The sequence below is a fragment of the Rhodnius prolixus genome, unplaced genomic scaffold (genome assembly GCF_049639745.1).
Source record: "Rhodnius prolixus isolate KJV_2025 unplaced genomic scaffold, Rpr scaffold_2, whole genome shotgun sequence".
NCBI lineage: Eukaryota > Metazoa > Arthropoda > Insecta > Hemiptera > Reduviidae > Rhodnius > Rhodnius prolixus.
Window position 1 is genome coordinate 37,390,828 of NW_027411592.1, and position 72,089 is coordinate 37,462,916.

The following is a 72,089-nucleotide window of genomic DNA, read 5'->3' on the forward strand; positions in this document are numbered from 1 at the left end:
GTGTAATCTAAAACAGAAATTGTAAGGATACGTGTAATAGTTAGGATGAAAAAAAAACAATCTGCTAAAAAGTTTTATTATAGGCTCTTTTACCAGCTAATCGATGCAAACGATGCATAAATGCTGTAACTGCTCTAATATGTAACTCCACCAATGCATATTGATATATCTCAAACAAAAAGCCTTGTCATGCACAGAGGGCTTTCTCTTTTTGTAATTGAAGGTGTTTTGAATACAATTATTAGTGCTGGAACTTCCTTCAAGTTGTGTAACCTAAAAACAGAAAACATTGTTTTATTTTTTATTATTTTGGTGCTTTTTTGGCGACGTTGTTGTACGCGTATATACAATAAACATCTTTTGAATGTACTTCTCAAGCGGAATTAATGTAATATTGTTGGAAAAATATTATTACGTGCTCCTTCCCCGCACGTAATCGTCGCCGCCGACCCTAGGATTGCGGCGCCCGCCGAATTAATAGTAGCTTTAGTACAAAAAAAAACTTCTTCATTGCTTTTTAAAAGACAAATTGCTATGCTTAGAGATTATTGTAATTTCTTAGCATCATTGATATTAGCTACAATGACTTTCTTTGTACTAGAAATATCCACATGTTTTGTAACCTAAAACAAAAAATAATATGTTTAATTTTTCTTTATTTATATTTTCCCCTATCATTAACGCATTTTATGGCTGTCCATGTGATCAGTTTTATTTGTGTTTTTATTTGGTGCATAATTTCTGATTATGTAGTGTAATCTAAAACAGAAATTGTAAGGATACGTGTTATAGTTAGGATGAAAAAAAAACAATCTGCTAAAAAGTTTTATTGTAGGCTCTTTTACTAGCAAATCGATGCAAACGATGCATAAATGCTGTAACTGCTCTAATATGTAACTCCACCAATGCATATTGATATATCTCAAACAAATAGCCTTGTCATGCACAGAGGGCTTTCTCTTTTTGTAATTGAAGGTGTTTTGAATACAATTATTAGTGCTGGAACTTCCTTCAAGTTGTGTAACCTAAAAACAGAAAACATTGTTTTATTTTTTATTATTTTGATGCTTTTTTGGCGACGTTGTTGTACGCGTATATACAATAAACATCTTTTGAATATACTTCTCAAGCGGAATTAATGTAATATTGTTGGAAAAATATTATTACGTGCTCCTTCCCCGCACGTAATCGTCGCCGCCGACCCTAGGATTGCGGCGCCCGCCGAATTAGTAGTAGCTTTAGTACAAAAAAAAACTTCTTCATTGCTTTTTAAAAGACAAATTGCTATGCTTAGAGATTATTGTAATTTCTTAGCATCATTGATATTAGCTACAATGACTTTCTTTGTACTAGAAAAATCCACATGTTGTGTAACCTAAAAGAAAAAATAATATGTATAATTTTTCTTTATTTATATTTTTCCCTATCAATAACGCATTTTTATGGCTGTCTATGTGATTAGTTTTATTTTTTCACGGGTATTGAATTTATAAAAATTGTTGAATAAAAATATATAGTACTATATTAAATGCAATGAACCTTCAGAATATCGTCGCCCCTGTCTTTATGATTGTGGTGCCAGCAGTGTGAAATAGTTAAGGAAAGAGATATTGAAACATCGTAATTTACCTAATTATAAAAAGAATAACTATACTGCAACAATCCATCCTTAATTTTAATTTCGTTCTTATATTTGAATGTATTCGTATTTTTATTTGGTGCATAATTTCTGATTATGTAGTGTAATCTAAAACAGAAATTGTAAGGATACGTGTAATAGTTAGGATGAAAAAAAAAACAATCTGCTAAAAAGTTTTATTATAGGCTCTTTTACCAGCTAATCGTTGCAACCGATGCATAAATGCTGTAACTGCCCTACTATGTAACTCCACCAATGCATATTGATATATCTCAAACAAAAAGCCTTGTCATGCACAGAGGGCTTTCTCTTTTTGTAATTGAAGGTGTTTTGAATACAATTATTAGTGCTGGAACTTCCTTCAAGTTGTGTAACCTAAAAACAGAAAACATTGTTTTATTTTTTATTATTTTGGTGCTTTTTTGGCGACGTTGTTGTACGCGTATATACAATAAACATCTTTTGAATGTACTTCTCAAGCGGAATTAATGTAATATTGTTGGAAAAATATAATTACGTGCTCCTTCCCCGCACGTAATCGTCGCCGCCGACCCTAGGATTGCGGCGCCCGCCGAATTAATAGTAGCTTTAGTACAAAAAAAAACTTCTTCATTGCTTTTTAAAAGACAAATTGCTATGCTTAGAGATTATTGTAATTTCTTAGCATCATTGATATTAGCTACAATGACTTTCTTTGTACTAGAAATATCCACATGTTTTGTAACCTAAAACAAAAAATAATATGTTTAATTTTTCTTTATTTATATTTTCCCCTATCATTAACGCATTTTATGGCTGTCCATGTGATCAGTTTTATTTGTGTTTTTATTTGGTGCATAATTTCTGATTATGTAGTGTAATCTAAAACAGAAATTGTAAGGATACTTGTTATAGTTAGGATGAAAAAAAAAAATCAATCTGCTAAAAAGTTTTATTATAGGCTCTTTTACCAGCTAATCGTTGCAACCGATGCATAAATGCTGTAACTGCTCTACTATGTAACTCCACCAATGCATATTGATATATCTCAAACAAAAAGCCTTTTTATGCAAAGAGGGCTTTCTCTTTTTGTAATTGAAGGTGTTTTGAATACAATTATTAGTACTGGAACTTCCTTCAAGTTGTGTAACCTAAAAACAGAAAACATTGTTTTATTTTTTATTATATTGGTGCTTTTTTGGCGACGTTGTTGTACGTCTATATACAATAAACATCTTTTGAATATACTTCTCAAGCGGAATTAATGTAATATTGTTGGAAAAATATTATTACGTGCTCCTTCCCCGCACGTAATCGTCGCCGCCGACCCTAGGATTGCGGCGCCCGCCGAATTAGTAGTAGCTTTAGTACAAAAAAAAACTTCTTCATTGCTTTTTAAAAGACAAATTGCTATGCTTAGAGATTATTGTAATTTCTTAGCATCATTGATATTAGCTACAATGACTTTCTTTGTACTAGAAAAATCCACATGTTGTGTAACCTAAAAGAAAAAATAATATGTATAATTTTTCTTTATTTATATTTTTCCCTATCAATAACGCATTTTTATGGCTGTCTATGTGATTAGTTTTATTTTTTCACGGGTATGGAATTTATAAAAATTGTTGAATAAAAATATATAGTACTATATTAAATGCAATGAACCTTCAGAATATCGTCGCCCCTGTCTTTATGATTGTGGTGCCAGCAGTGTGAAATAGTTAAGGAAAGAGATATTGAAACATCGTAATTTACCTAATTATAAAAAGAATAACTATACTGCAACAATCCATCCTTAATTTTAATTTCGTTCTTATATTTGAATGTATTCGTATTTTTATTTGGTGCATAATTTCTGATTATGTAGTGTAATCTAAAACAGAAATTGTAAGGATACGTGTAATAGTTAGGATGAAAAAAAAAACAATCTGCTAAAAAGTTTTATTATAGGCTCTTTTACCAGCTAATCGTTGCAACCGATGCATAAATGCTGTAACTGCCCTACTATGTAACTCCACCAATGCATATTGATATATCTCAAACAAAAAGCCTTGTCATGCACAGAGGGCTTTCTCTTTTTGTAATTGAAGGTGTTTTGAATACAATTATTAGTGCTGGAACTTCCTTCAAGTTGTGTAACCTAAAAACAGAAAACATTGTTTTATTTTTTATTATTTTGGTGCTTTTTTGGCGACGTTGTTGTACGCGTATATACAATAAACATCTTTTGAATGTACTTCTCAAGCGGAATTAATGTAATATTGTTGGAAAAATATTATTACGTGCTCCTTCCCCGCACGTAATCGTCGCCGCCGACCCTAGGATTGCGGCGCCCGCCGAATTAATAGTAGCTTTAGTACAAAAAAAAACTTCTTCATTGCTTTTTAAAAGACAAATTGCTATGCTTAGAGATTATTGTAATTTCTTAGCATCATTGATATTAGCTACAATGACTTTCTTTGTACTAGAAATATCCACATGTTTTGTAACCTAAAACAAAAAATAATATGTTTAATTTTTCTTTATTTATATTTTCCCCTATCATTAACGCATTTTATGGCTGTCCATGTGATCAGTTTTATTTGTGTTTTTATTTGGTGCATAATTTCTGATTATGTAGTGTAATCTAAAACAGAAATTGTAAGGATACGTGTTATAGTTAGGATGAAAAAAAAACAATCTGCTAAAAAGTTTTATTGTAGGCTCTTTTACTAGCTAATCGATGCAAACGATGCATAAATGCTGTAACTGCTCTAATATGTAACTCCACCAATGCATATTGATATATCTCAAACAAATAGCCTTGTCATGCACAGAGGGCTTTCTCTTTTTGTAATTGAAGGTGTTTTGAATACAATTATTAGTGCTGGAACTTCCTTCAAGTTGTGTAACCTAAAAACAGAAAACATTGTTTTATTTTTTATTATTTTGGTGCTTTTTTGGCGACGTTGTTGTACGCGTATATACAATAAACATCTTTTGAATATACTTCTCAAGCGGAATTAATGTAATATTGTTGGAAAAATATTATTACGTGCTCCTTCCCCGCACGTAATCGTCGCCGCCGACCCTAGGATTGCGGCGCCCGCCGAATTAGTAGTAGCTTTAGTACAAAAAAAAACTTCTTCATTGCTTTTTAAAAGACAAATTGCTTTGCTTTGAGGTTATTCATAATTTCTGTGCAAGATTGAAATTAGTTATGACTTTCTTCGTACTTGAAATATCCACATGTTGTGTAACCTAAAACAAAAAATAATATGTATAATTTTTCTTTATTTATATTTTCCCCTATCATTAACGCATTTTTATGGCTGTCCATGTGAACAGTTTTATTTGTGTTTTTATTTGGTGCATAATTTCTGATTATGTAGCGTAATCTAAAACAGAAATTGTAAGGATACGTGTTATAGTTAGGATGAAAAAAAAAAATCAATCTGCTAAAAAGTTTTATTATAGGCTCTTTTACCAGCTAATCGTTGCAACCGATGCATAAATGCTGTAACTGCTCTACTATGTAACTCCACCAATGCATATTGATATATCTCAAACAAAAAGCCTTGTCATGCACTGAGGGCTTTCTCATTTTGTAATTGAAGGTGTTTTGAATACAATTATTAGTGCTGGAACTTCCTTCAAGTTGTGTAACCTAAAAACAGAAAACACAGTTTTATTTTTTATTATTTTGATGCTTTTTTGGCGACGTTGTTGTACGTCTATATACAATAAACATCTTTTGAATGTACTTCTCAAGCGGAATTAATGTAATATTGTTGGAAAAATATTATTACGTGCTCCTTCCCCGCACGTAATCGTCGCCGCCGACCCTAGGATTGCGGCGCCCGCCGAATTAGTAGTAGCTTTAGTACAAAAAAAAACTTCTTCATTGCTTTTTAAAAGACAAATTGCTTTGCTTTGAGGTTATTCATAACTTCTGTGCAAGATTGAAATTAGTTATGACTTTCTTCGTACTTGAAATATCCACATGTTGTGTAATTCAGAACAAAATACGTCATGTTCAATTTTTATTATTAATATGAATTTATTTTTATTAATCATTTTTTTGCCCTATCTTTAGCGTTTTTTAAATGCGATCAGTTTTTTTTTCTGGATCTGAAGTTTAAAAAATTGCTGAATAAATAGTACTTTGTGCAGTCACCCCTAGAAAATCTTTGTCGCTGTTTTTATGAAGTATTATTTCACTCTAACTAAATGATGCATCAGAAGGAGTCTGAGATTTTATGTTTTAGGTTACGCAACTTAATGAGAGGTTTTCACCAAATAAAAGCACGAGAACCTTGAATTATGAAAAGGAACTTTAAAATCAGGACGAATTTTTGAATGATAGAAATTCTTTTTTAATTAGAAAAATTACGATGTTACAATGTCTTGTTTATTAACTTAATTGTATGTATATCAACATACAATGCATACAGTATGTACCAAAAGTCCCATTACCCCCCATCTAACTGTGTGCTATATGATGTTTTGTGTTCCCGGAGATATTGGGTGGTTAACATCAAATTATACCCTTGAGGAACGAATCGTCTTAAGTACCTGGGCTCATGAACGACCTAACACTGGGATAACATTGAGAGTAATCCAAAATGATTTTAACGTTAGATTTAATAGGGCAGCACTTTGAAACTAACAATTTTACGTTGGGAGAGGAAGCTTTTTGAAACTGGTTCCTTTAAGGAGAGACCGCGCTCTGAAAGACCATTTACCTATTTATACTTATTTATCCTCCAAGCATCAGTATTTTAGGCTCGCCTTGTTTTGTATTTTGGTATTGATTGATTTCACAAGTCAGAATATGTCAGTCAACTCCAACATAATAGCCTCAATTCAGTTGAAAATTGTATTTCTGAGTAACATCTAAGTAACTTTAGAATTAATTTTTTTTTTTTTTTTTTTTTTTTGCGCATTAACAGCTGAGGTCATTAGCGCCCGGAGCTTTTTCCAGTGCACTGCCGGCCTCCGGACAGTGTTCTCTCGTTACAGACAACACTGTCCATCACCGGACAGTGAGCTGTAAGAAGCTCCTAGGAAGAGAAAATCTAAGGGTCAGCTGCTGGATTCGAACCCGGGACCTCCGCGTGGGAGTCCAGTATGCTAACCTCATAGCTAATCCCTTCCCTTTTAGAATTAATTATTTTCATTTTAATTTGCCTTAATTTTTTGGGGTAGGGCGGAATCATTTTTTTTAATAGGGTTTTGAATCAACTCGTTCCACCATTGGATTCATTCCAGCTGAACGAGTCTGCTCAAATAGCCCCACTACTTTGTTTGAGGAAGGTTATATTTTTTCTCCACATGTTCGGGAAGCATATCATGTCAAATTATTATTGCAGGTTGAAAATGATATTCATTATATCTGTCAATTTAATTTTGTATTTATTTTGATACTATTGAAGAGTGTTCTTCACTTAATCTCACAATACTTGGCAATAATATACATGCTTTGATTTAAAAAGTATAAGCATAAGTATTTTGTTTTAAGTAACAGACCATGCCTCTTCAATTGAAAGAAGTGTAAGTCATTCTAAATATTTTTTAATATCTTGTGGAAGTATTTTGTGCTATCATATTTATTATTTTCAGATTTAAACCTGTACAGGTGCATAAAGCTTTCTACACCGGAGGAAATTTAGAGGTTTCAATATTTTTTAGCCAATATTAATAGAGTTATCAATTTTTATTTTTTTTTTATCATACTTCCATTAATGAGCATTGTAATATTATATTTTTTCAGTGGTCTTTGGATAGTTTACATGTATATTGTCACTGTGATGCAACTGTTCAGATATTAAATGTTAATGATGGAAAAGTAACCTCTTTTCTCGGAGATAATGAACCTCAAGAGGATGCCGCTGCTGATCGTATACAAACATTTACATTAGATTACAAGAATAATTTAGTGATTTCAGCACATAAAAGTGGTCTTTTAAAAGTGTGGAATTTGCAAAGTACTTATATTCATTTTTACTCTCTCCTGTATAATATTTTATTTGAAATACTTCGTTTAACAATAATGAAGGTGATACATACATTTATTATTAGCAAACAAAGTTGCCAAGCATTGGAAGAGTGTACACAAAGGACCAGTAATGAAATTGGCTTTAAGTATAGATTCGACAATCTTGGCGACCGGCGGATCAGATTCTTCCATTAGGCTTTGGGATTTACAGAATAATACTTGTCTCTATAAGTTAACAGGAATTAAAGGAGTCGTAACGTGAGTTCTTGATTTAGTATGATTTTTATGTATACTTAAAACACTTTTTATTTACTTAGAAGTTGTAATAGAATAGAAGTAGTCTGGTGCACGCACGCAGATTGTAAAGTCTTTTGAGTGGCATTTCCATATAATCGTTTCCGATGTTAGTTTAACACCCAAATCAATGAATTTCGTTACGCTTCCCAAAATGAATAGCTATTAATTTGCTTGTTCATTCCAGTGGGTAATGGGACTTTTGGAACATACTTTATAGTTCTTACCTAAAATAAAGCTTTGCACTTCGTGTTAAGAAATAAACAAAATAAATAAATGAATAATAATAATAATAAATGAAGGTATTATTCAAAAATTTAATTATTCATGCGATCTGTAGTCTTAGTCTTATTGACATTCATCTCAACAGATAATATTGGCTAACAATAAGAGTTTCACCTCTAAGAAATCTCTCTCTGCATTCATTCACCTTGGATATGGATTCCCATCCGTAGGGTCACATCGACTTTTGATCCTGTGTAGAAAATTCATTTTGGATTTGTTCCTCTTCTTTTCACACAAACTTTTTTAATTTATGAACTTATTATTCGATTCACACTTGTGGTATTAAAATCCGAACAGTGTTTATCACATAATTTCGGAATGTTTAAAAAGTTGGATTGGCCAGTATACTACAAATTTCGTTTCTCCAACATTAATTTATATTTAAGCTGTTCACTGCAGAACTTGATTAATTCCATCAAACAAAAAAATGGAGAAATGCGATGAAATAATGTTGAATTTTTTTTTTAATTCTGTTTATAATATAAATACAAATAAATTTATTGTTATCCTTAGGATGGATGATTTGCGAGGAATCGGTCAAATAAAAACAACTCGTCTCTTTGCCAACATTTCGATAAATGTATTGTCCTCTTCAGAGCCTGGATATTACAAATACAAAACAATTTGCAGAGTCAGTAACATAGAAAAAACAGTAAAAATCAGCAATATAAAAATAAACAGTAAAATACAATAAATTTTTTATAATTATTGAAACTTAGGTGGCTATGCGGGTTGGTTGAGTTACAGAAACTAAGAGCGAGAAAGGGAGAAGCAGGTATATTTATACAGATATAGCGGGACTTACACGGGAATTTTGTTAATTACAATTGGACAGATACAATAGACTAATTACGACAAAAGAGTAAATACAATAAATATTGGGAAATTTCTTTAAACAACAAAAATCGTTAACACAAAACACAGGAGAAACCAAATAACCCTTATGAACTAAATAACAAATAACCAAAAGATTTGAAGTAAATTTAAAAAACCCAGCAATAATTATGTACAAAATTTGGATATCTATTTATTTTTTAATGATAAAATTGTAGCAGTTGGCTAAATTCGACGTGTCTGTCCTAAAGTTAACTGTGTTGTTCTGTTTTACTATGTGGCACATTTCAAGAAAATTTCGCTTATACTGGTTTTTTCCCTATCGAGTACTGTCACATTCTGAAAGTCAAAGTTGTGTTTGTTGTCCATGTGGTGTCTAAGTAGCGCGGTGGAATTGTCGTCTTTTTTTGACTTATAGTCATACTGATGCTGGTACAACCTCGCCTTGAGATACTGTCTTGTCTGGCCTATATAGCAACTGTCACAGTCCTGGCAATTTATTTTGTAAATTATGTTGGATAGTTTGTCTGTTTGAAATTTGCTCTTTGTTTTGGTGAAAAATTGTTTAATGGTGTTCCCCGATTTCCATGCGGGGATTATGTTGTAGCTGTGAAGTAGTTTGTTAATTTTCTCCGACAAGGTGTTAATGTAAGGGAAAGCAATGTAATGTTTCGCAGGAGGTTCTTGACAGTCTGAGGGAAGTGTTGCTTGTAAGTTAGCGTTCGGTCTTCTATATATTAATTTAAGGAGGCTATAGATAATGCTTTTGGGATAACCATTGCTGGTTAAGTTATTTGTGATTTTCTTTTTGTTCCATTCTTTGAATTTATCATCGCTGATTGTCATAACTTTTTTGTAGAGAGAGATAGCAAGTTCAGTTTTTGGTGATAAGGTTGTTTGGAATTCTAGTGTAAGTATCTGTCAGATCTGCATGGTTTGGTGTACCAGTCAATGATGATAGTGTCAATGTCAGTTCGTATTAGTAACAAATCTAGGAAAGGGATTTGACTATTTTGTTCTATTTCAACTGTAAAGTTTAGTCTCGCTATATCTGTATATATATACCTGCTTCTCCCTTTCTGGCTCTTAGTTTCTGTAACTCAACCAACCCGCATAGCCACGTAAGTTTCAATAATTATAAAAAAATTTTACTGTTTATTTTTATATTACTGATTTTTACTGTTTTTTCTATGTTACTGACTCTGTAAATTGATTTGTATTTGTAATATCCAGGCCCTGAAGAGGACAATATATTTGTCGAAACGTTGGCAAAGAGACGAGTTGTTTTTATTTGACCGATTCCTCGCAAATCATCCATCCTAAGTTTAACAATTTACGGTCATGAAACCAATATATTCATATTTATTGTTATCATTTAGCGGCTGCTACTGTATTTGAGTTCAGTTATTGCAACGATTTACATTAGAGCACGGAATGAATCAAAATGGCTTCTGAAATAAACTATTATTCAATGACCAAAAAAATTTTGTCGTTTAATGGTGTTAATCTTTATTATTTGGGAAATTTATTATAAAGGCTTTGACTGAACTAAGAGCTTTGACATTTAAATTTAAGATATTTCTAAAAGTAAAATTAATCTGTTTGTGCAGTGAAAGGCTCATATGTACTGAAGTGAAGGTTAAGGCCATGTTTTTCTTATCTATGTATTTAAATAATTTATGCCTGCAATAGATTTCCAAACTGTTGAGTCGTGCATCTCAGGGAAGTGATGGAGTCTCTCATATGTAAAGAATAGCTCCGAATACCATCATTATTTAGCAGAAGTTATTTGGAAAAAGCATGCAAAAGAAAAATAACGCATTTATTTCAAAAATTATAAAGATTGCAAAGCATAGACATTAAAAATAAACTAAACCGCATTGGCGAAAAAGTAGCTTTTAGGCTTAGGTTCTGCTGTTCTGGACTTAAGTTTTGAGGATGAGATATTAGCTACGGGACAATAATGTAATCAATATCGCGATTCTTTAAATCCTACTGAAGAACAAGAAACCTCGAAACCTAAGCTTGCGTTGTGGAAAATTTAGTTAAAATTTCTGGTTTTTAATAAAATTTTAACTGCGGCATAACGACGATTCGCACCATATATGTATTTATTTTCTCCCACCCCGCGTAAACATATAAATTTTTTGAAAAGAAACTCGCTCGTTTTTAAGATACCGTTAGTTTTTATTAATTTGAGTGCTGTTTTTATTGCGAAAATATTTTTAGTGCGTTGACCTTCTTCAAATCAAAGGAGACTACATTTTTATTTGGAGCCGCAGACGACACAGTTATAAATGTCTGGAATGTTGATAGCGGAAAATTAATTATGAAATTGTCAGGACATTATAGTACAGTAACTGGTATTGTTATATCTCACGACGGAAACCATATCGTCAGGTTAGCTAAACTTTTGTAGTGAACATTTTGCTTTTATCAAAGTCATACTCTTCAGTTTTTTTTATCTCAATTTAACTTAAAATTATGGTTTTGTATATATTTATATTCTATTTTCCTTTCTTTTCTTTTATTAAAAAAAAGCTGTGGTAGGGATAAAGTACTAATACTTTGGAATTTTCTAACCGGAAAGCAAATACATGTGATTCCTTTATATGAGAGCATTGAAGGTCTTGTTTTGCTTCCAAACAAATTTAATCTCCCTGAAAATGACAAAAAAATAACAGGAGGTATTTTTGTTGCGACCGGTGGCGAAAAAGGTTCGTAGAAAAAAGTTGGTCTACATGTAATAGACAAAATGCAGTACATGTTCTTTGCTAATATTGGTTACACATTTTTACATGCAGGTGTTATTAGAATATGGGATGTATCAAAAGTAACTGAATTGTACGTTCAGCAAAATTCAATTATTGATTGCGCTAAAGGAGATAGTGGTTTAGCTATTACAAACTTGATTTTCAACGAAGCAACTAGTAACTTCTTAGTATCGTCCTCGGAGCATAATATTTTTATTCATAACTTGGAAACATTTTCTTGCTTAAAACAGGTAGTAAACTTTTTAACAAGCAGTTATTTGCTAATGAGAATTTTCCTTATTAAGTGATTATTTAAATGAATTATTTGTTACCAAAAATGTTTGAAAAGATTCATTGCTTTGAATAGATAAAAACTTTTTAATACTTCAGAGTAAATATAAATTCTCTTTACATTTTAGCTTGTCGGATTTAGCGACGAAGTGTTAGATGTAATAATTGTTGGCCCTCAAAACTCTCATGTGATTGTCGCGAATAATAGTCCTCGTATGAACATGTACAAGCTTAGCAATATGAATTGTAGGCTTCTGAAAGGCCATTCGGATTTGGTAGTGGCCTTAGCATCTACACCGTCAAATCCTTGCTTATTTGCATCATCTTCAAAAGTGATTATATTTTTCACTCTTACAAATTATTTACTTATTATTCTTAAAGTGAAGGCATTTCATTTTTATTTGTCTGTGATTAGGATAATTCATTTAGAATCTGGTTACTTGAGAATGAAATAGCTTACTGTGTTGCGTCTGGAATGTTGCATAATAATTCTGTTGGAGCTGTTGCTATAAGTCAGCTTAAAACTAATTTTGTATTATCTGGCTCTCAAGATACGGTATTGAAAAAATGGAAACTTCCCAGCAGCATTGATCATAGTAAGTAGTACCGACTTATTTTGTATTACAGACTTATTTTTGTAATTTTTAATTTTACGCTATATCTGCAATTAGTAGTTTTGTACAAGTATTGAAGAGAAAGTGTTTAATCATAGTTAAGAATTATAAATCAGATTACGCAACGTAATTATTATAAATATTAGGTTGTCCGGAAAATAATGCAGGATTATGGTTTTAAAAGAAAAAAAATAAAAATTAATGATTTATAACTGTTTTTTTAATCAAAATAGTCTCCATTACTTTCTATACATTTCAGTCAACATGTGGATAACTTTTCCATACCCTCTGTACAGAATTTGGAATCCTTAGAATTTATAAATTCAGAAAACGCATTTTCTAATGTTCTTTGGTCAATAAATTTTTTATTTTGTAAATAGTGGACCAGGTGTCTAAAAAAATGATAATCAGTAGGCGAGAGGTTCGGTGAGTGGGTGGGTGTGGCAGAGTCTCACAGCCAAGCTGCAACAATTTTCGGGAAGTAAAACGTGAAATATGAGGTCGAGCCATGTCATGCAACAGAATGGGTCCCTTTCGATTGACTAAAAATGGCCTCATTATTGCCAAATTCTGATGCATTACGTCAATTTGGTTACAATGCGATTCTGCATTGATGGTTTCGCCAGGATTCAAGAAGCTGTAATGAATCAAACCAAATGAAGCCCACCAAACAGTACATTTGTTGATGATTTGGAGTCTTTGGAAAAGGTCGTGTTGCTTCTCCTTTGTCAAGCCACTGTCCAGAGCGTTTGCTGTTGTCGTAGAGAGTCCGCTTTTTATCGCAAGTCACAATTCTGGACAGAAAAGGATCGCTGTTGTTTTGGCAAAGAAGTGCAGCACTGATCTTTTTGGCGATCGTTTAATGTGTGAGGAACCCTCCCAACTTTCAAGCTTTTTCACTTTCCCAATCGCATTGAGATGGTCATCGAAAGTTGATTTGCTGACTTCGAGTTTCCCTGCCAGTTCTCGAACAGTTATTTTGGGATTTTCTTCCACCAAAGCTCGGAGAACATCGTCATCAAGGGCAGAACTTCTTCCACGGCTTTCTTTGTCTTCTAGGCTCAAGTCTCCCTCTCGAAATCTCTGAAACCACCGTTGAACAGTGCTCACTTGTACTGCCAGACATCGTTGATATTTCTGGCTGTTTGGGCCCCTTTCCGGCCGAGTTTGAACTCGTAAAACAAATTTTAGCGTAAATCACGCTTTGACACCTTAGTTAAGACTGAATTATTTCCAAGTAGCAAAATGTTGCAGAGGTAAACAAACATTTTTGTTTGAAAGAGGATTAATAAGTATTTTTTCATTTATCAAAGTCAAAAGTCCAACAAACATAAACAGTCTACTATTTGAAGGGGTATTTTAAAGAAAACATAAAATCCCAATACCATATTAAAAGATTCTGTTACTACATTTATTAGTAAAATCCCAAAATAAGTTTAGTTATGTGTTGCAGATCAAACAATTACATTACAAATGAAAGCTGCGCAAATAGCTCATGAAAAAGATATTAATTGTATATCAGTTTCTCCTAACGATAAATTAGTAGCAACAGCTTCTATGGATAAGACAGCAAAGGTGCAATAATTTTTAAAATTTATTAATTAATTTATGTACTATTGCCATACGAACTTTTGTTTTGGTATAATTTTTCTTTGAAAGAAATAGACATTGAGTTTGCTTTTTTTTTATGCTACTAGGTGTGGGAATCGAAAAATTTGACGTTGTTGGGAACACTACGGGGTCATAAGAGAGGGGTGTGGACAGTTAGTTTTTCACCTTCAGATCAAGTGTTATTGACGACATCAGCAGATACTACGTTAAAAATTTGGTCAATTAGTGACTTATCTTGTTTGAAGGTATTTAACATACAATATGTGATACTGTTTTAGTAATCCCAAATTTTTATTAATATAATCGTTACTTTATCTTCTGTTTAATAGTTAATAGTCAATAGTTAATAGTTATTAGTATTAATTCTTTTACGGGGGGGCCTTGCTCGCGATGGGCGAGCTTCTCTCCTAAAGATGAACAGCGTCGGGACTTCTAAAATGCAAATCTACATAAAATTTTGAACCAAATGACACTTCATTCACGAATAGTGGCTCATGGGACGATTATTGTAAATGATTGCAAAACTTCTCCTTAGTAGCTGTAAGAGCAGAACATTGTTCCGTCAGGGAGCCCTAACCCTTTCATCCAGCCAAATTTAAACTTTAAAATATTTCAGACTTTCGAAGGACATGATTCATCAGTTTTAAAAGGAGAATTCCTTTCAAATGGTCTGCAAATTATAAGCAGTGGCGGAGATGGTCTATTAAAATTGTGGAATGTAAAAACTAGTGAATGCACAGCCTCTTTCGACAAACATAATGGCAAAATATGGGCACTTGCAGGTAACCTGGTTTAGATATTTTTATTCTGTATTCCAGTATTAATATGTATTCTGTTTCTTTGTTAATATTAAAATCACATGCAAAGTAGTTTTGAATATAATGATTAATTAAAAATCTTCAGTTGGTTTGTACACATCATCTACAGTAAAATTGAATTTTTCACTATCTCTTTTTTCAATAGATTTCAATAGGATTTTCTTTTTTTCAAAGTTGGTCCATTTCCGTTTTTTTTTTTTTTTTTTTTTTTTTTTTTTTTTAACATTGAACAGCTCCAAAGCTGTTTTTAGCAAGCTGTATTCAGCTCCTTGAATAATTCCGTAATTCATAATATAACGAGAGGGGAAAAATTTCAGTAGTATTTTCCATAGAAATAATTATTTCTGTGCTAATTACAATTAGCAATAAAAAGTTGATCAATTATTGCGGTGCATTGGCTATTTGATATGTTGGCGGTATTAACTACTTAAACTTTGCCAATAAAAGAATGGTGCTTATTTTTTTTTTTTGTATTTTTGTATTTGTATTTTTCTTCCTTAAAAATCAGAGGAAATAAAAAACTGGAATGGCCCTATAAAAGTGACCCTAGCTGGGAATTTATCAGAAATTATATCCAATTCTAGTTTTTATTTCTAGAACAATTATAACTTTGAAAGATTTTAAGTAAGTTACTGCAAGGAAAACCCATTAGGATAATTTAATATTTGCAATGCAATGCATATAATCATTATAATTATTTTTGGCCACCAAATTATGTATACACTTGAGAAACATTGAACTGGCAATCTTCTGATGGTCAGGTTAACCAAAAAAATTCCTTAATATGAAATTCACTGTTATCAATACTTCATGTTTATTGATTTAAATAAATAATACTGGTTTGATACATTTGCTGTGGGATAAAACATAGTTTATAATTTTTAAACTCCATTGTAAAGAGATAATAAATTGTAGCCTAGAGTTCTTGAACATTTTTTTCTGACTTCAAAGATTTTGTATTCAGCTACAAAATATACTTTTTATGGGTGATAGTTGGTAAATTATTTTTTTCCCTTTAGTTATGAAAGGAGAAGAAACGATTATTACTGGAGGAGATGATTCACAACTAGTCATTTGGCAAGATGTAACTGAAGAAGTAAGACTTGCTAAAGCAAAAGAGTTTCAAGAAAAAGCTTGCAAAGAGCAGCAATTAGCAAATTGTTTGCAGGCTGATGATTTATTGAATGCACTTCGTTTAGCGCTAAGTTTAGATAGACCAGCAACAGTGTTGAAAGTTTTCCAAGGTAATTTTTTCATGTTTTTTTAAGGCATAAGAAATTATTTTAACCAATTTTCCTTTTTTCCTTTTCCTTCTCATAAGAGTGCTGTTCCAATTGGTTGAGTTTTCAGTGGAGTTACTTTCTAGGTCCTAAGAAGTAAACGTATTTTCGCAAATGAGCTGTATGATTAAATTTCGTTTGTGTGTATGTCAGTTGGTATAGAATAACTCACTTACGAAAATAATGGAAGAACTTAATACTCTCTTTTCGGCTTCGCCATTTATCTGATCCTACGCTTCGCCAATGTGCGATGGTACTAATAGATTGTTTCATCTTTCTGCAATTTTATGGAAAAGGTGCAAGTAAATCTTGATCTTGCCGTGCCTGTTCATAATTTGAGCGAGGTTGAAGGTCAAATGATTGAATGACTTCTTTAATCAGGCCTCGACGATTAGAAAATCAACTTTTTTTGTTAACCCTTGACAGTTCTAGCCTGTTACTGGTTCATTTCGGCTTGCCTTTTAAAGTAAAGAAAAGTTCTTGATAAAAGAGAATTGTATCGTAGCTCATGAATGGTAGCAGATTTTGAGCTTTTTTCCCAATAGTCATCTTGTTTCCAGCTATGAGATCATACCCAAAATAAATTAACCGAACAACTTGATTGTTGGTCTTGTGGAATGTAATAATGTACATTTTTTCTAAAAGTCTTCATAATGAAGAATTTTTAAAGACTATACGACTTTTCTAAAAGAAAATAAAAAGTTGAATTATTGAAAAAAGTTGCACTTTAATAAGATGTATATATTGTAAAGTTTTTGTCCTTTTACTAAAAACTTTAACCATACAACTAGTGCCTGCCGCTAGTTAGTTTAATAATATGTGGGTTTGATAAATAATAAAACTCGCTAAATTTGTAAGTAATAACCTGATTTATTAACACATTACCTTTACTCACATCAATATTTACTAGCAACTAACGCTATTCATTACAGTTACCATTTACAACTGTTTACTGTTACTTACTCACTACGTAACGCCACAAAACTGTTCCCCGACTGACCACTGGTCCGCACTGCACCGAATTGCACTAGTCTCTGCTGCACAAACAAAGCTCTACTCACTAACTGACTAACCGCCTGACTAGCTAACTTTGAAGCACTCCGCAACACTGACTCTCTCAGAACTAACTCAGAACTTGACTAGAAACTGTAAAACTAAATTCTCCAGCTGTGTCTGCCTCCTTTTAACTGCGACTGCCCCACTCCGTCTGTGTCACGCCCACCGGCCGGTCACTGGCTGAGGAAAATACATACTGCCACCTCCCCAACTGGGGCCGCCCTCTTCCAACTCTCTGTCTCACTCCAACTCCATCTGTTTCACTCCAACCTGCCGCTCATTGGCTGGAAAACACATACTGTCACCACCTCAACTGTGGCCGCCCTCCTCCAACTCTCTGTCTCTCTCCAACTCCGTCTGTCTCACTCCCACCTGTCAATCACTGGCTGAGAAAACACATACTGCCACCACCCCAACTAGGGCCTTTGTCTTAGCTGGCTTTTACCCAGCGGTGGACCGTCACAGGCTACGGTCACTAAACTCCTACAACAATCTAGCCCTTTCTCCTCTGGCTCAGGTAGAGACCGGCCTTTTGTTTACACAGTGGTGGCCTGTTACCGACTTTGGTCTCTTAACCCCTAGAACAATCTAGGCCTTTCTTCTCTGCCCAGGTCAACTTCGTTACAATATATTAATTTCGTCATTCAGAATAAATTTATATAACGCCTGTTGCCAAAATCAACCTCTTATAGCCAAACTAAAAGTGTGACTTATGTGAGTTTGTGATAAGCCACAATCAGAAATAAAATCTTAGGTGTATTGACAGGATTTTTCAGATTTATCCTTGTGTGTTTGAGGAATATTTTATTTTCTTCAGCATCTACAGCACGCTTCTAAATGTGGCACATTTAGGTCAATCTAAATTAATTTTAAAACATTAATAAAATGTAGTATTGACATCTAAAAAAAAAAAGGGCAGCATAGCATTCTACAGATATTGAAAGTTTTAAGTTTTGCAATGTGTTTTTCACTTGTAATGGATTACAAAATATTTTTTTTTAGATGTAATTAATCGAGGAGAAATAGGATTAGAAGAAACGGTTAAACAGCTAGATGAAAAAGAGAAATACTTACTATTAAGTTGTGCCTCACATTGGAATGCCAATAGCAAATTTTGTTACCCCGCTCAGGTAATAGTTATAAATAGTTAAAAAGTTAGAGATATGTCAAGCAAAGTTAAATGACTAATCTTAATTAGATAAGAGGTTGGCACTTTGCCTTCCAAGGGTGACATGAAACTGTATTGTGCTTCTTTACTTGTTAGTGTTTTACATAGACTGAAAAGTAAATCGTTGGAAGGAAGTAGTGAGCCAGAGATAAAATTTTGGGTATCGGTAAGCCCAAATTGGCTTCGGGCCAGACTTCAGCCCTTAACCTGTGTTCTCCAGTTAAATGCAGATTCATGTCTAACCCAAATAATTATTTACTTCATTTACAGAAATATCCAAAAGCGAAATATCATAGTTTGAGCGTTTTTATCTTCTTAATATTTTTATTATTTTTTTTAATTTAAGTTTTGTTAACATCTTAGCTTATTGGTGCCTGGAGCTTTTTTCAGTGCACTGCCGGTCTCCGTACAGTGTTCTCTCATTACGGCCCATCTCCGGACAGAGAGCTGTAAGACTCCTAAAAAGAGAAAATCTAAGAACCAGCAGTCTTTCGGGATCTCTGCGTGGGAATAACACGGCTAACCACAGAGCTAATCCCTTCCCTTCCAGCATTTTTATTTGTATTATTGATGGGAAACGTTTTGTTTTGATTAAAATTTTAAAGTGTGAGCAACACTAAAAATCTTGTAGAAGTGAGAGTTGTCCACACTTTTCATGAAGTACAATTTAGATTTTGATGTTAATCGTTTCAAAATATCGATGTCCGGTTCAAAAAAAAAGTCTCAATTTTTTTGTTTTTTCAATCATAACCTTCAGCTGCCATCGACAAATATGATGCTCAAGCCGATTATCACTTTATTTTTGCCTTAATAATTTTTCCTATCCCTGTAATTATAAGCACTAGTTTTCCCTAAAACAACTGTAGTATGTGGTTAACAGCCACATGAATTTTGATCTTATGTCTTAATTTCATTCATCTGCTAAAAATGACATTCTATTATTCAATTTTAAATTTGATTTCCAAATCCGATTGCCAAAATCCGATATAAAAATTTTCATCAAAAACTCTCACTTTATTCCAACCCTTTAGCTGCTAACTTGTCTTCAACTACGCTACCCTCCAATCCTCGAAGACGGCTGAGGCGCCGTTGGCCCCGTGACCAACTGGGTGACTAATGGCGGCCATCACTGGATGACCGTCATTCACGTCTGCCACGTTATCTACGAGTGCCACGTTATCTACTTCTATTTATCTCATTTACTTATTGTACCCTGTAGGTAAAGGTGTAAATTTCAATAAAAGGATTAAAAAATAAATTGATTTTCGCGTTAAAGTATGTGAGAAAACAAAGGTTTTTTTTCTAATTAAATTGCATACTTCTTATCCTTATCAACAGTGTAATAAACGTCAACAAAAACCTTAAAGAAAAGAAAATTTGGTATTTCCAAAAGTTAACGTATTCTTAGCCTCTAACTCTTACGGCTGAGAACACCGCTGCTAAATGTTAGTTTTTACTTATTCTCAATTCGCCAACTATAAAGACTCACTTTGTTTTTTACGTTTTTCTTTCAGATTGTTATATCTCTTCTAATAGATGAAATAGCTCTAGGAGAACTAAATCCATCCAAAGAAATCTTAGAATCAGTTTCCGCTTACACAGAAAGACATTTCAAAAGGTTAACACAACTTCTTCAAGATCTCCGTTTCTTGGAATACACTAAAGTTGTTATGAAACCGCATTGTATTCCTGTAGAAGAATAAATTATAAATGCGCGTGTAAATATTTGTAAATGTTTTTAAAAACCCTTGATGTTTGTTTTAAAAATATTTAATTAAACGTTCATAAATATTTCATGTCTTTGTATAAAATATAAGTGTAAACGTTTGAATTCATCAGTGTTGCTTCATTAATATAGATGTTATCATTTGGTTGCTAATACCTTAATACTTAATTTTTATTAATCTAGTTACACATTTTATTGCTTAAAAGTTCTTTTCTACTAACACTTAATTATTGTAAGATAAAGCTTTTACATTTGAAGGCAATATCAGAAACTGGTTAGCTTTATTTATTAAAACATTCTTAATAATGATTATAAAATATTATTATTATTATTTATTTTTTTTAATGATTTAAGGCGCGTCAACATCTCAGGTTATTGGCGCCTGGAGCTTTTTTCAGAGCACTACCGGCCTCTGGACAGTGTTCTCTCGTTACAGACAACACTGTCCATCACCGGACAGTGAGCTGTAAGAAGCTCCTAGGAAGAGTATTCTTGGATCCCTCCCTCGTTGGCACAGTGTGTTTCGTTCTTTTGTTATAGAGAGAATCTTGTAGGCCAGTACCTTAACCGGAGTTACACCGCATGATCATATGGTCATATGGCATATGCCTTTCTCTAGTAAGAACCAATAGTCAACTGTACGGTTACTGGATCTCGTTCTGTCATTACTCCAAATTCCGAAGCTCCTGCTGACTGACGTTATTTAAACATGGATAGAGCTTGTAAGAAATCTTGTAGAACCATTTTGAGTATTGATATCATGAATCCAAATTTGTCTCGAGTTCCGAAATAGTTCCGCATTCATAAATTATTTCTGTTGTGGTTGTATGTGAAGAAGTCAGCCAGGTACCTTGGTTTACGACATTGCAGCCTTGGTACTCCTCCACCCTAATAAATACGGCTTGTTATAACTGTCAGTGCTCTCAAAAGTTGGAACGGAACGCGATGTCGCTTCCTTCCAAATGGTCCCTGTTGTATACGATGTAGAAAGAATAAGAGCACCAGCTAATCACTTCTCCAATCACCAAGAACTGATATATTAGAACTTATAAAGATATATTAGAACTGATCTAAAGATAGCAATTTCTACTCTAATATCTTAGCGCGTAACTATCATTTTCAATTGCAAATATTTCGAATGGGCTACTAGGAAAGGCGACTTGACAGAGATCTTTCCTAGAAATTCCTTTACTTAAAGGAACGATTGATGCGGATCATTCGCCCTACAATCTTAGTCGTATCCTTTTTCTAGTAAAGTTAAGTCTTATAGCGTCCAAGTCTCTTTATATTTTGTGCTAAGAGGATTTACAGATTTATAAGAAAAGAGTGATAATCTACTATAATGCTATAATAACGGAACAGTCAGAATCAAAAAGTGTTTTAATGTAACAAAAGGCATTAAATGTATGATCTGAGTGGACTTATGGAATAGAGCAAAGGTCAGTATGGAAAGGATTAGTAATTTAATAGAACATTATTTTGCAAACTCCCTACTTATTCTTAAGCTTAAAAAATCGCCTTCATATTAAAATATGTAAAAACAAAACTAAAGCATTTTTAAAACAAATATAAAACAAAAACTGATAAATTTTATATGCAAAATAATTAGCTTATATTAAAGTTCGTAAACTTAGAAGTAGGTAATAAGTTTCAATTCGTAAATACTCCACATTAATTCTTACAGTGCTTCTGTTCCTTCACTTTTTATAATTAAATGATAATTTGCATTACTTTATTCCGAAAAATTTAGTTTATTAATAAACTATAGTTAAAGATAATGAATTACAAAAACGGGTTCTTAATTCTCCAAATTAATATGGATTATTTTAGTTTTTGACTATCGATAGTTTTCGATTGCGTTTACACCTGGCACACTGTTCCAGCTGATACCTTCAACTTGTGGGCTTTTGGTCGTTTCAGAATCGGTTTGCGGTTTGAATATTAAAAGAGATAAGAGAAAATATGGCATCAAATCAAGAAACTATAGATATCTCTAATACGTGTGTAGTGTGTTTTAAAGGAGTTGATATTTATTCAATTGGACAATGTGATCATCCTGTATGTTTTGAATGTTCTACCAGAATGAGGGTTTTATGTAGGCAAAACGAATGTCCTATTTGCAGGCAAGAAATGCCCAAGGTATTTTTTCATTGCATGATAGTATAATTTCATCATTTTAAGTTTTATGAACTAACTTACTTAGTTAGTAGTCTTAATATTTTATGGTGTCAATTTATACATCTGTAAGGTGTATACCATAATTCCAGCTATGTCAAAAAAGCAAAACAAACAAACAAAAAAGATCAATTTACTAACAACAATGTAGGGGAATTTGACTAAGGTATCTGCAAGTCGAGTTGTATTTACATATGTATGTATATCAATATGGTTAGCAAAAATTTTTGTTTGACAAAAAAATACGCATTTTGTAAAATACTCTTTTCAATATTTAAGGTTTGTGACCTACTTAACTGATATTTACCAAATTTAGGATTATACTAAACGTTAGTTCAATAACATTAGAACTAAGGCAAGAACAAAAGACAGTATTTTGCATATTGATAAGTTGATCATAACTATAAATTACTATTCTTTCCCCCCCAAAAAACCAAAAGAAATGGAAACAGAGTTTTGGCTGCTTTAGATGTTGGGACATAATTGATTTATAAGCTTGATTTGAATTTGAACATTTTTAACAAACATGAATTTTATGAAATTGTAAACAATTTTTATAGATATCTTTTATTCCAACTTTTTTGAAGCTGTACTCCTAGATTTCTTTTTTATGAGCCTTCGCTTTCCAAATTGAGAATGGCAATTTTTGGAGTTACTTTCAAAAGTACAAGTGTTAATGAAAAACCTGACTAGTCCAGTGAAAATAGCTGTTGTATTTATTATTAAGTTACCTAAGCATCTCTTTTGAACTTGTGGGGTTTGTGGCCTGTCTTCTTAACAGATGTTTAGATTATTCCTCAATTGGATTGTGGTGTGATGAATCTAATGTTTATAGAATAAACTTTAATTTTCCTTCTTTTCATTAGTTATATGAATTCTAATCATATCATTTATTCAAAATTTACAGATGTCAAGATCTTCAGGTAAACTTGGGTAGTGAAATAATAATCACTTTCTAAGAACAGCAAATTATAGGTAGTTTCGATTAAAGCTGGCACAAAAGCAAAACAGATCATTTGTTTGATCTTGATTTTTTTGAAGAATAATATATTTTCACAAAGCTCTAATTTATTCATTTTTGGATTGTTTTTATAGTACAAGAATACTGTTCTAATAATTTTCTAACCACATTCACTTAGTAAAAAAAGTCTCTGAACACCAAATGTTGAATTGAACTATTAGGTGCAACCAAAATAAATATAATTACTCAAACTTTTTTATTTAACAACTTTAAAGCATTTTAGAAGCAATAAATTAATCCAAAGCTGTTAATTGGCAGTGAACTAATTTGGAAACCACTAAATCGCTAACAATAAATCCAAACACCTGTGTAAATACTTTTATATTGCAAAGTAGGAACCTTTGTATCTTATGGTTTGTTTATATAATGCACTAATACCTTGATGTGAGTATGCTTCACTCATTTAGCTTGATATTAGCCTTCAGTATGGAAGTACCCTGCCGCACAACAGGCAAATCTATTCGCGAAATAGGAAAAATCTTTGAGGAACCTCCAGGGACGATTCATTACATAATTGCTCGGTATAGAGAGCTTGGCACAGTCAACAGACCTCGTTCTGGTCGCCCAGAAAAGTTGAACCGCATCCTAAAGCTAGCAGTTTTCAAGGAAATTCATAGCAACCCATCATCAAGTGCTCCAGAAATAGCAGGTACTCTTCAACGGGAATACAATGTTTCAGTTACACCCCAAACAGTTCGAAACACACACACAAAAAAAAACATAACTTGCAAGGAAAAACGCCTTGCATTTGCAAAGGAATATTTGAATAAGCCTGAAAATGTTTGGGTGATAGTTATTTTCACGGGTGAGATCAAGTTCAACTATCAGGGCCAGATGGGAAAAAAGTGTGGCGTAAGTCTGGGGAACATTTAAAACTAAAAAACATGTTGCCGACGGTAAAATATGGAGGTGGTGGAGTGCTTGTTTGAGCCAGGCTGGAGTTGGTAATTTACATATAGGAGTAATCATGGATTAAAATGTTTATATAGAATTTTGAAAAAAAAAAAACAATTCCCAGCGTAATTAAACTCGGGCTAGGAAGCACTTTCCGTTTCCAACAAGATAATGATCCCAAACATATGGCGAGAAAGTCATAAAAGTGTCTGCTTTATCATGTTCCTAGACAGGTCTGGACTCCACCTCAATCACCTGATTTGAATCCAATAGAACATATATGGAACCATATTTGAAGGAAGGAAGAAAATTAAAAACAAAAATAAACTGAAAGAAGAACTTTTAAGCGAGTGGTCTGATATACCGCCGACTTTGGCAAAAACAGTGCAATCCATGAAAAATCGTTTTGTACAAGGAATAAAGATTACAATTCACAGATTATTGACTTTTTGTTCTGTTAAAGTTTTGTTTAAAAGAAACCGGTGTTCGAAAACATTTTTTGCCTGAAATTTTAATTGTGAAGGCCATTGTTATAGTTTTATTTAAACTAATTTATTGTAGTTCTTCTGCTGTACGATTACGTTAAATAAAAAAGTTTTAAGTATCTATAAAAGTCCATTTTACGTCAATATTTACCCACGATTTATTAAATTAAAGGTGTCACATAAATTTTTCATAAAGGTGTTCGGAGACTTTTTTACTGAGTGTATGTATGTAAAATTCACTCCAAAAATATATTTTTGGATTATGTTATAATAATTCAAGTTATGCTTACATTTTAGCAATAGTCTTCACACTCCATGAGCTCAACTACGAGGGTAGTTTGAAAAGTCTGTGCAAAAATAAAAACTACTTAATTTTTTGGGGTAAACCTTTTTTATTTTTCAACATAATCTCCTTTTAGGCTTATACACTTCGTCCAACGCTGCTCTAGTTTGTTGATCCCTTCCGAATAATAGGATTTGTCCAAGTCTGAAAAATAGCCATTCGTTTCTGCAATCACCTCCTCGTTTGAATAAAATCTTTTTCCCGCCTGCCATTTCTTCATATTGGGGAACAAACAGTAGTCCGAGGGAGCCAAGTCTGGAGAATAGGGGGGATGTGAAACGAGTTGGAACCCTATTTCCATTAATTTTGCGACCACAACTGCTGAGGTGTGAGCTGGTGCGTTGTCGTGATAGAAAAGGACTTTTTTGTGGGCCAATCGTGGGCGTTTTTCTTGCAGCTCGGTTTTCAAACGGTCCAATAACGATGAATAATATGCACCTGTAATTGTTTTACCCTTTTCCAGATAGTCGATGAGGATTATTCCTTGCGAATCCCAAAAGACAGTCGCCATAATCTTTCCGGCCGAAGGATCGGTCTTCGCCTTTTTTGGCGCCATTTTTTGGTAACCCATTGTTTAGATTGTTCTTTGGTCTCAGGAGTGTAGTGATGTATCCATGATTCATCCACAGTGACGAAACGACGCTTCAAGTCCTACGGATTCTTCTGGAACAGCTGCAAACCGTCCTTGCAACACTTCACACGATTTCGTTTTTGGTCAAGCGTGAGCAATCGTGGCACCCATCTTGCGGATAGCTTTGTCATGTCCAAATGTTGATGCAAAATATTATGTACCCGTTCATTCGAGATGCCCACAGCACTAGCAATCTCACGCACCTTCACTCTTTTGACATCCATCACCATATCATGGATTTTATCAATGATTTCTGGAGTAGTAACCTCAACAGGGCGTCCAGAACGTTCAGCGTCACTTGTGCCCATATGGCCACTCCGAAAATTTTGAAACCACTTATAAACTGTTCTAATCGAAGGTGCAGAGTCACCATAATGTTTATCAAGCTTCTCTTTAGTCTCCTGAGGCGTTTTGCCTTTCATAAAGTAGTGTTTAATCAACACACGAAATTCTTTTTCGTCCATTTTTTGAAAATCACTCGTCTTCCTCGATTCAAATGAATGCCAAACACAAAGAAATAGACCGATCTGGCTGAAACTTGGTGTGTATTCTTCCAAGAGATGCTACTAACTAAACATAACCTCGATACGCGCCAGTGGTGCTATCTCTCTGACTTTGCACGGACTTTTCAAACGACCCTCGTATGTATTCAACTGGTCTTTGTTATTATTTTATTCTTTCTTAGACCAAACGAACATTGCCAGCTTGTTTACCACTAGGAATTGTAGAAATGTTTTTTATAATTTCAAATTCAATCCAAATAACAGTAAAATTAAATCTTGAGAGCACTTGAATTATTAAAGTCGTTATGTCTTGTCACGAAAAAAGAATGTTTTTTTAAAACAATGAAAGGAGTGCATTTAGATTCAACTTTCATCATTGTTTCTTGTCGGATTTTGGTTTCTTATCTTCGTGTTGGAAGCGATGTAATTTTCATTCGGAATGTAATAGAGCATTTTGTGCTTATTGAGATTGTTTTGTTCTTACTCAAGCCTACACAATCGCCATATTTAAAACGTATTTTCGGCAAAAATTCAATGTCAAATATTTTCGCACAATCGTAAAAATCAGCATAGCTGCTCTAGTTGTTACATTCCTACAAATTAAGATAGGGTGTAAGCGCTCTGGGGCTAAATCTGTACCTCCTGCGACATGAAAATATACACAAATAAATATTTATATTATATATATTTACAATTACAAACGTAGAATAAATAGTGTTCGTAAAATGTACTAATGAAAAGTAAAGCTTTTAACGTCGATTAGTAGTGATAAGGCTTGTTTTTCCACAAGTTTTAAAAGTTGTAGTTTTGTACAACATCGTTAAAGCAGCAGTGGTTGCTCGATTCTTAAGGCGTTACACCCAGTAATCCTGTACCAAAGTTCATTGTGAAAAATTTATTAAGTAGTGATGGTATCTTTGTACTAATTTTTCGCTATACTCGCATACTGTGCACATTTTCCGTTGAAAATCTAAACTACTTTATTTTTTTCAGGTGATTTTCACAAAAAATGTTCGACCATTCAATTTAATCAAAAATGATGACTACCTAACAGATTACAAATTCAAAATTAGTTTTGAAACTCAGGAAGAAGCTAGTGCTTTTGAAGTGCTACTTGCACATGAGTGTCCTAAATGTAAAAAAATATTTTCAAGTTTTACACAACTGAGAGATCACGTTCGGCGAACACATTTCCTTAATTACTGTGACCTTTGTGTGGAGAACCTGAAGGTATATATTTCAGAATAGTAAGATCTTTTGACTTCTATTTATAAAGTTCTATGTAAAGTAAACTGATGGTTTGGATATATAGAATATTACAAGTACGTGAGCATATGCTTTGTTTATTTTTATTTTATAACATTTTTCTTCGAGGCAGGCTTTGTGTTAACAGTTAGCCGTTTATTTTGAAAGTGGCGTTAGTCCATTTATGTTAAAATCGAGATTTTTAAGGATTTGCGTTTTAATAAATTTAAAAATATCGGTGGCTAATTACATAGTATAATTAATCTACTCAATCAGCATAATTAACATTATTTAAAAAATAATATGTTTTTGGTGGCTATAGAAGGACAAAATTTATGAAATACCATAACTTTTTAAATTCTTAAAATAGCACAAGTCCATAGAAAAACTAATTTTTCCTTGAAATAACAAGAAATGCGTCTACACTTTGGCATTATAAAACTAAAAAAATATTCAACTTTTATTCTCTACTGAAGAATTGTTGCATTAAAATTAATAATTTTTTGAGGGAAGAGATTAGCTATGCGGTTAGCGTACTGGACTCCCACGCGGAGGTCCCGGGTTCGAATCCAGCTGCTGACCCTTAGATTTTCTCCTCCTAGGAGCTTCTAACAGCTCACTGTCCGGTGATGGACAGTGTTGTCTGTAACGAGAGAACACTGTCCGGAGGCCGGCAGTGCACTGAAAACAGCTCCGGGTGCCAATAACCTTAGATGTTGACGCGCCTTAAATCATAAAAAAAATTTTTTTTTGTGATTAATTATTAATTTTTCTCCAGTTGGCGAATGCAGGAGGGAATTAAAGTAATTATGGTGTTCAGTTGGTATGAGTAGTGTAATAAATCTACCAAATCGTATTTTAGCATTGTGATTGGTCTCGTTTTTTCGAACAGTGGTAACAGTTATCATTTTGCCACGTTGGTAATCTCTTTTACTTGCTTGGATGTGTTAAGATATTGAGGCGGCACCGCACTTTAATTTTTTTTTTTTTTTTTAATGATTTAAGGCGCGTCAGCATCTGAGGTTATTAGCGCCCGGAGCTTTTTTCAGTGCACTTCTGGCCTCCGGACAGTGTTCTTTCATTATATACAACACTGTCCATCACCGGACTGTGTGCTGTAAGAACCTCCTAGGAAGAGAAAATCTAAGGGTCAGAAGCTGGATTCGATCCCGGGATTAAAATTTTTATTGGATTTTTTGAGATTGAATGTTACGGGTATGAGTCGCGAGACTCGGATTTTAACTAACTGTGCTTTATAAATAAAATTGTTATTTTTAAAAGAAATTACTACAGTATATTTTATCCATACATTATAATCGCTGAAGGCAGGTGCGTTTTAGGTACCCAAGGCTAAAATTATATATTTAATGTAATCAAACTAATATACTAATTAAACAAAACTAATTTGATAATAAAACATTAAACTGTGATGTCATAAATTTTTATTGCATAATGTTTTACATATCCATTTGAAACTGTCAGAATGGGACTTAGGTTACTTTAGAAGTAAACGGCTCAGTTAACAAAATTAAAATTATTATTAAACAACGTGTTGTGTGATACCACTGTATCTGTTTCGTACTTCAACTGCTGTTGGAGCATATTGAAATAATCCATAAGCCATGGTTGGATCGTAATCAGCAAGCAGTTTTCGGACTTATATTGCTGCAAAGGTTGTGGCAAAACAGTTACTATTTTCGCACGATTGTATTAGGTTATGTAATTTTTCGAAAGCTACATACGGTGACGAAAATATTGGAAGGGCCTATCTTATATTGCTATAAATACGTACGAGTATAACCTACCTTATACATTAATTTATGAGATGTTATTCCTCAAATTAGCTCTCTTCGTATTGGCATCTTGCTTCTAACATCTTCATAATGCTATAGATGGAATTTTTGTAATTATAAATGAGTCATCATGGACCACAATTAGAAAACATAAAAATAGAAGAAAGGATGATGAGAAAACATTAGTATTGTAAAGCCGTCATCAAAGGACGCAATCAAGGATTGTCGTAAAACGTACAAAATGTGATGACTCACTTTGTCTCAGATGTCTCAGGAGTTGCAGCCAGTTTTTGGAAGTAATTATTTGCTCCAAGCTTTATATATTAAAATCTATCAAACGTCCTGCGTCCAATCTTTTGTTTGGAAGCGTATTAACAAGAGGAAATAACTGAAAAGAATAAATATACAGGAGGGCAAGAAAAGGGTTAAAAAGGATGTTGAGACAGTAAGGATGCAAGGTGGCTATAAAGATTGTACGAATCGAGAAGTATTAGAACTGTTCGGTGAGTCAGATATTGTAACTACAATAAAGTGTAAATTGCGATGCTAAAAGAGAAGAGAGGTCAAAGAAAAGCTTTGTATAGGCACCCTGATGGATAAAGACCGAGGGGGCAGGCCCCCTACTAATGATAGAAAATGTGCAGGATTGTTTAGAAGTCGCTTGGTTAGCAAAGTTGAAAGACGTCGGCAAGAATAGAGATTGTTAGAGTTTTGGAGGCCGAGGCTCGGGTTCTATGGACTGTTGTAGTCTTGAAGTATGTATGAAAAAAAACTGAATAGAAACCAACAAGACCTTTCCGCTCGTAAGCAAGACGTATATTCGATCACTTACAGGGATATCGCGTTCAATTTGATCCATGTAACCAACCCCTGCTGCTAAAAAAGCACGCACGACCGCTGTCCACCTTGTGAAATTGCTTTCTGTGTAGTGAAGTCTTAAAGGGGTTTGAACTAAATAAAGTTTTTTTTTTTTTCTACGGCTATCAGTCCAATGATTGTTCGATTTATTAATTTTATTTTTTAACTTTCAATAGAGCTAAGCTCCGGAGTGAACTTCCTCGGCTGATACTGGCTAAGTTCTGCTTGGCCAATCATTGCTGGAATAGATCTGAGGTATTCCTGGTCTGGCCAAAAATATAGGCTGCGCATGCTGAAAAGCTCACAAGGCAATGACTTAAAAAAGACACCAAAAAAGCTTGGTCTATGATGTGAGAAAACCTGCTGATTCTGTTGGAAAACAAAAGAGACATGCCTCCTATTCGATGCCATCATCCAAGAAAAAAAATTAGGTGCCTTCATTGCTACCAGGAGTTGGATACACTCTCTTGGGCCTCCACATTCTTAGGTTTCTTAATATCTCAATTTGGAGATTGAGTGGTATCGCCTTGTACCAGTAAGGACCCGATAAAACTATGTTGGTCGTAATGCACACCCCCAACCTATAATGAAAAGTGTAAAAATTTATTTGATAAAGGGTTTTATAAAAATCCCTGTTCCAAACAACTGATGCCGGTTGCAGTTGTAAAGGCTGATGGTCAATGGCAGTTGATGCGCCATGATGCGCGTTGAAAGTCTGGTGAATCATACTTCTATTTTGATGGTACAAAAAAATTAAAAATAATAATAATTCTTTTCAAGTTTTAAAAATTGCATAAACTGTTATTTTATTTTTTTCAATGAATAATTACGTGTACTTCAATGTATAGATCCTATCGCGTGAGAGGAGATGTTATACAAGGCAAGAATTGGCAACCCATAGACGAATAGGCGATTCAGATGATCGTTCTCATAGAGGACATCCTCTTTGTGAATTTTGTGATACGAGATATATGGATAATGATGAGTTGTATCGTCATCTTAGGAGAGATCATTTATACTGTCATTTCTGTGATGCAGATGGCCTTCATCAGTATTACAAGTAAGCTTTTTAATAGCTCCGGTACTCATTTAATAATACTGCAAGGTTACTAAAGAAATTACAGGAATAATTTTCTAAATATTATTATAATTTACTCACAAACGCAATTGCCAATCAATTTGCACCACGTCCGTGACTTTAACCAATTAGATGCGTTATTACAGCAATGATACGGTATAGTCCAGCGTTTCCCAAACTTTTTTGACCGCGGCCCGGTACGAGATTTTAAATTTTTTCGCGACCCACCTTATAAAAAAAACATTTATTTACAAAACAAATTTGATTTTTTAATAAAAATCAAAATTCAAGTTATTTGTTTGTTTATTTCATACACAAAAATTGCAAAATAATTATATAACAAAAACATAAGTAATTAAAGACAAACCATTATCTTAATTTAAAACTTAAAGTAAAGGTCTGGGGGGTTGCAAAAAAATTACAGTTATAAAGGAGGGTTTGCCCTATATTTTAAAGAAAATTTGGGAATTTTATCTTTTATAGGAAAAGAGAAAAAAATTGTCAAAGTTGGGTGTTTTTTAACGTTACGCTTTTTCGTGCACTTTTTGACGATCAATCCTTATACAACTGTCCTACCGGACAGTTTTAATAAAGTAAATTTTGTTTTACATATTTTGACCTTAGTGCGAAGGATGATGTTGTTTTTCATCACATAGTAATTTCAAATTAGGACTTATAATGATGTTAATTTTATTCTCAAATTAGGTTCGAGATCCAATCTGTTTCGATACTTATTTTTTAAGTACACCAAGGCTGAGAACGCAGTTTCAAACGTATAATTGGTGACAAAGGGCATTAAAAATTGTATCGCTAGTGACCACAACAGTCGATAAGCCCGAAAAAATAAATAAAATTAACACTGTTTTGAAAAGTATCGATTTAGTAAATATTTATTATTATTTATATATTTTTTCTTAGGTAATTCACCTTTTCTCAATAATAATTATCGAATAATTTTTATTATAGGTAACAATAATATTTCTTCGGTAAAATTTATTAGATATTTATTCGTTGGGTTCAAAGTACATTCATTGGTCCAAGCATTTTTCTTCCCTTTTATTTGTCCTGTCTTTTCATTTTAAGGAATCATTCTTTAAATGTAATTTTTTGAATCAGCAAAATCTGCAGCATTGAATTAGTTTGATTTCGTCAATTATTGTAAAATTGCTATTCCTCAGTGATAACTTAATTTGTGAAATAGCAAAACGTCGTTCTAGATCACGTGAGTAGGATGGTGATTGATTGCATAGTGGATTGCATTCGTAAGGGTAGAAACGCAACTAAACACTACTCTTAGGGTAGGAGATGAAGAAGTGAGATATACTTTTTGTATAAAATATATTTATTTAGATAAACCATTCTGGGACCCCTGCAATTCGCTTGAGAAGATTTGCTTCCTGCTGAGTTTTTCCAGGTGGTCTATCAGTTGAAGTTGGCGGTCTTCCACTTCGTTGATCACCTCCATTTTCATTTCCGAAAACCACTCAAAACACATAACGTATAATCACTTCTTCTTCATGAGACATTCACAATGTTGCAGATACTTTGGTAACCATTTTATGTTTTAAAGCAAAAATTAGGCAGAAACGCAGATCGACAAAACGGTTTATGATGAAAATTCGCCGAGGAAAAGAAAAGTTTCACAAAAAATCCCGTTAATTGTAAACAAACGGATTTGCCCGTGATGATTCGAGACTTCAATGACATACAGCAAACATTAAAAATATACCACTCGCTGCGTAATTCTAAAAGTACGATACTTTTCAAACAGACTTTGATTTTTTACCTACTTCACATCTGTCCACAAAATACACTTTGTTACAGTGTCTAGAAATGTTCACTTATTATCGTAGTCCAAACAAGAGTGGCGTTGTTGTTCATAAAATATAGCCTGGTCCTCTAAAAATATCTTCTTTAAGATTTTTGTACCACTCTTTCAATAATAATTGTTTTATTATTTCCTAATTTACTATATTTTACTCCGGGCATAAATACTTGAACTTTCAATTTTCAATTTACACAACATTTTAAACCTAATAAGGGGTTAAATTTCACTTCAGTTATAATTTCTTTTTAAAATTTTTCAAATAAAACTAATCATAGCAATAGACTTTACATTTACTCATTAAGTAAACTAGAAATAAATAAGTTCTGTGGTATATAAATAATAAATCATATTACATTGCTTTATTAAGTTGAAAAACAGCTAACATCTTATAATAATAAAAGCTTACTGCCTTATAATAAAAGTATTATAGATTAGCAGCAAAACTGTTTATTTAAGTCCTTTGTTAGCATAATATTAACTAATAATAGTGGCTTAATTTCTAAATTTGTTGGATGAAACTACATCAAACATGTAAATTCGTTAATGCTACTGTTTTTAAATCAAATTTTAGTACATACGATTTTTTGCGAGAGCATTTTCGAAACAAGCACTATTTATGTGAAGAAGGAGATTGTTACAATGAAAAGTTCACTGCAGTATTCAGAACCGATATTGATCTCAAAGGTAAGGCTATTTTGATTAAAAAAAAAAAAAGATTACGTTTGTTAGTTTATTGAAGGTTCGTTTAATGACATTAAAAATTTAATAGCTCACAAAACCTCAGCTCATGGTAAAGGCTTAGGAAAGGTCGGTTTAAAACAGGCAAGAACTTTAGATATACCATTTACTCTTGCCCCTAGACCTAGGCCCATTCCACGAAGAACCTACAGGTATTATTTTAAATTAATTCCTATTGTCTTAATTGTGAAATGTTGGTTGTTAGAATTTGTTTGTTTTGCTTTGTAATTCACTTTTGCACAATTCAGTGTAAGAGGTGTAAAGTAAAAAGCCATAAGTGGTTACTTTTTACAGATATCTATTTTAGATTTAATCCACCAGTACCTTCGTCTAGTTTGTTGCTATTCTAGAAAATGAACATCTAGAATCACAAATCAGGGGTTCTGTTAGAACAAACCTTTTAATTCGTCTGAACAGCTGTGAGATAATGCCGTGATAAAAAAGTAATTGTTTTGTACTCTAAATGAAACAATAATGCTTCAATTCCATCCAATAATTCTGGATGCTTCATAGCATAGATTCACACCCATCCATCCGTTTATATCAGGGATGAGCAACCTTTTTAATCATTGGGCCAATTTAAATTTTTATTTTTATTGGCGGGCCGCACATAGATTAACTCTTATTAATAATTTACGAAACTTCGTACGAAACGCATCGCGTCCGTATTGCATGTTTAAAAACGTCGTCGACAAGTAACTCGCCATAAAAAAATATTTCGGTTTAGTATTTACTACCATTTTATTATAATTAATTTTATAACAATATATTGATGGGAGAAAGTCGATAAAATAAATTCAATTTTAGAAATGCTTGGCGGGCCGCGTGTTGCTCATCCTTGGTTTATATGATTAAGTAAAACAAATTGAATATGAGTTGACAAACTCTACTGATATTATTGTATAGTAATGTTCAAAATGTTGATCGCGAAGCTCCTTTTGATCGATCTTTTATATTTCACCTTTCTTACAAATTTAATAATTCTAAAAGCTTTATATCTTATTATTGCAATTTAATATTACTCTTAATTCACTTTAATCACATCTTCATTTGTTGAAGTTTCAGTTCATTTAAAGAATTAATTGTAAGTCCGAGAGAAAATTTATCCTATCCAGCTTGCCGATAATAGAGTTTTATAATAGTTATGATAGAGTAGTAGAGATAATAGAGTAATCATGCGTGGTATTTTCATTATATCACAAACTACAATCACAAAATAGCGAATTCTAATCTACTTTTTTACTCTAGAGAAGAGGATGTAGATGCAGGAGCTGTAGGAGGTGCTTTATTGGAAGAATCAGTATCCGCTGACAGGAGTACTACATTTGCTCAACTCAATACAGATTGCATAGAAGAATTTCCAAGTCTTGGTGGCATTCCAGCATCAAGCGTGGGAAATTTAACAGCAGCACCAACTGCTGGTCGAAATACTGCTAGTCGTATAATGAGACGAGGATGTGGAACACTTTGTGAAGATGATTTTCCAGCTCTGGGCCCTGAAACAACGCAAGTCAGCCTTAAGGTTAATTATGAGCGACCAGCGAATTTACAGAAGCAACCTCCTTCAACAATTCAAACTTCTCGGCCATCTTCTACAAATGTGTCAATTCAGGTGTGCATTCTTTAATTGTGGTATATTTATCATTCTTACACTTGTTTTAAATAAGAACACAGAATAAAATTAAGCGCTAAAAAAAATTAAGAAAGTTAAAAGGTTAAATTTGTTTGAAACAATACAGATAGGTAATCGCTTAAATGAGCCGTTTATTTTGAAAGTGGCCTAACTCCATTTGCCAATTTTTTCCGGTTGCCATGGTTACATGTACAACTTCCTGTTATTTATCAGTAAAGCATTTCAGGTTGCTCATATTCCGAGCAAATACGATAAATTCTTGACAAATAAGTTTTTAGAGTTAGTTCAATAATTGAACCGTGTAGTTTGAAAGTGGCCTAACTCCATTTATACTTAAATCAAGATAATAATATATTATTGATAATGTCTGAAGGCAGTAATTTTAATTAATTAGTATTTAAAAAGTTAACCTCCGTTTTTTGGACAATTGCGTTAGTTGAATAACCAGTACGTTTAATTAATATAAAACTTAAAATTTGATATTAAATTTTAGAAATTATTTCCCCCACGGGGAAGAACAGAACAAGACCATTTAGTTCAGATAGTGAAGAAGAAATAATTTTAAAGATATGTAAAATAAATTAAGTATGGTTTTTTTTTTCAATTTGAAGCATCTTAAATTATGTTGAATGGACTTGGGCACCTTCAAATTTTATAATGAATCTGGATGTTAATTTTGAAAGTGGCCTAACTCCATTCTTGATAAGAGAACGCATATTATTCACTTAATTATTGCCACTATTCTAATAGGAACTATAAATTTAACACCCTTAGATACACTTAAGCAGTATGACTCATTAGTATCCTATACGTATATTTTTAAATTCATTGAAACGCAAACCCTTAAATATCTCGATTTGAAGATAAATGGAGTTAGGCCACTTTCAAAATAAACGGCTCAAATACGCAACGATAAATAGATCCAGAAATAATTTTTCAACGAAGTATTCATTCACTCCCGTTCTAACTATAGTAATCCAAAATCTCACATCAATTTCTTTTTTATGTTCTTCACTGAATCTGCAGTTTATGCTCATTTCCTTTTTGCCATTCGCTTTCTGTTTACAGTAAATTCTTTAAACCCGTGACAGAAAAGAATATGCAAGTTAACTCAGAAAAATCGATATAATATCACTTTAAAGTCTTATTTTAATAACCCGAAAAACCTTTTTCAGTTTCCCAAAATTATTTTATATTTTCTTAGTTATTTTTATTTTTTTTTATTTTTTTTTTTTTATGATTTAAGGCGCGTCAACATCTAAGGTTATTGGCGCCAGGAGCTTTTTTTCAGTGCACTGCCGGCCTCCGGACAGTGTTCTCTCGTTACAGACAACACTGTCCATCACCGGACAGTGAGCTGTATGAAGCTCCTAGGAGGAGAAAATCTAAGGGTCAGCAGCTGGATTCGAACCCGGGACCTCCGCGTGGGAGTCCAGTATGCTAACCTCATAGCTAATCCCTACCCTTCTTAGTCCCTTAATCCCTTCTTAGTTATTGTTTACATATTTCTTAAACTATTTGAAAACCAGAACATAGTAATGTATACAACTATATATACGTAATATAGTTCAAGAAATAATTAAATTTTCCAAAAAAAATAAAGTAGTTTATGCCTCTTCTTAAAACGTTGATTTAGAAACTACGTTATCAGTTTTATAAGAAAATTCTTGATTTCCTATTGTCAACATTATTTATATAAAGTATTTTTTTCATTTATATATGTTACCGTGAAAAAACAAAATTGGAGAATGTCAAGATTCACTTGGTGAACGTTGAAATTCACATAGTCGCTTTGTGAAAGCCCGCATTTTTGGTTAAGGTGAAAAATATAAGATCGTATAACGTCAATCACATAATTAAATTTATTATTGGTATTTCTTTTCATGTAGAATCTACTGTTCGTTTTAAAATGCAACAGTTTATTTACATGTGCTGTTACTTAAGCTTCCTCCTATTTTGACATGCACCATATGTTTTAATATTAAAGTATGATTTAAAAACGTTTCAAAAATATTTGTATTCAACACTTACTATGAGTAGTATGGTGAATGCTTCAGAAATAAGAATAATTAGCAAATATTTTGGACATACACCAAGCGATATGTGAATCTCAACATTCTCCAAGTGAATCTCTTGACATTTTCCAATTTCGGTCTTTCATGGTAACATACATACCTTTCCTTTTGAAATCCTCTCAAAACATTTTCGGGAAATTTATTTTTATTCAGGTTAAAAATATAAATCGTGTGATACGTTTTTCGACAAACTTTTTTTTAGAGACAGGGAGTAAAAAGTTATTGTTAAACACCATTTTTATGCTATTGAAGATTTGTAATAAATTGTTTCATTTTCCTCTAGGTGAACCATCCACGATTCATAACAACAGTAACCTCTCACAATACCTACAACTATCATTTTCCCGCTCTGGATAGCGGAATCAGCCTCGCTAGTCAGGGTGCCACAAGTACTTCTGTTCTTTGGACCTCCAAAAAACTACTAGATAATAAGCCATCACCTACTTCACATCAACGTCCAGTTACCACAGCTGGCGCCTCAGGTCATGATCCACCTCCTGGGCTTGAAGCTTATCCAGCGCTCACACCTGCATCCAAGAGCAAAACAACAGTTCAGTCTGGTAACCAAACGCAATTGGTGAGCGCACAGGTATTGAGTGCGTCTAGCAGTACTGACTGTGAACAGCCACCATTATTGTCATCTTCGAAAACAAAAAAGAAGAAGTCCAAATCCAAAAATGCTAATGCTGTAACTAATACTGAAGTGCCTGCTAAGGATCCTGAAGGTAACAGTAAAAAAAAATCTAACAACCAGGAAGCTAAATGTAGCGGTGATACTTCATCTACTCCTTCCACACTTTCTAAAAAGAAAGCAAAAGGAAACTCGGTTGATTCTAGTAACGAAATTAAAACGAATAATAACGTAAACAGTTGTAATAATAACAATAGAAAAGTGTTAAAATCACCAAAATTGGAAAATGTAAAGGCAAATCAAATAAATAATTCTAATAGAAAGAAAGATGATTCAACAAAAACTGTACAAGTAAAAGAGAAAAGTTCATCGGATTTTGGAGTGGAGAAAAAAAAAGAAAAAGGTAAATCACAATCTGAAAAAAGTGTTGTAGAACCTGATGCATTTCCTGCTTTGGGGAGTAGTGGAGTTCCTCCTGGATTCGAACCAAAGTGGCAGGTTTGTATTTATGACTTGATTATTTATTATTTTTAAATCAAGTGCTAGGCCAGATATAAAGCTGCTTTGAAATTAACTCGTAATTCATGAGAGCAATTTTTGTAAGTCAGAAAAATATATATAGGTATATAAATATGAATGACATATTTTCTTATATTTTATGAATGACTTTATTTTCGTTATGTATTTATTTTTTATTTAGGCGCGGAAAAATTAGACACCCTGAATACATGTGATCCCCGAACAGCGCGCACTAGTTTTTATTACTGACCGTAGAAAATGTTTTTAAAAGTACTATACTTTTATGCAGTTATTAATTTTATTTCATTGCAGTATAAATAACACCTGAATCCCTCCGTTTAGAATATACGAAACTATAACAATAAATGTGCTGAGTGAAAATTTCGGAACTAATAACTAGGTTTTAGTTAAATATTCAGATATTTATAATGTTATTCCTCATTAAACGATTTTAATTTATTTTATTTTTATATGTTTTCAAATATTATTTCAAATGAAAGATTTATGATGCTAGTTTCTTGAATTTACTTAATGGTTACTTATAAGTAAGGAACGGATTTTTATGTATTTAAAAATGCCAAATATTTAATTAAAATATGCATTTATTTTCGTCAATTATGTGGAAAATATGTGATTTTCTTAAAATATTTTCTGGAATATTTAAGTAAAATGGACATTTTTTTTTATGAAAATGGAATTTTTTTTTGGGGGGGGGCAAGTTATAATTATTTATACAAGAAAAGAACATTTTTACAATTTATAATAATTTATTAGGAACAAAATAATTTGATTTTACAAGTTATAATGATTTATACAACAAAGAACATTTTTACTATTTATAAAAAGATGTGTTAAATTTTCAATTTTGAAAACTTCACTCTTCGAAATTGTTTGCAACCACATGAAATTTCAAATGTTGGAACGTAAAGTGACGACGATCTGGGCGTAAAATGGACTTGTAACGACTAAAAGATCGTTCAACATCTACAGATGTTACAGGTGCCTTGCTGAAAGAAGTTATCTCGTTGGTTGTAAAGGGTACACGATGTTCTGAGGTGACTTCTGTTCCACTGATAATATCAGAAATCTGGCAGATGGTCTCCCACCCTTTGTTCTCGCTCAGTACTTCTACCAGTTTTGATCTGATCAGATCTTCCTTACTCCCAGGTATTCCTTCCACCTTTTCGATGACTTTTTTAACGTTGGACACGTTTTCTGTCAGTCGAACATTTTGGGACTCAAGTTGGGTAATGGCTTGTGTAAGAAATACGCAATTGTCAGAAATGAATGCAAGGTCGTTCCTTAAATTAGATTTCTCGAATAAAGACTTGGCTGTATTTATCGCTACTGCTTCGTCTTTGAGATGTGAAAGGACATTCTTGATTTTATTGTAGTTTTCATAGTAATACTGAGCTGCTTCCAGCCAAGTACCCCATTTTGTCAATATTGGTTCTGGTGAAAGGCACAAGTCTGGAAGAGATCTTAATGCGACTTGGTGCTTTTAAAAACACTTTTTTAACCGAGGAGATTAAGGAATCTACGTCACTGAACAAAGATCGGACAGTTTCTGCTACTCGATGCAAGGCATGAGCAATACACGTCACATGAATTATCACAGTTCCTGTCAACCACCTCCCAATTATGAAAATATGCCCAAAATGAAAAATATGAAAAAATATGTACATATTTTGATTAAATATGTAGAAATATTTATTTATTTTAATCAAATATGTATAAATATGCGATAACATCCAAATATGTGGAAATATGTTAAATAAAAGTAGACTCAAACGGCTTAAAAAGTGTCAGTATGAATACTTCTAGTTGAAAAACGTCTGTAAATTGCCTAGAAAAAAATATGTAAATACATACGAATCCGTTCCCTACTTATAAGCATCTTGAATAATTTCTTAATTTAATTTTATTAATTTACGATTTTTCCCCCAGATTAAGAGACCACCTCCAGGATTGGAAAAAGCTTCTGGTCTTTTAGTATCTGTACCTACAACGCCAAGTGCACCTCCTGGCTTTAATCCACTCAATGGTTTTCCTCCATTAGGTCCCAGTGTAGAAACTGCCAAAGCTGAATATTTAACCCCTCCTAACTTTGCAAGGCGTAATAGTGCGCTTGTTACCAAGATGGCTGCTGCATTAGGACCTGATTCATTTGAACTATTTAAGCAAGTATCTTTTGCATTCAGGTCAGGCAATATGCCACCTCTTGAGTATTTCAGTACCTGCCGTAAAATTATGGGACCTAACACATTTTCGGAGCTCTTCCCAGAATTACTAGCACTTCTTCCAGATATTGGAAAGCAACAGGTATCTTAAATAATATTCATAAAATTCAATTTTAGAAAATAATTCTTTTCTAGGTTTATTATTAATTTCTAGTTTAATTCTGATACATATACGTTTCTTATAAACTAAGTGCCTAGCTCTGAACACTGAAAAATTGCTTAAATAGTGAGTTGAAAGATTTGTAAACCCAACTCTTACATACAATCCTAACATTGTTTGGTTGGAAATTTATCATCAGACCATGCTAAAAAGATTCAACTATATGTACTGTTCGGGAAACCAAGTTTGTACTTTTTTTATTCTTTATTTATTTTTTTTTTGACAAGTTTTTGAAATCCAATCCAGAATTAAATATGTGCCTGAAATTCCGAATTGAAAGAATTAAAAACAAGACAATCTTAACTCTCTGTTCTAGTAAGTATGTTTTCTTTGTTGATCGCAAGGAACTTATGTTTCTTGTAAGTTACTTGAAAGAACCTAAATGGCTTCAAGTATATTCTTTAAATTTTGTTTGCTGGTTGCCTGCGTATATAGATTAATTTTTATCTGAAATATTTTCTTGGAAAAAGCTTCAAATAAGATCTGAGGGAGAAACTTCTCTATGGAAAGCCACTCCACATCGGGTCTCCTCAGTAAATTATGTAAATTCATAATGCAAGTAAACTTCCAAACTTAAAAAAAATGCCACTTTAATAAATCCGGGTTATGTTTTTTGTTTACGATTTTTTCTTAAACATTCTTAGTTAATATACAAAATTTTAATGTAAAAATTGAAGTTAGAGGATGTCGTGCAAGAGTTCCCATGATTTTCCCATGTGGCCTTGCATTGGAAAATTAAATAGGTTTTGCTCCCTTGGCGCTCGCCCATTTCGTCCACCCCCACATTGCCCTTACCATGCCCCAACCACATTTACCCTATTTTATAAAATTGCTTATTCCGGGTCATTGGACCGCTCTACATGCTTTTAAGGTAAAAAAAGTTAAAATTAATATCTTCAATTTGACACGGTCGAAAGATATTTTCTTTCCCATTAGAGAAAGTAAAATCTAATTGAAAGAGATTAATGAGTTATTTTGCTTTTTAAGGATTATTGTATGATTAAACCCATGTTACATTGTTTCTCTAATATTGCTATATTTCAAATAATACTATTACTGTAATTCCAGGAATTATGGACAGTATATGAGAGTGAAACTGGAAAGGATCAAAACATTCGCCCAACTTCATCAACTAAAAAGAAAGGCGGTACCGTAAATAATGTTTTACCTTTAGAAGTTTGCGCCACATGTTATCAAGTTGTAATGTCATCAGATCTAAAAAGTCATTTGGCTTTCCATGCTCTAGACAATCATTTTCCAGCTCTCGATTCGCAAAATACTACTTATAATAGTAATGCATGGGTTCAACATAAGTGATTAAGGTGCCGTTCAGTTTCATTGATTTAAAATGTAAAAATACATATAATTAATTTTAATTTTATGTCACATCATCGCTGCCGCTTTCAATCAATATACTACCTTCAATCCCACCAAAAAGATTTTCTTTTTTGCATTTTTATTTATGTACCGAAATTCCAATATTTTTAGGTTTTTATTTACTTTTGTACATGCGGTTTGAAGGTTAGAATGATTGATAAATCTCTAATTTCATTAAACTAATTAAAAATTCCTGGAAACTTTGCTTTTACATAAATCTAAAGTTCTAATCATACCAATTGTGTCATTTTTATGTTTTAGAAAAATCTGCTTTAGCTAATAAGTTGTTTTAATTTTATATGAATAAATAATTAAAAAGCAATAAAATTGGTGTCGAATTTTGGATTTTAAACATTTTTTAACTGGTATTTAAAAAAGTAAATTTTTGACTTATTTTCAACTCGCTTTTATGTGAAATAATAAAAACAGTTCTCAAAATGTGAAATTTTAATTTGAAAATAGTGTAGCAACACATTTAGTGGCATAAAGATTTTCTTGGTTTAAAAAAAAAATCATGTTAATTATTTGCAATTGTCTAAGGCAGGTGTGGACGACAACCTTTTGGGTACCATGCGCCAATTTTTTTGGACGATCAAAAAACGCTTCATGTTAATAAAAAAATTAAAATTTATTATATTTAATATAATTTAAAAAATTGGAACAATTTTTTTTTTTACTTTTTTAAAAACAAAACTGATATGATGTACAGTTACTACGTAATTTTAAGTAAAATTATTGTAAGCAAAATATTCAAAGGTTTTCAAAGGAATAATTCAGTTTGGCAATTAAGATATTCTGTAGCAAGAATCTGAGACAGTCTAATTAAGACCTAAATTCTCTTAAAATTTTTTTATTTCATTGTTTACTATTAATTGTAACGTGTGGCAAAGAAATATACGATGCATTCCCGTTTGATCGAGTGTAAGAACGGCCATATTTCACATAGCTCATTTATTTAGTTTATATAGCTTAGAAATTGATAGCTTTCTGAAACCAACTGAAAACCAAAAAGTTTTTCTGGAAATTAAAAATGCGTTAAAGATATATGCAACAAAAAGGGTTGTCTTTTTTTTTCTTTATTTAAATTCATTTAAAAAATTTTTGTAATTAATGAAACTCTTCTGATTTCAGTAGTAAAATGTAGAATTTCAAATTTACGAGTGTTGCGATCAACATTTATTGTAAAAATATTTTTAATGCAATAGCTTTATAAAATATGTAAGTAAAATTATATCTAACTTTACATTTCTGTTACCAAGAGTAATGATGTTCCACTTAATTTTTTTTTTTTTTTTTTTTTTTGAGTGTTGAAACCTAAGTTTTGAAATACTACATCAAACGTAGCATTTAATTTAAATTTTTAAAAAGCATTTCAGAGCTAAGTTCTTGGATAGTAATTAATCTTCTATTTAATTATTCTTTCTATTTTTTTTGCTTTTAAGACGGTGTTAGCGCAGACAATGTTGAAAATTGTGATTAGGTAAACATCTTGGTTGTGCTGCTAGCTGCTAATAGCATTCTTTCAATTTCAAAAACTAAATGGTTCGAAAATTGAAAGATATAACCCATTTATTATGAACTAATAAATGGCTGAACTTAAATGAATATATATCTGAGATACTCAATATTTTCTGGATCTGATCTTAAAAAAATATTAAAAATCATAAATTCGGTGTTGAATTTAAAGTATGATTTAACTTCTGTTAACAATGTTTTTATTCATATATTTTTGTAAAGTTATAATCAGTGTAAAAAAAAAGAAGTTATTTTCTGCAAAGGCTGTTATTATTTGAATACATATTTACAACTGTATATTAAATGCTTTTTATATTTTAATTTTTACTTGGTATGTTTATAGAAAATGTACAATTGTTAAAAACCAAAACAAAAAACAAGAAAAAAAAAGTTAATGTGCCTGTGTATAAAAATATATAATATATAGATTGATAACGATGTTCTTCAAGCTCAATGATACTTGTACATACGAATGTATACCATGTATATTTTGCTACAATACAGGAAGAATAAGTAGGGGAAAAACAAACTTATTTTTATTAAAAATCTTTTTTTGGCATAAAACAAAACGTGTCCTCAATTTGTGTTCGAATTATAACATTTGATAAAAATATTTACTTTTCTTTCAAGAACCCTTTTTTTGGCCTTTCGTGCCAAGCGAATCAGCCAGACCTTTATTGATTAAAATTCAGTACAGGAAAAACCCATATAAAAAAGTGATGCATATTTTTCCAGGCGGGCTTAACGTCCAATTTAGATGTCGCGGACGAGGGCGGATTGCAAACATACTTTACTGCAAATTTGTTTAATTAACAATTAAATAAAATCAAAGGCTTAAACCAGGAATCGAATCTAGCACCATTATACATATTAGCTTTGAGGGCTTCGCATCTAACCGCTCGGCTACCGCCGGCGCCTTGGAAAGCCCCAAATATATAGTAATTTTTCTAACCATAGGGGCTTTAGAGGTAGAATCGTCTTAATGATTTGCTGTTATTATAACTTTGGACTATTTAACTTATTTAGAAAATTCCAGTTCTGAGTCAAGATTGTATGACTTAACACTCTTATATCTATTCATTTGCTGTCTGCATTTTTTAAACAAAATTCTCTTAATATAAAAATAGGACGAAATTTGGTTTGGACAGGCAATCCGAGGGATATATATAGTGTCACTTTGAAGCAGCCCATTGATTTTATTAGACTTCGAATCCTGGAGAAAAACTTTTGACAAGAGCTTGAAGGCACGAATTTTTTGTCTCTAATGTGTCGAGCTCTCAGTAATCTGTTAATGTAATGCTGAAAATGTCCTTTTCCCTTGTTTTCTAGTTGGGATTTTTACTCTCCATTGCTACTTGTGCGTCCATGTTTACTGCAACATTTTGAAGTCGTAAATGGCTCAGGACTTTTGATGGTATTATAGGACTTCTCTCCGGACAAGGGAGGTAGGAACGCTTCTTAACGCTTTTATCCTGATTGCGTGGGACCCCAGACTATATTAGCCAGGTTCGCATCAGATTGTCTATCCAGGCAATCTCATATTGCCTTGAGTTTAACTTTGTGAGGCATAATATGTCGGAGAAAGTTACAACACTGATATCGATTTAATCTTCTCTTACAATCTCTGTAGAACAAATGTATGAAACTGGCTTGGCCAAATTGCCTTTAAGCGATATCTCGTCTCGGACTGGCCGTACATAATGGCCCGCCCTTCTACTTGGATCCACCTAAGTACCTCACAAAGTAATAAGTTAAAAGTAATTATGTTATTAATGCATGCATGCATGTTTATACCTGAGTCTATATTGCCTAAATTATTTTTTATACGTGTAAGACAGTTTTCGAAACAGATTTTATTATTCTGTAAGGAATACCGTCTTACAAATTAAATAACTATTGGTAATATTTCACCGTCGTTAAACACTATGGAAAACTGTAAAGTAAACACTCTAAAATGACGCTAAACCTTCCTAGACTATAACCTAACCTTCAGGCTATGTGGCGTTGTCAGCAGCCCTCTCTGTTGGCACTTTTACATACGTATTTTCAGAAGGAAGAAATTGATGGTTATGTATCTTTAATCAAGGAATAAAAAAAAGTAAAGTGTAGTGTTAATAAACAGACAAGATAGCAGAACTACAACTCGTGTCTTTTACAACCATACATGTTAACCTGCCTACATGTTGCCCCTATCACTACATCCTTCTTTCTTTATATACAATAAAAATTTTAAAGAAAACAATATAATAGAATACAATACAATAAAATAGAAAAGTGCACTTTAACAGATTAAACGAAATTTGAATCGCTGTAACGCACCGGCCTTTTCTTTGCTCGACTTTCTCTATCTGTCACCAACTTCTAGTCTTCAAAGTTCTCACAGTCGGATCCTGCAGTAGAAGCCTCTTCTGGTTGGGAATCTTCTGATGACGTACTATGTTCTGCAATGGTTTCCCTAGATTTCCTTTCTGGCGTCTTCTGTGCTGACACCAATAGTCGCCTGTTCCTTGTTACCACACCCCGATTCGATTGGACAGTGTATGCACTTGTGTTACGCTAAACTTCCGCTACCCCGGCGTAGCTTCAGTGGAGACGGGGTGGGCCAAGGTGTAGGCACCAGAGATAAATAAATAAAAAAAAGAAATAAAATAAAGTGTATAAAAATTGGAAATATATATATATATACCTACGTTATGTTTGGGCGCCACGCCGTTTTAACATGAACTTCCGTAGTAAACGGCAAAACCTACGGGGGAAGGGGGAGCAGGAAGAAAATCAAAGAAAAGGCAAGTAGGAGTATATAATGCGTATATTAAAAACTATTAAGCACAAAGAAACAGAAATAATGGCAAATGCAGCCTAGTTTACTTGTTCAAGTTTGAACGTTACGCTAATTACCTTAATTACGGAAGCTTCCTTACACAGACAAAAAAACTAGAACTTATATAAAAGCTGAATGTTAACACAAAAATACTAGAAACACTTTTCAAAATGAAAACCTTAACACCACAAAGAAAAATTAATTACATGCAACAAAAGAAAGAATCGAAATAGTAAAACTAGTAACTACTAAAAGAAAAGGTAAAGTTCTTTGATTATCCAAACAGGGCCTGTCAGAAGACGCTTCTCCGGGAAACAGTTTGAATCAAAACGGGACTTACCCCAGGCCTGGTTGTTGTTCTTTTTGTGTAATTCATAGAGTGATATTTACGGAGGTGACCGCTGTCTTCTTTCTTCGGGATCCCCACGACGCTGTTCCAGAGCTTTACCGGCACCGTCCTCCTAGCCCTCTCCTTTCCAGAACTTCCCTTATTTCCCAACCAGGAAAATTAGAGGTCCAAATCCGGCCTAGCCGCAGGAAAAGGTGACCATGTGCCTCGCACCGAGCTCCAGCGCTCACTGACCCTCACACCTCTTAACTATGCGCCGCTCTGCTTTTTTTTCCTTTCGTCAGCAGTCCGAAGTACACCTTCACTCTATTCTATTGTTTTGTGCATAAAAACTACGTATTGCTTATGCTAGGCATGCATTTGCTTTATAGATTAAATTATTTAAAATTAAAATTATAACTAAATTTTGTTACCCGAATTTTATTCGGTAACACTTGGTTGAACTTCCTGTTCTACCTACCATATCGTTTCAGGTCGGGTATCCACACCCGCTCGTTTCTCGCTAGCTTTCTTAAAGGCCTCACACGATTTCGTTGATTGTAGTTCTTTTGGTTCCTTTCTTTAATACTGCTGTCTTTATGTTTAAACGAATTTATTTGGTCGTTTGTAACTGAACAATAGTTCTTAATTGATGGAAGTAAAGACCGTATTTTTCGGCCGTACATCAATTCTGCCGGCGACAAACCGCTTTCTAATGGTGTGGTTCTATAGGCTGAGGCCTAAATTGGGATCGTCACATTTTGTGAGTATACTTGGCAATGTCGACCGCTTTCTCTGCCTCTCCATTCGACTGAGGATATCTTGGACTGGAAGTTCTATGTTCGAAAGTATAAGTCCTTGCGAATGTTTTGAAATCCTCAGAAGTGAACTGAGTTCCCCCATCTGTCCTCACGATGCACGGAATACCATGGCGAGCAAAAACATTCTTCATCCTTGCTATGACAGCCTCAGATGTTAGTCTATCCACAAAAATAACCTCCAAATATCTAGAATAGTAGTCTTGGATGATCAAATACCATTTACCTTGGAACTTGGCCAAATCTGCTGCTACCTCCACCCAAGGTCCTCTAGGTAGACCACTGGAGACTAGAGGTTCTCGTGGATTCTTCCTCAGTTGCAGGCATTCTGTGCAGTTACTTACGAGTGACTTTATATCTTCGCCAATGCCCGGCCACCATACCGATTCGTTAGCTCTTCTTCTGCAATTAGTTTTAATGACTGCCTTTCCTAGTTCATCGTACTAGCGGCTTCTCATTACGAAAAACGGTTCTTTGAGGATAATTTATTATAGAACTGATAGAATTCAGATAAAATGTTATTTTCTAAACTATACTCAAGAGAATTCTATGGAGACCTTTCTAATCTCATCATTCAAATAGAGACCTCACGAGAAAGTTTCTTGACTTTCATTACAAATGACCCATCAGCAACACAAGATTTCAAGTTACTCCAATCAAAAGTTATATAGGACCCACTCTTAGAATTTTCAACCAAATAGTTGTCTCCGCCTTTTTCCACTCACTCGCCTTGGCTATTCCGAAGCGCATAAAAGAAGAATTCCGTTTTTTACATCACAATTAAATCAGCAAATCTAGCTATCGTGATACTCTTTCCTTGGAAGTGAAGACCGTACACACTTGTAACTAAGAAGATAGCATTTTCAGTTTTTGCCTCTTCCGCTGTTATTGTTATTATTATTTTAAGGTGCATCAACTTTTGAGGGCACTTGCGACATGAGTCTTTACTAGGAAGAAGATAATCTTAATGCATACACAAAGTTATTAAATTTTTAAATTTCAAGCAGACGATTAAATAAGTCAAACAAGAAACATTTCATTTTACTGAAATGAAAACTTAGGTACTTCAGTGTTCTCCATCGATTAAGAGAGTTACAGAATGCTTTCCTACCATTAGTAAGATTTTTAGGCCTGGTTTGGATTAGTTTATACAACTTCTACAATCTCCGTTATTTAAAATCAATCTTTCAAATAAAATATCTACTTACATTGAAAGTATTATTATTCAAGTCAACAAAAACATTGTACTCTCTTAAAGATTTATTTTAAAATTGCATTCGAATTATAAAACCGCTAAACAACCCAAAAGGCAGATTAGAAAACAACAAAGTGGGGGCAAAATTAATTTCCATTTTCCTGGTTTCGTATGAGGAGCATATGTGAATTTAGATTGTTTTTCTGTAAATTTTACCTTCTTCGGTTTGCTACTCCCTATGTAGTTAACTCTTTTAACATCTTCATTGATAGACCTTTTTCCGCTGTACGCAGATCGATTTTTCAGAATTGTCTTGCGAGAAATATGCGTTGAGGACATTTATAGGCATTCATAGATCTTTTCAGACAAGATGGGACTAAAATTACTTGAAGCGAAACAGCTAAATTGTTATTTATCCTAGATTTGTGTTTTTGGCAACATTTTTCTAAACAATAATATTGAAATGAAATCCATGGCAACACTTCCAAATTCACAAATGAACTGATCCCAATCGTACAATTAATTAATTGCTATTACTTATACCTTTTCAAATTTAGAGAACATATAGTTATCTATAATATGTACATAATTATACAGAGACAATCGCTCAATATAAAATGAAACTTACTATTTTTCGATGACAAAAGCGGCCAAATCAAAGAATCTGAAAAACCGACAATGATAGAAAATAAGCAGTTTTATTATTTTGTTTTATTGGATTTTTTAGAATGATTTTTTCTTAATAATTTTTTTTTTTTTTAAATGATTTTTATCTAAATATATTTAGCATGAATGCCACTTCTATCAATCAGTAAGACAACATTTTAAAGTTAATAACACTGGAGAGAAGTAACCCAACATATTACTAGATTCCAAATCAAAACAGCAAATCAAATTTAATTACGTTTAAATCCCAACTATAAAACCCCAAAGTTTCTTTTTAAGAAACTTCATTCTGATTAGACAAACTCATTTATATAGTATATGTAATGTTATGTATGTAAGTAATGCATGTACCTAATGTATGTATGTAATGTAAGTATGAAAATACATATGTATGTTATGTATGAAAATATGTATGTATGAAGATATGTAATTTTGTAAATATGTATATATGTATGTAAGTAAATATGTATGTAATGTATGTACGTATGTAAATGTGTATGTAATATATGTATATTTGTAAATATGTATGTATGTAAATATATGGATGAAAACATGAATGAATGAAAATATGTATGTATGAAAATATGTTTGTAAGTAAATATGTATGTATGTAAATTTATATGTGATGTATAAGTGTATCTCTTTGCATACACTATATATATGTTATATAATAATAATAATAATAATAATATTTTTTATTGCTTTAGAAAATACATTCTGTAGCAGGAGTTGGTTACAAAAATCAAAATAATTATAGAAATAAAAATAAGATCATAAAGTTAAGAACAAACAAAACAGCATCTGTGAAAATAAGAGTGAAACTGAGTAAAAGAGCTCTTATATCTATATATACTCTTAAAAACAATTAAGTGGATGAAAACAAAATCAGCTGAGAAAAAAAAAAAAAAATACATTCCTTTTTCCTTTTTTCTCCCTTTCCTCCCTATTTTCTTCTTTTTGTAAATAAACAGAACGACAATGATAGAAAGGAAGAATAAAAATAAAACAAAAAGAAGTGATGTCTCTCAATCATACAAATTTCTACGTAACTTTAAACCTGCAGATAGATAACAAAATATATCGTCTATTTGTTTATAATCATTAGACATCAGTAAGTCTGTTTGTGGATAAGCAGTTAATAAATATTTACTTTAGAATTTAGCTCTTAAATTATCCAGAACTTTACAATCATATAAGAAATGTAACAGATCATCTTTTTTATCGTTATTGCACAATTTACAAAAAGCTAAAGGAAAAAATTGATATCTGTCATGACCGTGAATTATCCTAAAATTCTTTTTATAATTACATAAACGCAGTTGACAAAAAATTCGTATTATTTCGATATTAGAATTAAAATGCAAATAGAGCTCACCTTGAGGGTCAAAACTAGATAAACATCTAAAGTGAGGGTTAAATGAAGAATTTAAGATAAACTCAACATCTTTACTGAATAAATAATTTCTGAAAGAAGACAAGACATTAACTTTATTATTTTTAATAGTATCAACATCCTCAATTAATAAATACTGATGTCCAGTTAAACATAAATTATACTTAAAATATGAGTACCAATTAAATGGTAATTTGAAATTGTTTTCAACCTGTACAAGACGCGATAAACACATTCTTGGTAATCTGTCCTCTGGCATCGCCAACAGAGACAGCCACCAGCCAATCATCCTTTTAAATACTGTAAATCTTGAATGGATCCGACCTACCTCCATCCTAACATAGGCACTAGACGTATTTTTTGGCAATTTTAAGAGATTTTTGAAGAACAACAACTGACCTCTCTCAATTTGTTCAGTGTATGGACCACCCAGACCTCAGATAAATATAAAAGCACCGACTCAGCCAGAGACTCATAAAGATAACACTTCGACTTCCAATTGTCCGACTTAGAGCTTCTGAGTACATTTAAAACGGTCGATTTAGCAGCAACGAATTTGGACAAAAAGTGCTCAGTAGCGGGATAAAATTTTGCCGACGTACTAAAGGGTAAACCCAAATAATTAAATTTATTAGCGAATTTAATAATTTTATTATCATAATACAATTTTTAATTCAAACGACAGCTACCTTTTTGAAAAACAACCACAAAGGATTTTTCGGCGTTTACAGTTAATGAATTTCGGGAACAATAATTATTTAACGCTCTTAAACTGTTCTGTACGTCCATCCAGGTCGAAGATAGCATCACAATGCCGGCAGGAATCTAAAATCAAATCACATATTCTGAAACTAGAGGTAACAGGCAACAAATTTTTCCTCTATCATTTTTCGCTCAGAACAACCGTTTAAGCATGAAATGCATTTGAGCCGTCTTAAAATGAACACCCTGTATACATATGTTATCTATATATGTATGAACGTATGTATGTATGTATGCGCGAAGGCACCCACATCCAGAAGCGGAAAACGCGGGAGTTTTAGAGAGGGTTAATCTCTAGTGCCCTTAGTGCGTAAGCCCCACCACCTCGACAAGTTTGGTCACCAAGTGGGGTCAAGGCCTGAAAGGCCAGCGCCATAAAGAAAGCAAAAAATAGACAACCAGACAACCCTGCAGATGAAGATGGAAAAAAACTGATGCTGAATAGAAGTATGTTTAATGTAATGGATACAGGAAGGCAGTTGTTGCACCTTTATCATGCCAAAGAACAAGAAGCACTGTAGCCTGGAAAGAACAGAAATGGAAACAAAGCGAAAGTTATAGAATACCAGCCTACAGAAGTTTGGCGGGAGCCAAAACGCAGGAAAAGAAATGGCGGGAAAGTAAAAAGAACCGCCAAGGAAAGCTGTGTACGACTAACCAATATGTGTGCTATGCATGAAAATATGTATGTATGTAAATATGTTTGTTATGTTATGTATGTACGAAAATATTATATATATGGTATTGATGAATGAATGTATGTATGTAAGTATGTATGTAATGTACGATGTATGTAAATGTGTATGTATGTAAATATGTATGTAAATATATATGTATCTAAATATTTATGTAAAGTACGTAAACAAATATGTATGTAAATTTATATGTATGTATGGATGTAATTATGTATGAAAGAAAATATGTATATATGTGTATATGTATGTAAGTATTTACATATATATGTATGTATGTAATATACCTACATATGTAAATATGTAGTAAATACCTTAACAAAAACTTACAGTTTAAAATGTTAAGTATAAGGGTTGATTAAACGCCAAAAGGTACACAAATCAGCGAGTATCCAACATTTCATTAATACTTCATTAATAGTTAAGTAATTTTACTGCATTAATGTTCATTAATATTTTTTAAAATTTATTAGATGTCACAGACACTTTGCTGGCCATTTTCGTCTACAAAATATGTGTTCAAGTAGCACTGTAGATTGACTGTAATATCTAGTTATTTATAATAATCAAACTATTAATTACAGGTTAAAAAGAAAAACGTTATAAAAAATATAAAAAAATTATGAGGCTAAAAAATTCAAAACTTTTTTTTATAAAAAACTTACATTAATGATTTTGTTTATTTTATTTATTTATTTTTATTTTTAAATAAAAATCGTCGGTTTAAGTTCATTCTTCGATTAAAGCAATTGTTATTTTATGAAGTAGTCAAACGTTTATAATAATAGGTAATAATTATCTGGCTTTATCGTAAATAATATAGTTTTCTTCAATTACATTCTCAATCTAGGTATTCATCCCACAATGTTTTATATATGTAATATAAAGTAAATGAGATATGCATATTTTTAGGACAGCTAATTATTCCAGTATTTTACTATAAGAAAAATTAGGGGAACTAAATTAAATTACAATTGAGAAATGATTAATTTTTGTTGAATAATCTACTTGTTATAACTGTGTGTTATTTGTGCTCACGAATATTTCGGTAAGACGAATTCAAGACAGTAGCCGACTCTAAATTTGTCTTTTTCTACTTTAACATGCATGTACATATGTGTGATTTATCATAATTATAACAAAAAAATATTATAAATGAAGTGGCCAGCATAAGGGTCTGTGACATCTAATAAATTCTAAAAAATATTAATGAATGCAGTAAAATTACTTAACTATTAATGAAGTATTAATGAAATGTTGGGTACTCGCTGATTTGTGTACATTTTGGCGTTTAATCAACCCTTATACTAAACATTTTAAACTGTAAGTTTTTGTTAAGGAGATTTTTGTACCTTTTGGATAGATTTTCCTTTTTGTCTATTTTGCAATCTTTACAGACTTTTTTAAAATTTGGAATAAGCAATTCTATCATTATAATCTGATAAGGTGTTAAGTCGGAACTGTAACTACCACTGAGGGATCTTTTTAAAGAATGATTATAGTTGCGTTCCCATCCATCCTCAATAACAATTTTTTTGAAAAAGCGTTTTGAATAACATAGGAAGGTATTTGTACGTAAATAGCAAAATTAAACTGCGATTTCAGTACTTCCTTTTAAGAGGAGTAAGAAAAATAAACTACGATAGCAGTACTTCTTCCTAAAAGGCAAAGAGGCAAAGATTTTTTAATCGAACGTCAATTCATTGATTTAAATCGGTTCACTCTTTAAGAAATTTAAACGATTGCAGTACTTCATCTTAAGAGGTGCAAGAGCATCAGCAACGTAGAGGAGCTTTAACCACTTATTCGAGCTGAATTTTATCAAAATCGGACTAAGCGTTACAGAAATATTGGTAATAATAGTTTTAGAAAAGGCCTTATTTGGGTGGGGCAAACTCTCCCCCTTAAGAGGCACGGCATCGAGACTTTTAAAGTGCAAATCTGTACAAAATTTCGATTCGAATGATACTTCATTCATGAAAATCGGTTCACGTGTCGATAAATTACAACGATCGCTATACTTCCCCTTGACAAATGAAAGAGCTGATCGCCGCTTTAATGTTACGTAGAGGAGCCCTAACCCTATCATCCTACCAAATTTTATCAAAATCGGGCCAAGATTTACAGAGTATTTAGTAATAATAATTTTGGAGGGGGCCTTACATAAAGGGGGCTATCTCCTCTCCCATTCGATGTACAGGGTCGAGACCCCAAAAGGCACATCTACATAAAATTCCGAATAGAACAATACCTCATTCATGAAAATCGGTTGGCGCGTTTAGGCGCTACGTTGTTTACAAAAAAGGTAACAAGAAGAAGAACAAGAACAAGAAGAACAAGAAGAACAAGAACAAGAACATTTTTTGAAAACGTCGTTTTTGATCATTTTTAGCAACTTTTTTCTCGAAACCTATTAGATCAGGGTTATTGCAAAAAAAATACAGTTATAAAGGAGGGTTTGCCCTTTATTTTAAAGAAATTTGGGAATTTTATCTTTTATATAAAAAGAGAAAAAAAATTATCAAATTTGGGTGTTTTTCAACATTACGCTTTTTCGTGCAGTTTTTGACGATCAACCCTTATACAACTGTCCAACCGGACAGTTTTAATATGTAGTTACATAAATATGTAAGTTATGTATTTCTGTAAATATGATTATATGTGAAAGCGAGCGAAGGCACCCACTCCCAGAAGAGGAAAACGCGAGAGTTTTAGAGAGGGTTAATCTCTAGTGCCCTTAGTGCGTAAGCCCAACCACCTCGACAAGGTTGGACACCAAGTGGGGTCAAGGCCTGAAAGGCCAGGGCCACAAAGAGGGCAAGAATATACATCCAGACAACCCTGCAGATGAAGTTGGAGAAAAACTGTTGCTGAATAGAAGTATGTTTAATGTAATGGATACAGGAAGGCAGTTGTTGATCTTTTTTCTGGCGAAAGAACGAGATGCACTGTAGCCTGGAAAGAAGAGAAATGGAATCAAAGCGAAAGTTATAGAATACCAGGCTACAGAAGTTTCGCAGGAACCAAAACTCTGGAAAAGAAATGGCGGGAAAGTAAAAAGAGCTGCCAAGGAAAGCAGTGTACGACTAATCAATATGTGTGCTATGTATGAAAATATGTATGTAATTAAATATGTTTGTTATGTAAATATGTATGTTATGTTATGTATGTACGAAAATATGTATATGTGTATGGCATTGATGATAGAATGTATGTATGTAAATATGTATGTAATGTATGATGTATGTAATGTACGATGTATGTAAATATGTATGTAAATATATATGTATCTAAATATGTATGTAAGTTTGTATGTATGTAAAGTACGTATACAAATATGTATGTAAATTTATATGTAAGTATGGATGTAATTATGTATGAAAGAAAATATGTATGTATGTGTATATGTATGTAAGTATTTACATATATATGTATGTATGTAATGTATCTACATATGTAAATATGTATTAAATACATGTAGTTACATAAATATGTAAGTTATGTATTTCTGTAAATATGATTGTATGTGAAAGCGAGCGAAGGCACCCACTCCCAGAAGAGGAAAACGCGAGAGTTTTAGAGAGGGTTAATCTCTAGTGCCCTTAGTGCGTAAGCCCCACCACCTCGACAAGGTTGGACACCAAGTGGGGTCAAGGCCTGAAGGGCCCGGGCCATAAAGGGGGGCAAGAATATACATCCAGACAACCCTGCAGATGAAGTTGGAGAAAAACTGTTGCTGAATAGAAGTATGTTTAATGTAATGGATACAGGAAGGCAGTTGTTGCTCTTTTTTCTGGCCAAAGAACGAGATGCACTGTAGCGTGGAAAGAACAGAAATGGAATCAAAGCGAAAGTTATAGAATACCAGGCTACATTAGTTTGGCAGGAACTAAAACTCTGGATAAGAGCGGTACTGGATTACGGGTGTTTTCTGTACGGTCAGGCCTGCAAGTATGTTATGCGACCCCTTCACGTATTACAAAATAAATGTATCAGATTGTGTCTCGGATTCTTGAACAGCACACCTGTGGACGTAATGTACGCAGAGGCTGGCGAATTACCGCTTGCTTATGGAATAGAAGTACTGTCCGATCGATATGTCTTAAAAAAATTAGCCACGAACCGAATAATTTATAACAAAATAAGCCAATTAAATACCGAAGTCCTCACTCACAAATATTGGACAAAAAAGAAAGGTACCATTTACACAGAAAGTTTTATTAGAATCTCTACCTTTAGAGATAAGGTATATTCGAATAATAAGTTAGATGTGTACAACTTAAAATACGAACATTTATTGAGCGAATTAAGTGTTAACACTTCCTTCGACTTGATAAAGGTACCGGAAAAGATGAGTACTGCGGCCTTCGAAGATTACATTTCTTCCCATTATCCGGGCTCATATCGTTTATTTACAGATGGGTCCAAAATCAATAATAAAGTCGGAAGTGCTGTGTATGATCCGGTTCGGAACTATTTTACGACAATTAAATTAGAAGATGAGGCGTCCATCTATACAGCGGAGCTAATTGCTATTTTAACGGCTTTAAAATATATTTATTCGTTGTCGGAGAAAAAATATACCATTATTAGTGACAGCCAGAGTGCGTTGTGTAAATTATCACATATACACAACCAGTCTGCAGGAATGAATCACATTATCGCAGAGATTGTAGAAACTATTGCCATTTTTAAAGAGAAGGGAGTCTGCATTAATTTTTTGTGGGTAAGAGGTCATTGTGGTATAAAAGAGAATGAAATTGTTGATACACTTGCAAAGGAAGCCACCAATAGTGGGGAAATGGCTAATTATAAATTACCACACACCGATATCAAGCGTATAATTGCAAAAGCAGCACTACAAAAATGGCAAACAGATTACAATAATGGTGATAAAGGTAGATTCTATAAAACTATGGCAGATCAGTTACCTAGACAACCATGGTTTAAGGGAACTGGCACTAATAAATGGGTTGTTACGACAATAAGCAGGCTGAGAGCGAACCACGCGGTGTGCGGATCGTATCTACACAGGATCAACAAAAGGTCCTCTCCTCTTTGCGTAGATTGCAATGAGGAGGAAGATTTCAAACATGTAATAATGATATGTCCACGTTATGTGGTAGAAAGGAAACGAATGTTTGACGATATATACAGGTATTTAGATGCACCATTTCGCTACGAAGACATTATATTCTCCACCAACAGTTATGTGCTTAAGTCGATAGCAGAGCTAGCAATGAAATATGAATGTATTTAGAAGCTATAGCCGAATTAGAATGAATGGAACAAAATGCTTAGAGAAGGATTACGTGATTTTAATTTTGGTTAAGCGAGAAGGATGGCAGGAGCACAGAGTGCTGCTCCATCCATTAACAGTAGTTTATGTAAATAGCGGTATATAGTAGAATGATGAATGTGTGAAGCGAATGTATTTGTAGGTAAGAACGGAGAGTGAGTGATATTCTAGTGATAAGCACCTAGACAATGCTGGCTGTATGGCGGAAGCCAATGCCAAAAAAAAAAACAAAACAAAAAAAAATGTATGTATGTAAATATGTTTGTTACGTTATGTATGTACGAAAATATGTATATATGTATGGCATTGATGAAAAAATGTATGTATGTAAATATGTATGTAATGTATGATGTATGTAAATGTGTATGTATGTAAAAATATATGTATCTAAATATGTATGTAATGTACGTATACAACTATGTATGTAAATTTATATGTATGTATGGATTTAATTATGTATGAAAGAAAATATGTATGTATGTGTATCTGTATGTAAGTATTTACATATGTATGTATGTGTATCTGTATGTAAGTATTTAAATATATATGTATGTATGTAATGTATCTACATGTGTAAATATGTATTAAATATATATAGTTACATAAATATGTAAGTTATGCTTCTCAGTAAATATGTTTATATGTGTAAGCGAGCGAAGGCACCCACAACCAGAAGAGGAAAACGCGAGAGTTTTAGAGAGGGTTAATCTCTAGTGCCCTTAGTGCGTAAGCCCCACCACCTCGACAAGGTTGGACACCAAGTGGGGTCAAGGCCTGAAGGGCCAGGGCCATAAAGAGTGCAAGAATATACATCCAGACAACCCTGCAGATGAAGTTGGAGAAAAACTGTTGCTGAATAGAAGTATGTTTAATATAATGGATACAGGAAGGCAGTTTTTTCTGGCCAAAGAACGAGATGCACTGTAGCCTGGAAAGAACAGAATTGGAATCAAAGCGAAAGTTATAGAATACCAGGCTACAGAAGTTTGGCAGGAACCAAAACTCTGGAAAAGAAATGGCGGGAAAGTAAAAAGAGCTGCCAAGGAAAGCAGTGTACGACTAATCAATATGTGTGCTATGTATGAAAATATGTATGTATGTAAATATGTTTGTTATGTTATGTATGTACGAAAATATGTATATATGTATGGCATTGATGAAAGAATGTATGTATGTAAATATGTATGTAATGTATGATGTATGTAAATGTGTATGTATGTAAATATATATGTATCTAAATATGTATGTAATGTACGTATAGAACTATGTATGTAAATTTATATGTATGTATGGATGTAATTAATGTATGAAAGAAAATATGTATGTATGTGTATATGTATGTAAGTATTTACATATATATGTATGTGTGTAATGTATCTACATATGTAAATATGTATTAAATATATGTAGTTACATAAATATGTAAGTTATGTATTTCTGTAAATATGATTATATGTGTAAGCGAGCGAAGGCACCAACACCCAGAAGAGGAAAACGCGAGAGTTTTAGAGAGGGTTAATCTCTAGTGCCCTTAGTGCGTAAGCCCCACCACCTCGACAAGGTTGGACACCAAGTGGGGTCAAGGCCTGAAGGGCCCGGGCCATAAAGGGGGGCAAGAATATACATCCAGACAACCCTGCAGATGAAGTTGGAGAAAAACTGTTGCTGAATAGAAGTATGTTTAATGTAATGGATACAGGAAGGCAGTTTTTTCTGGCCAAAGAACGAGATGCACTGTAGCCTGGAAAGAACAGAAATGGAATCAAAGCGAAAGTTATAGAATACCAGGCTACTGAAGTTTGGCAGGAACCAAAACTCTGGAAAAGAAATGGCGGGAAAGTAAAAAGAGCCGCCAAGGAAAGCAGTGTACGACTAATCAATATGTGTGCTATGTATGAAAATATGTATGTATGTAAATATGTTTGTTACGTTATGTATGTACGAAAATATGTATATATGTAAGGCATTGATGAAAGAATGTATGTATGTAAATATGTATGTAATGTATGATGTATGTAAATGTGTATGTATGTAAAAATATATGTATCTAAATATGTATGTAATTTACGTATAGAACTATGTATGTAAATTTATATGTATGTATGGATGTAATTAATGTATGAAAGAAAATATGTATGTATGTGTATCTGTATGTAAGTATTTACATATATATGTATGTATGTAATGTATCTACATGTGTAAATATGTATTAAATATATGTAGTTACATAAATATGTAAGTTATGTTTCTCAGTAAATATGTTTAGATGTGTAAGCGAGCGAAGGCACCCACATCCAGAAGAAAAAACGCGAGAGTTTTAGAGAGGGTTAATCTCTAGTGCCCTTAGTGCGTAAGCCCCACCACCTCGACAAGGTTGGACACCAAGTGGGGTCAAGGCCTGAAGGGCCCGGGCCATAAAGGGGGGCAAGAATATACATCCAGACAACCCTGCAGATGAAGTTGGAGAAAAACTGTTGCTGAATAGAAGTATGTTTAATGTAATGGATACAGGAAGGCAGTTTTTTCTGGCCAAAGAACGAGATGCACTGTAGCCTGGAAAGAACAGAAATGGAATCAAAGCGAAAGTTATAGAATACCAGGCTACTGAAGTTTGGTAGGAACCAAAACTCTGGAAAAGAAATGGCGGGAAAGTAAAAAGAGCCGCCAAGGAAAGCAGTGTACGACTAATCAATATGTGTGCTATGTATGAAAATATGTATGTATGTAAATATGTTTGTTACGTTATGTATGTACGAAAATATGTATATATGTAAGGCATTGATGAAAGAATGTATGTATGTAAATATGTATGTAATGTATGATGTATGTAAATGTGTATGTATGTAAAAATATATGTATCTAAATATGTATGTAATGTACGTATAGAACTATGTATGTAAATTTATATGTATGTATGGATGTAATTAATGTATGAAAGAAAATATGTATGTATGTGTATCTGTATGTAAGTATTTACATATATATGAATGTATGTAATGTATCTACATGTGTAAATATGTATTAAATATATGTAGTTACATAAATATGTAAGTTATGTTTCTCAGTAAATATGTTTATATGTGTAAGCGAGCGAAGGCACCCACACCCAGAAGAAAAAACGCGAGAGTTTTAGAGAGGGTTAATCTCTAGTGCCCTTAGTGCGTAAGCCCCACCACCTCGACAAGGTTGGACACCAAGTGGGGTCAAGGCCTGAAGGGCCCGGGCCATAAAGGGGGGCAAGAATATACATCCAGACAACCCTGCAGATGAAGTTGGAGAAAAACTGTTGCTGAATAGAAGTATGTTTAATGTAATGGATACAGGAAGGCAGTATTTTCTGGCCAAAGAACGAGATGCACTGTAGCCTGGAAAGAACAGAAATGGAATCAAAGCGAAAGTTATAGAATACCAGGCTACTGAAGTTTGGCAGGAACCAAAACTCTGGAAAAGAAATGGCGGGAAAGTAAAAAGAGCCGCCAAGGAAAGCAGTGTACGACTAATCAATATGTGTGCTATGTATGAAAATATGTATGTATGTAAATATGTTTGTTACGTTATGTATGTACGAAAATATGTATATATGTAAGGCATTGATGAAAGAATGTATGTATGTAAATATGTATGTAATGTATGATGTATGTAAATGTGTATGTATGTAAAAATATATGTATCTAAATATGTATGTAATTTACGTATAGAACTATGTATGTAAATTTATATGTATGTATGGATGTAATTAATGTATGAAAGAAAATATGTATGTATGTGTATCTGTATGTAAGTATTTACATATATATGTATGTATGTAATGTATCTACATGTGTAAATATGTATTAAATATATGTAGTTACATAAATATGTAAGTTATGTTTCTCAGTAAATATGTTTAGATGTGTAAGCGAGCGAAGGCACCCACATCCAGAAGAAAAAACGCGAGAGTTTTAGAGAGGGTTAATCTCTAGTGCCCTTAGTGCGTAAGCCCCACCACCTCGACAAGGTTGGACACCAAGTTGGGTCAAGGCCTGAAGGGCCCGGGCCATAAAGGGGGGCAAGAATATACATCCAGACAACCCTGCAGATGAAGTTGGAGAAAAACTGTTGCTGAATAGAAGTATGTTTAATGTAATGGATACAGGAAGGCAGTTTTTTCTGGCCAAAGAACGAGATGCACTGTAGCCTGGAAAGAACAGAAATGGAATCAAAGCGAAAGTTATAGAATACCAGGCTACTGAAGTTTGGTAGGAACCAAAACTCTGGAAAAGAAATGGCGGGAAAGTAAAAAGAGCCGCCAAGGAAAGCAGTGTACGACTAATCAATATGTGTGCTATGTATGAAAATATGTATGTATGTAAATATGTTTGTTACGTTATGTATGTACGAAAATATGTATATATGTAAGGCATTGATGAAAGAATGTATGTATGTAAATATGTATGTAATGTATGATGTATGTAAATGTGTATGTATGTAAAAATATATGTATCTAAATATGTATGTAATGTACGTATAGAACTATGTATGTAAATTTATATGTATGTATGGATGTAATTAATGTATGAAAGAAAATATGTATGTATGTGTATCTGTATGTAAGTATTTACATATATATGAATGTATGTAATGTATCTACATGTGTAAATATGTATTAAATATATGTAGTTACATAAATATGTAAGTTATGTTTCTCAGTAAATATGTTTATATGTGTAAGCGAGCGAAGGCACCCACACCCAGAAGAAAAAACGCGAGAGTTTTAGAGAGGGTTAATCTCTAGTGCCCTTAGTGCGTAAGCCCCACCACCTCGACAAGGTTGGACACCAAGTGGGGTCAAGGCCTGAAGGGCCCGGGCCATAAAGGGGGGCAAGAATATACATCCAGACAACCCTGCAGATGAAGTTGGAGAAAAACTGTTGCTGAATAGAAGTATGTTTAATGTAATGGATACAGGAAGGCAGTTTTTTCTGGCCAAAGAACGAGATGCACTGTAACCTGGAAAGAACAGAAATGGAAAGAAAGCGAAAGTTATAGAATACCAGGCTACAGAAGTTTAGCGGGAACCAAAACTCTGGAAATGAAATGGCGTGAAAGTAAAAAGAGCCGCCAAGGAAAGCAGTGTACGACTAATCAATATGTGTGCTATGTATGAAAATATGTATGTATGTAAATATGTTTGTTATGTTATGTATGTACGAAAATATGTATATATGTATGGCATTGATGAAAGAATGTATGTATGTAAATATGTATGTAATGTATGATGTATGTAAATGTGTATGTATGTAAATATATATGTATCTAAATATGTATGTAATGTACATATACAACTATGTACGTAAATTTATATGCATGTATGGATGTAATTATGTATGAAAGAAAATATGTATGTATGTGTATATGTATGTAAGTATTTACATATATATGTATGTATGTAATGTATCTACATGTGTAAATATGTATTAAATATATGTAGTTACATAAATATGTAAGTTATGTATTTCTGTAAATATGATTATATGTGTAAGCGAGCGAAGGCACCAACACCCAGAAGAGGAAAACGCGAGAGTTTTAGAGAGGGTTAATCTCTAGTGCCCTTAGTGCGTAAGCCCCACCACCTCGACAAGGTTGGACACCAAGTGGGGTCAAGGCTAGAAGAGCCCGGGCCATAAAGGGGGGCAAGAATATACATCCAGACAACCCTGCAGATGAAGTTGGATAAAAACTGTTGCTGAATAGAAGTATGTTTAATGTAATGGATACAGGAAGGCAGTTTTTTCTGGCCAAAGAACGAGATGCACTGTAGCCTGGAAAGAACAGAAATGGAATCAAAGCGAAAGTTATAGAATACTAGGCTACAGATGTTTGGCAGGAACCAAAACTCTGGAAAAGAAATGGCGGGAAAGGAAAAAGAGCCGCCAAGGAAAGTAGTGTACGACTAATCTATATGTGTGCTATGTATGTATGTAAATATGTTTGTTATGTTATGTATGTACGAAAATATGTATATATGTATAGCATTGATGAAAGAATGTATGTATGTAAATATGTATGTAATGTATGATGTATGTAAATGTGTATGTATGTAAAAATATATGTATCTAAATATGTATGTAATGTACGTATAGAACTATGTATGTAAATTTATATGTATGTATGGATGTAATTAATGTATGAAAGAAAATATGTATGTATGTGTATCTGTATGTAAGTATTTACATATGTATGTATGTATGTAATTATCTACATGTGTAAATATGTATTAAATATATATAGTTACATAAATATGTAAGTTATGCTTCTCAGTAAATATGTTTATATGTGTAAGCGAGCGAAAGCACCCACACCCAGAAGAGGAAAACGCGAGAGTTTTAGAGAGGGTTAATCTCTAGTGCCCTTAGTGCGTAAGCCCCACCACCTCGACAAGGTTTGACACCAAGTGGGGTCAAGGCCTGAAGGGCCAGGGCCATAAAGATGGCAAGAATATACATCCAGACAACCCTGCAGATGAAGTTGGAGAAAAACTGTTGCTGAATAGAAGTATGTTTAATGTAATGGATACAGGAAGGCAGTTTTTTCTGGCCAAAGAACGAGATGCACTGTAGCCTGGAAAGAACAGAAATGGAATCAAAGCGAAAGTTATAGAATACCAGGCTACAGAAGTTTGGCAGGAACCAAAACTCTGGAAAAGAAATGGCGGGAAAGTAAAAAGAGCTGCCAAGGAAAGCAGTGTACGACTAATCAATATGTGTGCTATGTATGAAAATATGTATGTATGTAAATATGTTTGTTATGTTATGTATATACGAAAATATGTATATATGTATGCCATTGATGAAAGAATGTATGTATGTAAATATGTATGTAATGTATGATGTATGTAAATGTGTATATATGTAAATATATATGTATCTAAATATGTATGTAATGTACGTATAGAACTATGTATGTAAATTTATATGTATGTATGGATGTAATTAATGTATGAAAGAAAATATGTATGTATGTGTATATGTATGAAAGTATTTACATATATATGTATGTATGTAATGTATCTACATATGTAAATATGTATTAAATATATGTAGTTACATAAATATGTAAGTTATGTATTTCTGTAAATATGATTATATGTGTAAGCGAGCGAAGGCACCAACACCCAGAAGAGAAAACGCGAGAGTTTTAGAGAGGGTTAATCTCTAGTGCCCTTAGTGCGTAAGCCCCACCACCTCGACAAGGTTGGACACCAAGTGGGGTCAAGGCCTGAAGGGCCCGGGCCATAAAGGGGGGCAAGAATATACATCCAGACAACCCTGCAGATGAAGGTGGAGAAAAACTGTTGCTGAATAGAAGTATGTTTAATGTAATGGATACAGGAAGGCAGTTTTTTCTGGCCAAAGAACGAGATGCACTGTAGCCTGGAAAGAACAGAAATGGAATCAAAGCGAAAGTTATAGAATACCAGGCTACAGATGTTTGGCAGGAACCAAAACTCTGGAAAAGAAATGGCGGGAAAGGAAAAAGAGCCGCCAAGGAAAGTAGTGTACGACTAATCTATATGTGTGCTATGTATGTATGTAAATATGTTTGTTGTGTTATGTATGTACGAAAATATGTATATATGTATAGCATTGATGAAAGAATGTATGTATGTAAATATGTATGTAATGTATGATGTATGTAAATGTGTATGTATGTAAAAATATATGTATCTAAATATGTATGTAATGTACGTATAGAACTATGTATGTAAATTTATATGTATGTATGGATGTAATTAATGTATGAAAGAAAATATGTATGTATGTGTATATGTATGTAAGTATTTACATATGTATGTATGTATGTAATTATCTACATGTGTAAATATCTATTAAATATATATAGTTACATAAATATGTAAGTTATGCTTCTCAGTAAATATGTTTATATGTGTAAGCGAGCGAAAGCACCCACACCCAGAAGAGGAAAACGCGAGAGTTTTAGAGAGGGTTAATCTCTAGTGCCCTTAGTGCGTAAGCCCCACCACCTCGACAAGGTTTGACACCAAGTGGGGTCAAGGCCTGAAGGGCCAGGGCCATAAAGATGGCAAGAATATACATCCAGACAACCCTGCAGATGAAGTTGGAGAAAAACGGTTGCTGAATAGAAGTATGTTTAATGTAATGGATACAGGAAGGCAGTTTTTTCTGGCCAAAGAACGAGATGCACTGTAGCCTGGAAAGAACAGAAATGGAATCAAAGCGAAAGTTATAGAATACTAGGCTACAGATGTTTGGCAGGAACCAAAACTCTGGAAAAGAAATGGCGGGAAAGGAAAAAGAGCCGCCAAGGAAAGTAGTGTACGACTAATCTATATGTGTGCTATGTATGTATGTAAATATGTTTGTTATGTTATGTATGTACGAAAATATGTATATATGTATGCCATTGATGAAAGAATGTATGTATGTAAATATGTATGTAATGTATGATGTATGTAAATGTGTATGTATGTAAATATATATGTATCTAAATATGTATGTAATGTACGTATAGAACTATGTATGTAAATTTATATGTATGTATGGATGTAATTAATGTATGAAAGAAAATATGTATGTATGTGTATATGTATGAAAGTATTTACATATATATGTATGTATGTAATGTATCTACATATGTAAATATGTATTAAATATATGTAGTTACATAAATATGTAAGTTATGTATTTCTGTAAATATGATTATATGTGTAAGCGAGCGAAGGCACCAACACCCAGAAGAGGAAAACGCGAGAGTTTTAGAGAGGGTTAATCTCTAGTGCCCTTAGTGCGTAAGCCCCACCACCTCGACAAGGTTGGACACCAAGTGGGGTCAAGGCCTGAAGGGCCCGGGCCATAAAGGGGGGCAAGAATATACATCCAGACAACCCTGTAGATGAAGTTGGATAAAAACTGTTGCTGAATAGAAGTATGTTTAATGTAATGGATACAGGAAGGCAGTTTTTTCTGGCCAAAGAACGAGATGCACTGTAGCCTGGAAAGAACAGAAATGGAATCAAAGCGAAAGTTATAGAATACTAGGCTACAGATGTTTGGCAGGAACCAAAACTCTGGAAAAGAAATGGCGGGAAAGGAAAAAGAGCCGCCAAGGAAAGTAGTGTACGACTAATCTATATGTGTGCTATGTATGTATGTAAATATGTTTGTTATGTTATGTATGTACGAAAATATGTATATATGTATGGCATTGATGAAAGAATGTATGTATGTAAATATGTATGTAATGTATGATGTATGTAAATGTGTATGTATGTAAAAATATATGTATCTAAATATGTATGTAATGTACGTATAGAACTATGTATGTAAATTTATATGTATGTATGGATGTAATTAATGTATGAAAGAAAATATGTATGTATGTGTATCTGTATGTAAGTATTTACATATATATGAATGTATGTAATGTATCTACATGTGTAAATATGTATTAAATATATGTAGTTACATAAATATGTAAGTTATGTTTCTCAGTAAATATGTTTATATGTGTAAGCGAGCGAAGGCACCCACACCCAGAAGAAAAAACGCGAGAGTTTTAGAGAGGGTTAATCTCTAGTGCCCTTAGTGCGTAAGCCCCACCACCTCGACAAGGTTGGACACAAAGTGGGGTCAAGGCCTGAAGGGCCAGGGCCATAAAGAGGGCAAGAATATACATCCAGACAACCCTGCAGAGGAAGTTGGAGAAAAACTGTTGCTGAATAGAAGTATGTTTAATGTAATGGATACAGGAAGGCATATTTTTCTGGCCAAAGAACGAGATGCACTGTAGCCTAGGAAGAACAGAAATGGAATCAAAGCGAAAGATATAGAATACCAGGCTACAGAAGTTTGGCAGGAACCAAAACTCTGGAAATGAAATGGCGTGAAAGTAAAAAGAGCCGCCAAGGAAAGCAGTGTACGACTAATCAATATGTGTGCTATGTATGAAAATATGTACGTATGTAAATATGTTTTGTATGGCATTGATGAAAGAATGTATGTATGTAAATATGTATGTAATGTATGATACATGTAAATGTGTATGTATGTAAATATATATGTATCTAAATATGTATGTAATGTACATATACAACTATGTATGTAAATTTATATGCATGTATGGACGTAATTATGTATAAAAAAAAATATGTATGTATGTAATGTATCTACATATGTAAATATGTATTAAATATATGTAGTTACATAAATATGTAAGTTATATATTTCTGTAAATATGATTATATGTGTAAGCGAGCGAAGGCACCAACACCCAGAAGAGGAAAACGCGAGAGTTTTAGAGTGGGTTAATCTCTAGTGCCCTTAGTGCAAAAGCCCCACCACCTCGACAAGGTTGGACACCAAGTGTGGTCAAGGCCTGATGGGCACGGACCATAAAGGGGGGCAAGAATATACATCCAGACAACCCTGCAGATGAAGTTGGAGAAAAACTGTTGCTGAATAGAAGTATGTTTAATGTAATGGATACAGGAAGGCAGTTTTTTCTGGCCAAAGAACGAGATGCACTGTAGCCTGGAAAGAACAGAAATGGAATCAAAGCGAAAGTTATAGAATACCAGGCTACAGATGTTTGGCAGGAACCAAAACTCTGGAAAAGAAATGGCGGGAAAGTAGAAAGAGCCGCCAAGGAAAGCAGTGTACGACTAATCAATATGTGTGCTATGTATGAAAATATGTATGTATGTAAATATGTTTGTTACGTTATGTATGTACGAAAATATATATATATGTATGGCATTGATGAAAGAATGTATGTATGTAAATATGTATGTAATGTATGATGTATGTAAATGTGTATGTATGTAAATGTGTATGTATGTAAAAATATATGTATCTAAATATGTATGTAATGTACGTATACAACTACGTATGTAAATTTATATGTATGTATGGATTTAATTATGTATGAAAGAAAATATGTATGTATGTGTATCTGTATGTAAGTATTTACATATATATGTATGTATGTAATGTATCTACATGTGTAAATATGTATTAAATATATGTAGTTACATAAATATGTAAGTTATGTTTCTCAGTAAATATGTTTATATGTGTAAGCGAGCGAAGGCACCCACACCCAGAAGAGGAAAACGCGAGAGTTTTAGAGAGGGTTAATCTCTAGTGCCCTTAGTGCGTAAGCCCCACCACCTCGACAAGGTTGGACACCAAGTGGGGTCAAGGCCTGAAGGGCCAGGGCCACAAAGAGGGCAAGAATATACATCCAGACAACCCTGCAGATGAAGTTGGAGAAAAACTGTTGCTGAATAGAAGTATGTTTAATGTAATGGATACAGGAAGGCAGTTGTTGCTCTTTTTTCTGGCCAAGATCGAGATGCACTGTAGCCTGGAAAGAACAGAAATGGAATCAAAGCGAAAGTTATAGAATACCAGGCTACAGAAGTTTTGCAGGAACCATAACTCTGGAAAAGAAATGGCGGGAAAGTAAAAAGAGCTGCCAAGGAAAGCAGTGTACGACTAATCAATATGTGTGCTATGTATGAAAATATGTATGTATGTAAATATGTTTGTTATGTTATGTATGTACGAATATATGTATATATGTATGGCATTGATGAAAGAATGTATGTATGTAAATATGTATGTAATGTATGATGTATGTAAATGTGTATGTATGTAAATATATATGTATCTAAAGATGTATGTAATGTACGTATAGAACTATGTATGTAAATTTACATGTTTGTATGGATGTAATTAATGTATGAAAGAAAATATGTATGTATGTGTATATGTATGTAAGTATTTACATATATATGTATGTATGTAATGTATCAACACAGTTGGGTATTAGCTCTGGTGGAGTAAAGATCGTACTCCTACTATAATTAATTTTTCTCTAAGTTCTAGTTAGTTTTGATTCATGAAAATTTACAAAGTTAAAGTTTACAAGTGTTACTTGCTTATTAGAAATTTTGTTTAAAAACTGTCGAATAGTTTTTATGTAATTAGCTTATGAATAAATCTCTATTTAGTTAAACTAGAAGCAGTGTGTGCAGTCACTACAAGTGGTGGGGATTTGTGTGTGTGTGTCGGTTTCGTGTATATCGACAAACATTGTGCTCGCTAATTGTATCTGTCCAGAGTTCACAAACTTATTATTTACCTTCAAACAATTTCTTATATCTGCAATATTTATATATTTCTTTTTCTGTTGAAAATTCATACAAAAATGGGAGATTCTGATAAGTTTGAAAAACTGTTTGAGCAGCTTGGATGCATAAACAACACTTTAATTTCCTTTCAACAGCAATTTAATGCATTAAAAGCGGAAAACCAAAGCTTATCGAACAATATTACTAGCTTAAAATCTGATATTAAGGCGGATATTAACACTTTGAGAAATGACCTTAAGATATTAAATGTAAAAAATGCTAAATTACGTAAACAGCAGATATTATTTGATGAAAAAATCAGCCATTTAAATTCTAAAATGAGGGAATATGAACAGGTTTCTCATGCTAATAGAGTACGACTGACAAATATACCCTATTCTGATAAAGAAAATATTTTTTCTGTAATAAAAACTATTGGTGATTTCATTGAATGTAGTGTTACTGAGGCAGATTTTGACTTTCTTTACCGCTTAAAAGTAAATCGCTTTTTGCAATCTCCACCAATAATCATAAAATTTGTTAGAAAAGAGTTAAAAATTAAGTTTTTTAACTTATTCTGGGCTAAAAGAGAGTTGGTTAATACTAATTTATTCTCTGACAATAAAACAATCAGTCCGATGCGTATCTATATTTCTGAGGACCTGGGCCGTGAAACTTACAGATTGTTCCGCAGAGGAAAGGAGCTACAGAGAGAAGGTAAAATAAAGTCTATTTGGACTAGACAAGGAAGAATATTTATTAAGAAAGAAGAAGGGTCTCAGCCTACACTTGTGAGGAATGAAGAAGTTCTGACGAAATATCGATGTGATAGTATTGTTGATCTTGGTGAATGTTCTTCGCTAGCAACTGGAGAGGATGAAACAGAAACCGATGAGTTGTTATTGTCACAAGAATCTAGGAAAGCATCAAAGAAACGCAAGATTAAAAAGATGCCGTCAAATAAAATTTCGAGATTTTTAAAGCCTGCACCGTCTAATGTGGTGAGTGACAAGTCTACTTTGCCGTCTCCAATAACCATCACGCCTAGCTTGCCATTCACTACAACTACCAAGGCTAATCAAGCTACACCACTTCCAAAAAACGATTCAGGTCTGCAGCTGAAGGTGTTTCCTTAGGCAACAGCCAAGTAAGACTTTTAAACTACAATGTTTCTATCAATAATCCTTCAATTGTCGTTTGGAACATTAATGGATTGAAAAATATTTGCGATTTTCCTTTGTGTTTACAAGACTTGTTAATAATCGGTCTAGTAGAGACTCACTGCACTAGTGATCAGTTGAAATTTCCTTCTGCCTTTACTAAATTTGACTACATTTCCTCTCCAGCAGTTAAGGTCCATAAAAAAGGAAGAGCAAAAGGTGGTTTGTGTGTCTTGTACAGAAAAGATTTGGGTCATGTTAGAGTAATTAGAGAATCTCTGCACTGGATATTTTTGCTCTTTACATTTACAAAACCTTTTTTTGTCAATTGTGATTCTTTTCTATTTGGTTTAATTTATATTGGCCCAAGTTATGATAAATTTGAAACATTACTGTCATTAAACGATACTATTGCTGATATAAAAAATAACTTTAATGATGTACCTTTCTTGTTGGGAGGGGATACCAACTGCCGTATTTCAGATTTAAATCAAACAATTTATGAATATTTTGAGGCTTCTAATTTGAATTGCAGGAGGAAATCTCTAGACAAAGTTGTTAATAAAGAAGGCAGGCAGCTTACAGAAATGATGGAATTATACAATTTTTTTGTAATTAATGGCAGATCGAAGAGTGATTACTGTGGAAATTATACTCTGGTGAATTCACTTGGTAAAAGTGTGGTTGATATACTCTGGTCTAATTTATCATTTTTTCCTCTTATTAAGGATTTT

At 33.1% G+C, this 72,089-nt stretch overlaps 2 protein-coding genes across 2 annotated transcripts; both read left to right on the forward strand.

Annotated features, from left to right (window-relative positions):
* Positions 1-6,951: 6,951 nt before the first annotated feature.
* On the forward strand, positions 6,952-20,430 carry LOC141449579 (transducin beta-like protein 3). The gene is made up of 15 exons (XM_074119128.1): positions 6,952-7,150; positions 7,220-7,271; positions 7,371-7,584; positions 7,679-7,853; positions 11,238-11,408; positions 11,550-11,725; positions 11,813-12,012; positions 12,181-12,384; positions 12,468-12,648; positions 14,120-14,241; positions 14,364-14,522; positions 14,894-15,059; positions 16,115-16,339; positions 18,434-18,561; positions 20,114-20,430. The coding sequence occupies exons 1-15, from the start codon at positions 7,128-7,130 to the stop codon at positions 20,300-20,302; spliced, it is 2,385 nt and encodes a 794-aa protein (XP_073975229.1). The 5' UTR covers positions 6,952-7,127; the 3' UTR covers positions 20,303-20,430.
* Positions 20,431-22,195: 1,765 nt separating this feature from the next.
* Positions 22,196-42,747, forward strand: LOC141449578 (E3 ubiquitin-protein ligase ZNF598). Its single transcript, XM_074119127.1, has 9 exons — positions 22,196-22,464; positions 27,371-27,607; positions 31,122-31,333; positions 33,751-33,863; positions 33,949-34,069; positions 35,166-35,529; positions 37,909-38,754; positions 40,723-41,097; positions 42,244-42,747. The coding sequence occupies exons 1-9, from the start codon at positions 22,288-22,290 to the stop codon at positions 42,490-42,492; spliced, it is 2,694 nt and encodes an 897-aa protein (XP_073975228.1). The 5' UTR covers positions 22,196-22,287; the 3' UTR covers positions 42,493-42,747.
* Positions 42,748-72,089: the final 29,342 nt, after the last annotated feature.

Coding starts and splice junctions, on each gene's coding strand:
- LOC141449579 (XM_074119128.1), top strand. CDS start 7,128: ATGCCTCTTCAATTGAAAGAAGT. Junction 14,242..14,363: donor CTATGGATAAGACAGCAAAG/GTGCAATAATTT, acceptor TTATGCTACTAG/GTGTGGGAATCGAAAAATTT. Junction 18,562..20,113: donor AATTTTGTTACCCCGCTCAG/GTAATAGTTATA, acceptor TTTTTCTTTCAG/ATTGTTATATCTCTTCTAAT.
- LOC141449578 (XM_074119127.1), top strand. CDS start 22,288: ATGGCATCAAATCAAGAAACTATAGATATCTCTAATACGTGTGTAGTG. Junction 34,070..35,165: donor ATTCCACGAAGAACCTACAG/GTATTATTTTAA, acceptor TTTTTACTCTAG/AGAAGAGGATGTAGATGCAG. Junction 41,098..42,243: donor CAGATATTGGAAAGCAACAG/GTATCTTAAATA, acceptor CTGTAATTCCAG/GAATTATGGACAGTATATGA.